Source organism: Heterodontus francisci, chromosome 45 (genome assembly GCF_036365525.1).
Source record: "Heterodontus francisci isolate sHetFra1 chromosome 45, sHetFra1.hap1, whole genome shotgun sequence".
Lineage (NCBI taxonomy): Eukaryota > Metazoa > Chordata > Chondrichthyes > Heterodontiformes > Heterodontidae > Heterodontus > Heterodontus francisci.
In genome coordinates, this window is record NC_090415.1 from 8186742 (window position 1) to 8247689 (window position 60948).

The 60948-nt window shown below is 44.6% G+C and overlaps 1 protein-coding gene across 5 annotated transcripts; it reads right to left on the reverse strand.

The window, feature by feature from the left end:
• Positions 1–5671: 5671 nt before the first annotated feature.
• On the reverse strand, positions 5672–59866 carry LOC137356219 (deleted in malignant brain tumors 1 protein-like). 5 transcript variants are annotated; one of them, XM_068022074.1, is made up of 20 exons: positions 59722–59866; positions 52668–52780; positions 51735–51770; positions 43210–43527; positions 42186–42491; positions 40228–40536; positions 37745–38059; positions 34030–34335; positions 32938–33243; positions 30512–30826; positions 27107–27412; positions 25154–25459; positions 22890–23192; positions 21147–21452; positions 17800–18114; positions 13513–13806; positions 12671–12703; positions 10946–11062; positions 9315–9359; positions 5672–8727 (listed from the first exon to the last, which is right to left on the reverse strand). In XM_068022074.1, exons 2-20 carry the CDS (start codon positions 52696–52698, stop codon positions 8639–8641), a joined length of 4356 nt encoding a protein of 1451 aa, XP_067878175.1. In that variant the 5' UTR covers positions 52699–52780; positions 59722–59866; the 3' UTR covers positions 5672–8638. The 5 variants fall into 5 exon arrangements, with proteins under 5 accessions (XP_067878175.1, XP_067878178.1, XP_067878176.1 ...); XM_068022077.1 differs by lacking the exon at positions 59722–59866 and adding an exon at positions 53755–53856; XM_068022075.1 differs by lacking the exon at positions 59722–59866 and adding an exon at positions 53603–53737.
• Positions 59867–60948: the final 1082 nt, after the last annotated feature.

Consider the following 60948-nt stretch of genomic DNA (forward strand, 5'->3'; position numbering starts at 1 on the left):
CCAAATCCCTGAATCTTTCCATCTCTGCTCCTCCTTTCCTGCAAGATTATCTCTGCATTTCCCTCCCACCTGTCCCGGGACACCCCTCTCTATTCTGTGAACACATCTTACTTTGTATCTCTGCTGCTCCACTTCTTTCTGTCTCTGCATATTTTGAAGGTATTTAGATGGGGGTCTGTCCCGGGGTGGGGGTGGTATTTAGATGGGGGTCTGTCCCGGGGTGGGGGTGGTATTTAGATGGGGGTCTGTCCCGGGGTGGGGGTGGTATTTAGATGGGGGTCTGTCCCGGGGTGGGGTTAGTATTTAGATGGGGGTCTGTCCCCGGGGTTAGTATTTAGATGGGGGTCTGTCCCGGGGGGGGTATTTAGATGGGGGTCTGTCCCGGGGGTTACTATTTAGATGGGGGTCTGTCCCGGGGGGGTATTTAGATGGGGGTCTGTCCCCGGGGTTAGTATTTAGATGGGGGTCTGTCCCGGAAAGGGTATTTAGATGGGGGTCTGTCCCCGGGGTTAGTATTTAGATGGGGGTCTGTCCCGGAAAGAGTATTTAGATGGGGGTCTGTCCCGGGGTGGGGTTAGTATTTAGATGGGCGTCTGTCCCCGGGGTTAGTATTTAGATGGGGGTCTGTCCTGGGGGGGTATTTAGATGACGGTCTGTCCCCGGAGTTAGTATTTAGATGGGGGTCTGTCCCCGGGGTTAGTATTTAGATGGGGGTCTGTCCCGGGGTGGGGTTAGTATTTAGATGGGCGTCTGTCCCGGGGTGGTATTTAGATGGCGGTCTGTCCTGGGGAGGTATTTACATGACGGTCTGTCCCCGGAGTTAGTATTTAGATGGGGGTCTGTCCCGGGGTGGTATTTAGATGGCGGTCTGTCCCGGGGTGGTATTTAGATGGCGGTCTGTCCCCGGAGTTAGTATTTAGATGGGGGTCTGTTCCTGTCAGGTATTTGTCACAGGGGTATTATAAGGGTATAATTAGATGGGGGTCTGTCCCCGGGTGGGGTATTTAGATGGGGGTCTGTTCCCGGGCATGTATTTAGATGGGGGGGGTCTGTTCCCGTGATTAGTATTTAGATGGGGGTCTGTCCCCGTATGGGGTATCTAGACGGGAGTCTGTCCCCGGGGATGTATTTAGATGGGGGTCTGTCCCGGGGGGTGTATTTAGATGGGGGTCTGTCCCCAGGGTTAGTATTTAGATGGGGGTCTGTCCCGGGGGGTGTATTTAGATGGGGGTCTGTCCCCAGGGTTAGTATTTAGATGGGGGTCTGTCCCGGGGGGTGTATTTAGATGAGGGTCTGTCCCCGTATGGGGTATCTAGATGGGAGTCTGTCCCCGGGGATGTATTTAGATGGGGGTCTGTCCGCGGGGATGTATTTAGATGGGGGTCTGTCCCGGGGGGTGTATTTAGATGGGGGTCTGTCCCGGGGGGTGTATTTAGATGGGGGTCTGTCCCCAGGGTTAGTATTTAGATGGGGGTCTGTCCCCGTATGGGGTATCTAGATGGGGGTCTGTCCCTGGGGTTAGTATTTAGATGGGGGTCTGTCCCCGGGGTTAGTATTTAGACGGGGGTCTGTCCCCGGGGATGTATTTAGATGGGGGTCTGTCCCCGGGGATGTATTTAGATGGGGGTCTGTCCCCGGGGTTAGTATTTAGATGGGGGTCTGTCCCTGGGGTTAGTATTTAGATGGGGGTCTGTCCACGGGGATGTATTTAGATGGGAGTCTGTCCCCGGGGATGTATTTAGATGGGGGTCTGTCCCCGGGGTTAGTATTTAGATGGGGGTCTGTCCCCGGGGATGTATTTAGATGGTGGTCTGTCCCCGGGGTTAGTATTTAGATGGGGGTCTGTCCCCGGGGATGTATTTAGATGGGGGTCTGTCCCTGGGGTTAGTATTTAGATGGGGGTCTGTCCCCGGGGATGTATTTAGATGGTGGTCTGTCCCCGGGGATGTATTTAGATGGGGGTCTGTCCCCGGCGGGGTATCTAGATGGGAGTCTGTTATTGGCGGGGTATTTCGATGGGAGTCTGTTCCTGGGGGGAGGTATCTAGATGGGACTCGGTCCTGGGTCTGGTGATAGTGAGGGTATTAGATGGGGGTCAGTTAACTTGAGATATCAGATAGGGGTCTGTAGATGAGGATTATTTAGATTGGGTGGGGGTCTGTACAAAAGGGGAATGTTATCCGGGGTGGGAGGGGGGAAATATTGCAGGGGATAAAATTTACATCGTGGATATAAATTGCGGTTGGAGGAAATTTTGCCGGGGGGGGGTGGGATAATTGCGGGGGAATAATTGCAGGGGGGGGGAATAATTGCGGGGGGGGGATAAATTGCGGGGGGAATAATTGCGGGGGGGGATAAATTGCGGGGGGAATAATTGCGGGGGGGGATAAATTGCGGGGGGGGGGATAAATTGCGGGGGGAATAATTGCGGGGGGGGGAATAATTGCTGGGGGGTTGATAAATTGCGGAGGGGGATTAATTGCGGGGGGGGAAATAATTGCGGGGGGGGGGAATAATTGCGGGGGGGGGAAATAATTGCGGGGGGGGAATAATTGCGGGGGGGGAATAATTGCGGGGGGGGATTAATTGCGGGGGGGATTAATTGCGGGGGGGATTAATTGTGGGGGGGATTAATTGTGGGGGGAATAATTGCGGGGGGGGATAAATTGCGGGGGGGGGGGGAAATTGCGGGGGGATAAATTGCGGGGGGGGGGGGAAATTGCGGGGGGAATAATTGCTGGGGGGTTGATAAATTGCGGGGGGGGATTAATTGCGGGGGGAATAATTGCGGGGGGCATAATTGCGGGGGGGGAATAAGTGCGGGGGGGATAATTGCGGGGGGGATAATTGCGGGGGGGGGATATAATTGCTGGGGGGGGGAATAAATGCCAAATTGCGGGGGGAATAATTGTGGGGGGAATAATTGCGGGGGGGGGATAAATTGCTGGGGGGGGGAATTTGGAAAAAGCACGAGAGAAAAGATAGAATGGGCGAGAAAGAAGGAGCGAACAGATAGAGAAAGAAAGAGACAAAAAAAGAATGAGAGAAAAGATAGTCAGAAGATAGAAAGAGAGAAAAGACAGAGTCAGAAATAAAGAAAAGACAGAAGGTCAGAAATGGAGAAAAGACAAAGTCAGAAAAAGACAGAAAGTCAGAAATAGAGAAAAGACAGAGAGTCAGAAATAGAGAAAAGACAGAGAGTCAGAAATAGAGAAAAGACAAAGTCAGAAAAAGACAGAAAGTCAGAAATAGAGAAAAGACAAAGTCAGAAAAAGACAAAGAGTCAGAAATAGAGAAAAGACAAAGTCAGAAAAAGACAGAAAGTCAGAAATAGGGAAAAGACAAAGTCAGAAAAAGACAGAAGGTCAGAAATGGAGAAAAGACAAAGTCAGAAAAAGACAGAAAGTCAGAAATGGAGAAAAGACAAAGTCAGAAAAAGACAGAGAGTCAGAAATAGAGAAAAGACAGAGAGTCAGAAATAGAGAAAGGACAGAGTCAGAAATAGAGAAAGGACAGAGAGTCAGAAATACAGAAAAAGACAGAGAGTCAGAAATAGAGAAAGGACAGAGAGTCAGAAATACAGAAAAGACAGAGAGTCAGAAATACAGAAAAAGACAGAGAGTCAGAAATACAGAAAAAGACAGAGAGTCAGAAATAGAGAAAGGACAGAGAGTCAGAAATACAGAAAAGACAAAGTCAGAAATTGCGGGGTGGGGGGGGGGTTGGATAAAACACAAGAGAAAAGAGAGAATGAGCGAGAAAGAAGGAGCGAAAAGATAGAGAAATAAAGAGAGAAGGAAGGAGAGAAAAGATAGAATAAGAAAGAGACAAAGAAGGGAGAGAAAAAGAATGAGAGAAAAGATAGAAACAGAAGTCAGAAATAGAGAAAAGACAAACTTAGAGAAATAGAGAAAAGACAGAAAGTCAGAAATACAGAAAAGACAGAAGGTCAGAAATAGAGATAAGAGAGTCAGAAATGGAGAAAAGACAGAAAGTCAGAAATAGAGAAAAGACAGAAAGTCAGAAATAGAGAAAAGACAGAGAGTCAGAAATAGAGAAAAGACAGAGAGTCAGAAATAGAGAAAAGACAGAGAGTCAGAAATAGAGAAAGGACAGAGAGTCAGAAAAAGACAGAAATAGAGAAAAGACAGAAAGTCAGATATAGAGAAAAGACAAAGTCAGAAATACAGTAGAAAGAAAGTCAGAGGAATAGAGAAAAGGCCGAAAGAGACACAGAAAAAGAGGAGGGAAAAAAGTGGAGGGAAAGAACTGTGACACAAAGAAATTGCAGGCAGCAAAGAGACAGAGAGAAAGCCAGTGAGAAAGGCACACAGAGTATCACAAAGAGATTGAGAGAGAGAAGGACAGAGAATCACAGAGAGATTGAGAGAGAGGACAAAGAAATCCATTGAAACAGAAAGACACACAATCATTCAGAGAGAAACAGAGAGAGAGAGAAACACAAAGTGAGAGGGAGAGATGGAGGAACACAGAGGGAGAGAGAGAACCAGAGAGAGAGGAAAAAAAACAGAGAGGGAGAGAAACACAGAGCGAGAATCAAGAGAGACAGAAACACAGAGAGAGTAACAGAGAGAGATTGAGAGAGAGAGATTGAGGAACATAGAGAGAGAAATAGAGAGAGAAATAGACACAGAGAGATTGAAAGAGAGAGATTGAGGCAAAAGGAGAGAGAAAGGCAGAGAGAGACAATAAAGATGTGATACTCACCATCCCACACGGTCTGTGCTCCATCATTGGACTCTAACACCTCCCCTCCATCAGCTCCTCCATGGGGAAAAGATCCTGGAGAGGGAGATTGGGGTGGGAATTGGAGACAAGGGTCAGGACTGGGACAGAGAGAGCAGGGGATTCAGACTGGACTCTCTCACACACACACACACACACACTAAGCCGCTTGCAATTCACCTGGGCACAGAGACACAGAGACTGAGATACAGAAACTCACCTGAACAAACCAGCCGCATGGAAAGAAAGAATGGAGGCTGATGTTGTCCTAATATATCCCAGAACCTGTCACTCAAAACAGACAGTCCACCCAAATACAGCTCACCCAACCAGCTATCAGCTTCCTTCATCTGGACACTGCCTCCCAGGTTTGGGACAGTCCAAGGTGAGTCTCTGTGTAAACAGGGAATGGGGGAGAGAGGGATATTCCAGCCATATCCCAAATGGACCATTCCACACAGAAACCTGTCTGCCTCTCTCTCTCTCTCTCTCCCTCCCCCAAAAACCTCATGAACAGAACAGATAAACTGCTGTCATTTAAAACCTGGAGAGGCTGGTTTGGATAATGGCCTTTTAACACAAATTGTATTAAATGTCTCCCACTATTCACCTCCAGTTAACAGAAAGTTCAGAAAATGACTGAAAATGTCTCACTGCAGTTACCTTGAAATTCTGGCACTCAGTTTTTGCTGGAGACACCTGTTTGACTGCAGTATAAACAGACAGTTTTTATTCAGATTGTCAATTCCACTGTCTTTCAAACTAAACTCGAGCCCGGTTAATGCTGCAGCCAAGAGAACTTTAACAACTGGTGACATTTCACACAATTCTCACCCATATTTACAGTTATATTTCTCACTGATACTTTGCACATTCTTTGCTGCTGCTGTATTTATGCATTAGGCTGTAATCAATTAAAAATACCTTCTTAATATTTACCAGTTTAATGTTACAAGGGTTTACAAAGCTGGGAAATGGACATTTAACACAAATTGTATGAAAGATCTTCCACTTGTCACCTCCAGTTTATATAAAGCTCAGCGAGAACGACCTCCACATTCTGACAAAGAGTTTTTTGCTGCTGTAATAAAGTGTCACTTGTTTCCATTTGCTTCCTGACTGTTTCTTTCCTCTGCTCTCCTGGGGGATTCAGAGATGATTTATGTTCATTGCTTGTCCACATTCAGGAGGTTTCAGCTCCTCTGCAGTTGCTGTCCTGGAGAAATTAATTGTATTCAAAATATTTCCCTCAGTTTGGAGACGTGAGAAGAGACTGTTTACACTAGCAGAGGGGAGAAACAATTAGGCAGGGAGTTATTCTGGTCTGAAATTCACTGACAGGTTTCTGAAAGCAGATTCAAAATTAACTTTCAAAAGACAATCGGATCAAAACTTCAATTACTCTGAGTTATATTACAGAAGATACCAGCATAGAAAGAGAAGTGAGAGAGAGAGATGTCATAACGTTAGTGATGAAGAACTCAACACAACTTATTTAGAGAGTTTTGTAAATGATTGTTTGAGTTTAATTTGATGCTGTTGTTTTATTTATAAATTATCTTTCATCACTAACAATACTTTTCCAAACAGGAACCAGTTTAATGTTACAAGTGTTCACATAGTAGGAAGATAGCCATTTAACACAAATTGACTTGAAATTATTTCATTCAGCATCTCAAGTTTACAGAAAGTAAACTCCTCAAACTTTTGGAAACTTTCAAACTCTCAGGAACACAGAATCTCCCATCAGCAATGGCTCAGCATCTCCATCTGCTGGTGTCCCTGTCTCACTGCAGTTACTGTCTCCCCTCTCACCATCTCCATCTGCTGGTGTCCCTCTCTCACTGCAGTTACTGTCTCCCCTCTCACCATCTCCATCTGCTGGTGTCCCTCTCTCACTGCAGTTACTGTCTCCCCTCTCACCATCTCCATCTGCTGGTGTCCCTCTCTCACTGCAGTTACTGTCCCCCTCTCACCATCTCCATCTGCTGGTGTCCCTCTCTCACTGCAGTTACTGTCTCCCCACTCACCATCTCCATCTGCTGGTGTCCCTGTCTCACTGCAGTTACTGTCCCCCTCTCACCATCTCCATCTGCTGGTGTCTCTGTCTCACTGCAGTTACTGTCCCCCTCTCACCATCTCCATCTGCTGGTGTCCCTGTCTCACTGCAGTTACTGTCTCCCCTCTCACCATCTCCATCTGCTGGTGTCCCTGTCTCACTGCAGTTACTGTCTCCCCTCTCACCATCTCCATCTGCTGGTGTCCCTGTCTCACTGCAGTTACTGTCCCCCTCTCACCATCTCCATCTGCTGGTGTCCCTGTCTCACTGCAGTTACTGTCCCCCTCTCACCATCTCCATCTGCTGGTGTCCCTGTCTCACTGCAGTTACTGTCTCCCCTCTCACCATCTCCATCTGCTGGTGTCCCTCTCTCACTGCAGTTACTGTCTCCCCTCTCACCATCTCCATCTGCTGGTGTCCCTGTCTCACTGCAGTTATTGTACCCCCTCTCACCATCTCCATCTGCTGGTGTCCCTGTCTCACTGCAGTTATTGTACCCTCTCTCACCATCTCCATCTGCTGGTGTCCCTGTCTCACTGCAGTTACTGTACCCCCTCTCACCATCTCCATCTGCTGGTGTCCCTGTCTCACTACAGTTATTGTCCCCCCGCTCACCATCTCCATCTGCTGGTGTCCCTGTCTCACTACAGTTATTGTCCCCCCCTTTCACCATCTCCATCCAGCGACCCGGGTTCGATTCTGGGTCCTGCCCGTGTGGAGTTTGCAAGTTCTCCCTGTGTCTGCGTGGGTTCCCTCCGGGTGCTCCGGTTTCCTCCCACATGCCAAAGACTTGCAGGTTGATTGGTTAATTGGCCATTATAAATTGTTCCTAGTCTAGGTCGGTAGTAGGGAAATATAGGGACAGGTGGGGATGTGTTCGGGATATGGGAGTAATGTAGAATTAGTATAAATGGGTGCTTGATGGTCGGCACAGACTCGATGGGCTGAAGGGCCTGTTTCAGTGCTGTATCTCAAAAACTAAAAACAATATTCAGGTCCATTGACTTCAATGGCTATTTTTTTTTGTATTCTTTCGTGGGATGTGGGTGCTGTGCATCCCTAACTGCCCTTGACAACTGAATGACTTGCTGGGCCATTTCAGAGGGCAGTTAAGAGTCAAGCACATTGCCGCGAGTCTGGAGTCAAATGTGGGCCAGACTGGGGAAAGGACGGCAGATTTCCTTCCCTGAAGGGCATCAGTGAACCAGATGGGTTTTCACAACAATCGATGAGAATTTCATGCTTAGACTCGTTTTTAATTCCAGATTTCTTTTTTTTTTATTTGTTATTCCAATTTAGATTCCACCAGCTGCTGCTGTGGGATTTGAACACATGTCCCCAAGTCATTGTCCTGGGCCTCTGGATGACTAGCTCAGTGATCTTGCCACCACGTCACTGTCTCCCCCCCCCACCCCATCTCGAAGCGAATATCGGGCCCTCTATAAACCAGGTGATGTGGTACCAGCCGTCCAAGACAGTTTTCTAGTGCGTTCTTTGACGTGGGCCATGTTTTATTGGTGCAGACCCTCATCTTGCCGCCCTCAACCATATCCAAGTGTGATTCAGGCTGACCGTGCATCGCAAGAGGGGACTCCACGGGGCATCTGGAGTTTGATGCACGGCCAATTCACGGATGTTGTAGCCACTGGAAATGAAGTGCAAGTCATTTCGAGCTGCAGAAATCGTTGCCGAGGAATACAAAGGAAGTGGTTCCATTCAAAATGAGCAATTTATACACATAATACTGACAAAGATCACAATGGAGGTGTCACTTTTGTTTCTTTCGCCATTTTGCCTTGTAAATGATGCCAAGGAATTGACGCCATTGACATCTCATATGGAAGTATCATCATCTATGTATTCAGTGCGGTCGAGTTCCTCCTGATTCACAATTAGTGGCTGCAGATGATGAGTCCGGCTTTCTGTCGAATGGAAATATACATTGTGATGGAACCATGATATAGATAAACATTACAGCTTAACAATAAAGTCAATTAATTAACCTATATTTTGGACTGGCTGCATTTGTTTTGCTTCATGCATTTTCTTCCGGGAATGTCCCCATTGATTATTCTGCAAGATGCCCAGACCATAGTTTCCACACGGATGCCTGGTCATATTTGGTGCTGCATTACATCACCGGGTGGGGGCCGGGGATGTGGGTGCGGGGTGCGGGCCTTCTTAAAGGTTGGGACTGGGAGGGAGGTATGGGTTAGGTCATCCACAAGAGTGTCATTACGACTGAGTCTCATCTTCCTGGGGAAATTCCATCACCGGTTGCAAAGTATGCAGCCGTGTCGGAGATTGATCCAGGAGATTGGAAGATGCACAAATGAGGATGTTCCATTTCAAGATAGCTCCCATGATGGCAGCTCCTGACTGAGCGATATTTCTCTGAGAACCTGTCTCCCAGCGTGACTAAAACAAAAAAAATGTACAGGCAATGAGGAAGGTGAAAAAAGAATGATTTTGTTCAACGAACGGTTATAACTAACAGAAAAATACTGACCAGGCAGAAGCTCTTTTCTCCAGAAAAGAGAAGTCTGGGAGAAGTCTGTAAAAATATGAAGGGATTTCAGAGGGTAGACATAATGAAGATGTTAACCACTTACTGAGGAACCCAAAAACTAGGTGTCATAAATATAAGACAGTCACGAATAAACCCAGTAAGGAATTCAGAGGCAGCAATTTTAATTCAGCGAGGAGTTACAATGTAAACAATGGTACCAATGTTGGGACATATCTATTCCATGCTCCACAAAATTTCGACAAGACAAACAGAGTAGAAAAGTGGGGGGCGGCGGTGTGTGTGTGGCGGGGGGGGGGGGGTGGATAGCCTTGTTAATAAGGACGTTAGTTGGCCCAGCAAATCAGGAAGTAGAATCAGTCTGGGTGGAGATTAGGACTTTGCTCGAGCCATCGTCCCAAAGAACCATAGCCACCTCTCCCCATTAGAGAGAAACAGTTGGTAATATAGCCTGAGGGTCACATTTCTCAAGCGTGGGGCAAGGTGCCAAGTGCTACCACAGACAGAACCCGCGCTGTTGGCATGTTTCTGCAATTCACGCTAGCCATCTAGCCAACTGAGCTAACCCGACCCTGAAGATTGGGAATAAGAAGGGTCAGAAAACGCTGATGAGAGTAGTTCTTGCCCCCCACACCAACACCCACCACCCCCCCTCCCTAATAGTAGTTATACCGTTCAATAGGCATTAGGAGATGAGTCTATAAAATACTTTCGTAGCTGTTTCCTGTGAGCAATATGTTGTCGAACCAACTGAGGATAAAGCTATTTTCAATCTAATGTTGTGCAATGAGGCAGGATTAATTAGTAATGTCATTGTCAAAAGATCCACGGGAAATAGTGACCATAATACAACTAAACTGAACATTAAGTTTGAAAAGGGCATACTCCGATCACAACAGATAACCTTAAACTTAAAGCCAATGATGGAGGTAAGAGGGGAGAGCTGGCGAGGGTTGATTGGGCAAATAGACTAAAACGCATGGTGAGAGAAACGATTCAAAATTTTGAACAAAAATACATTAGATTGAAAAACAAAACCTCAGCGAGAAAGATCTATCCGTGGCTTACAAAGGAGGTCAAGGATAGTATTAGATTAACAGAAAAAGCTTGCAATGTTGCAAATCTGAGGATTTGGGATGGGAGTGTTTTAGACACCAGGAAACAGCGACCCAAAAGATTGATAAAAAGGGAAAAAATAGAATATGAGAGTAATCTAGCCAGGAATATAAAAATTGATTTCAAGATTATTTACAAGTATTAAAAGGAAGAGAGTAGCTGAAGTCAATATTGATCCCTTGTAAGCAAAAACAGAGAAATTATCCTGGGGAATGAGGAATGGCAGAAACATTGAACACATATTTTGTGCCTGTCTTCACAGTAGAAGACATCAGTTACAAATCAGACATAGAGGGTAACGTGGGGGCTACTAAGAGTGAGAAAGTTGCTGTTGCTGCGATATGGGACATGATATTTGGGAGATGTCTGTGAGAGTTAGGACCCTCGATCCCATGACATTGGCGATTGATCCACACGATGAGCTTTACACTTGAGGCGGTAGGTTGAAAATCCGTCCATCTCAGAATGACTTGGACATCAATACTTTTCTTTCCTACCTTTCCTTGCCCAAATGAATCCGGATTTCCGATAGTGGTTTCCAACAAAGAATGCAATCACGAGGAAAATTAATGTACCCACGCAAAGGCCGATAATCCCTTTCCTCTTCAATGATCCTAAGTAAAGTAGGGAAATATAAATACATTTCCATGCACATTTGCAGAAAGTTGAGCCAAATTAAACTAAGAGTATGTGTTATTTCTTCACTGGAAGTGAGCTGTCGCTGGCAAGGCCAGCATTTATTGCTCATTCCTAATGGCCCTTGAAAAGGTACTGGTGAGCCGGGATCTTGAACCGCTGCAGTCCATGTGGTGCAGGTACACCCATTGTGCTGGTACGGAGGGAATTCCAGGATTTTGACCTGGCGAACGTGCAGGAACGTTGACATCATTCCAAGTCGCGATGGTGAGTGACTCGGAGGGGAGCATGTGTTGTCCCGATGGACCTGCTGCTCATGACCTTCTCAGTGGTAGAGGTCACGGGTTTGGAAGGTGCTGTCGTGGGAGACTTGGCGAGTTGCTGCACTTCACCATGTTAGCTACTGTGCGCCTGTGCGTGGGGGGGAGGTGGGGGGGGAGTGGGGGGGGGGACTGAACATTAAATCTGGTGGTGAGGTACCAATCATACTGTGCTGCTTTGTCAGGGATAGTGTTGAACTTCTTGAGTGTTGCTGGAGCTGCACTCATCCAGATAACATTATTGCCATTAATACACCTTTGTGAAAGCTGGATGTGTTCAAGTATAAATGGGCAACTACATAAATAAAGCAGTCAATAAAATCCAAAATAAGTTATTTTCTTACAGTTATCCTTTTGGTCAGTATGTGTTAGCATCAAAAGAAAACTCTTTCATCAGAACTGGATTTCGAAAGAGGCAAGCATAAAGGAAAACCAATACTTATCAGGTTGGATGGATCAACTGAACGCATGTCAGATAGATAGACAGATAGATAGATAGATAGACAGATAGATAGATAGACAGATAGACAGATAGATAGACAGACAGACAGACAGACAGACAGACAGACAGACAGACAGACAGACAGACAGATAGATAGATAGATAGATAGATAGATAGACAGACAGACAGACAGACAGACAGACAGATAGACAGACAGACAGACAGACAGACAGACAGATAGATAGATAGATAGATAGATAGATAGATAGATAGATAGATAGATAGATAGACAGATAGATAGATAGATAGATAGATAGATAGATAGATAGATAGACAGACAGACAGATAGATAGACAGATAGATAGATAGATAGATAGATAGATAGATAGACAGACAGACAGATAGATAGATAGACAGACAGACAGACAGATAGATAGATAGATAGATAGACAGACAGACATATCGATAGATAGATAGCTAGACAGACAGATAGATAGATAGATAGACAGACAGATAGATAGATAGACAGACGGAAGGACAGACAGACAGACACAGATGGGTCAATCATTAGACAGATCCGATTCGACCTGGATCCTTCATTACCAATCCCATTGGGTCTTGACAACGAAAGCATGAATGTTGAGTTGATCTTTGATTCAAACAAGCGGAGCAAACGTGCCCATCATTAATTTTAGTTTCAAAAGCGCAGGATGTCATGCTTACATGGCATAAAGAAACAGCGAGAGTCTCTGTATCAACCCTAATAATAAGACAGTGTGAAATTGGGAGTAATGTTTTTACTGATAAATGGCGGTGACCAGTACCTGCAGAATTTCCTCTTGGCTTTGTAAGTGTATCTGTGCAGGAAAACAGAAGGGAAGTTAAATTGAAAGGCCCATACATGCGTTATGCCTGAACAGTCACCATTATGTGGCGCAATTACATGACACTTTTTGTTCACAATACAGACAACAGGAGCTCACTGCTTATGATCATCAGGATGCAGATCACGTGTATCAAAGTCGGAGTCAATTTTGTCATCCCGCTGTGCATAAATTGTTGACCCAAGATAAGTTTTAAAAACAAAACTCTTCAGAGAGTCATTGGCAAGGCCAGCCTTTGTTGCTCATCCCTAATTAAGGTTTTAAGGAGGAAACGCACTGACAATAAAGTATTCCAATTCATTATTGTTTCTGCTGTTCATTGATACTGGATAATTATTTCACTATACTTATTTGTGGTCTTGTTAACACATGTACAAGTTACCTTTTCTCCGATTTCTTTCTACATTCGAATGCCACACATCCGTAGATGATTAATGTGCTTCCCAGTTTGTCTAAAGTAAAATCCGATCCGGTTCATTAATTTTTTTTAGGGAAGGAAATCTGCCGTCCTTACCCGGTCTGACCTAAATGTGGCTCCAGACCCACAGCAATGTGGCTGATTCTTAACTACTGTCTGAAATGGCTCAGCATGCAAGCCACTCAGTTGCCAGGGGTACTTAGGGATGGGCAATCAATGTGGGCCCAGTCAGCGACTCCCACAAATGAACACACGCGAAAGAAAATCCTTGTTTGATCGCAATTGGTAAATTTGTCTGTTGCTGAATTCCCATTCAGCTTCGTTTTCAACTTGAAATCTCCCGAGATTTAGCTGCAGATCTCACCTGTGATGGTCACTTGCACTGGATCACTCGGAGTTGAATGTATCCACTGATCTCCCTCTAAGTATACATAGTGACAAGTATAATCCCCTTGATCACCTTCACCGATATTCTTGAGATTTAACGTTGCAGAGATGTCTTCGGGATTCAATTCTTGGTGCGAAAGATAAACACTGTTCCGTAAAAATTCCAGCCGCTTGCTTGCATTGTGACTTTTAAGTGTGCATTTCAAAGTCAGGGACTCGCCTTTTACAAAGACATCATAATCAGGAAGCACGGATAATCTTGGCTTCGGTCCTGGAATGCGTAATGACCAGAAGTAGTTTAAATATTCTTATTGAAGCATCAGTCATCATATATATATTAGCATCGTTACAACCGACCACTCTTGTCAATGCCTCCTATTAAAATATACGATTCTGATTGTGGTGGGAGAAACACACTGTTAACTCAATCCCGTCCCTCCACAGATAGCCTAACATATCATATTTAAACGCCCCAAATTAAAGACCCAGCCAAATTGTACCATGTATTACCCTCGAATGAGGCTAACCAAACCAAGTGTCTTTAATTCAACTAATTAACTGTTTAATCAGGAAAACGAAATTCTTAAACACTACTAAGATATTAAGAGCATTTGAATTAGAATAAAAAATTGAGCCCTTGCAAATTTACGCCCCTGCCGGATGTGGAGCAGTCCAACGTTGTTTGAAGTCCTCACAGCCGTCCGATGGGGACAAAAGGTTATTCAACAATAGAGCAGTCCGTAGTCTAATCCAGAAGTCAAAATTGTTGCTTTCCTTCTCGAGTGATGAATTTCTACAATTAGCAACTTGCAAACACTGTTCAATGAATCAATTTGGCTTCAGAATTCTTGATTGTTGCTGTCTAACTTCCCTTCCTTCAGTTTATATTATCAGAGATCTCTGTTTGGCTTGATGTTTTTTGAATTTTGAGAGAGAATAGTAAATAAACAGAGTACATTTTCTTCCTTCAGTTTAAATGGTCTGAGAGATCTCCTTTCAGGTGCGAACACAGAGCTCTCTGTCTGTGCCCTCTGTTAGAACAGGCTGTTTCTTCCACTGTAAGCCAGTTCAAAATTAAACTGTAACAAATGTATCTCTCGATGTTCAGTCCAAGTAGCTGTATCCAAGGCAACCAGGATGCATCTTTTAAAATTGGTTCGTTCTCTCTCTGCATGGTTGCATCCAACAGCAACCAAAATGCACTTTCTCAGTAACTCCTGAGGCCTGTTTTTTCTTAAAGCAGTACTGATCCTTTGCTGTCTTAAAGACACACCACATATTTCCCGGAAAAAATATACTACAGGATGATAACAGCATTTATTCCACAGTGCAACAATGTACCATTACTCCTTGTGTCTCTATTTGCATTATACTCTACCTGTAAAAAGAATAGGACTATCCAACTCATAGGGTTCTTTTTCTCCTGATCTGGACTGTTGCATTTTAAATGGTAGCTCGGGGAAACGTTATTGAGCAGTCGTTTCGAGAGTGTTAATGGAAAATAAGTGACATTGCACCGGCCGCCTTTTCAACTCTCGGCCTTAAATCCAGATGATAGATCTGATTATCAAATGAGATGTCACTGGCATTCCATATGATATCACCCGTCTTCCCCGTCCCTTCAAGTCGAATTTCACCGATTTATGTGACAAATTGGGATTGATTTGGTCACGCATATTGTTACAGCTGTTTTGTTCAGGTCTAAGTTAAATATCCTCTGCTTCACGGAGTTCCCCTGTGCAGTTACACTTAACCATTTACTAGGTTAGTAGTTGGCTGAGAATTAGATGGAAAGTATGGTCAATTTCAATGGCGAGAGACAGCGTTCATATTGAGTATTCAACAGAAGGAATTGACCAGCAGAACGGAATGTCAAGGTCCATGCCTCATACAACCCCGGAACTGCAACTTGTTGTCTGTCGGCATCTTCCAGGTGCAAATAGCCTGGTGTGACTAAGTCGTGAACCTCACCACAAATACAGACAGCCGCCCTCTGATGGGTTAGGAGGGAGGGCATTGTACTAATATCATATCTCCTTCACAATTTGCTTCCTCGTGGACCCCAGAAACCTTTTGGGGTATTGGTCATGCAGCTTCGTGATATGCTTTCTATGTCCCATACAAGCAAGCACAGTGATGATACTAGGAATGATGGTCTTTCCTTTGGTGGAGAGGAGAAAACAGTTCTCATTAGGGCAGGGTAGATCATGAGCTGAATCGAGATGTTCAGCACTGCGTGGGGTGGGGAGGTCGTTTCTAATAAAGTCCCTTGGAAGTGCTCCTACTGGCAGGTGGGTCGTTCATCAAAGGACAAAGTTTTAAGGAAATGACTATAAAAAAGAGGGAAGGTTGATTTGTTGTTAACACGGCGAGTTCTGGTCTGGAATGCACTGGCTAAAAGTTTGGTGGCATGATTTTCAATAGTAACAGTCAAAAGAAAATTGGAATTATGCTTGAATAAGTAATATGCTCAAGACTATTGGGGAAAGAGCAGGAGAGTGGGACTATTTGGGATAGATATTTCATAGAGCTGGCACAGGCACCACAGGCAGAATGGCCTCTTGCTGTGGTGTAACATTCTATGATTCTATAATAGTCGTTGCCCCCCCCCCCCCCCGTTGCCCTCAATGAAATATATCATGATCATTCTGTGAGGGTGAACAAAGTTATCTCATGCGAAGAATCCATTACTCCAGGCTAACTTTAACACGCAATACCTTTTGACAAAAAGCTGAACAAATACGCTTGTCCACGTTTACAGAAGGCATCAATCTCCCATCTGACTCGGTGGAGACACTGTCATCAGCTGGTCCAAGGAATATGGGGGCTAGAAATTCATCTCGGGCAGTGGCGCAAAATGGGCAGTGTGGGTTCGGCCTGCAGTCGGTGGAATTAAACATCAGGTGTTCCGTAGAACCAGTGGCTGATGAAATGAGGCCCAATTTGTTCCACCGCCCGTGATGCATTTGTGGCCTACATTTCGAAAGTCAACTGGACTTCGATATCTTTGTTGTTAATTTAAAATCCCATTTGCAGAGCTTCAGGCCATTTACATGTAATTCGGCCCGAATCGTGTGTACAGAGGTGTATTCTCTGCACAGAATATGCAGAGGTCTTAAGCAAACAAGCAAGAAGGTGATGCTGAACATTTATAAAGCTCTGGTTTGGCCACAACTAGAGTATTCCAGCCAATTCTGGTCACTGCACTTTAAGAAGGATGCGAGGCTTTTTGACCGGGAGCAGGGGAGATTTACCAGGATGGTTCCAGGGATGAGGGATTTTAGCTACAACGTTAGGTTGGAGAAGCCGGGGTTATTCTCCTTGGAGCAATGGAGATTGAGGGAAGATTTGATGGAGGTGTACAAGATTATGGCATATTTAGAAAAGGTAGACGAATAAAACTCTTCCCATTAGCTGATCGTACAAGGACTAGAGGACACAGATGAGTATGTTGGCCAAACAGACCGAGGGTAGGTGGGGAAGAACCTTTTTAAAGGGTGAGTGCGAATACCTGAAACTAGCTGCCACGGAGGGTGGTGGAGAGGATTGATGATTTCAGAAGGAAATTGGATGGGCACTTGAGAGAATTAAACTTGCTGTGGGTAAAGGTTGGGGGAATGGGACTGATTGGGTTACTCGACAGAGAGCAAGCATGGACTCGATGGGACGAGTGGTCTCCTTCTGTGACTCTATGACTCTATGACCAGCATTCCCACCTCTGCTTCATTTTCTGTTTTAATACCACTTGGTGCTTATCGTCTCCCACATGGATAATAGAAGGTTTCTGAGAGAGTATATATGGATTAAGGGACTTTAACCAAAGGGCAGAGACTTAACAACAAAAAAAAAAAGGCCAAAGATGAAATGAGCAGAGTTATTGTGGTTTGGAATGTGCTGCATGAAAGGTCCATGGAAACAGGTGCAATGGTACTTTTCAATAAGTCTTGAATAAATGCTTGAAGGGTAGAAAATGGCAGGGATTTAGTGATAGAAGAAGGTAGTGGGACTAATTGGATAGTTCCAGCAATGAACCACCACAGATATGATGGTCCAAATGGCCTCTCTCTGCACTGTAATATTCTATGGTTCTACAATATGATCACTTCCACTCTTTCTCATTCTTGCTTCTATAATTGTCTGACAATACCATACCTTGAGGGCAATTGGTCCACATGGATTTTTTTGATGTATCAATGACAGGTAAACAGGTCAAAGCAATGTTATAACAAAAAAAACCCTATGCGTCTATCTGAATGTTTCTTACCAGAGCAAATTACACCGGCATCCTCTTCATGGTGGCAGTTATGTTGACCCCAGTGCCGCGAAGGACATTGCCACAAAAATAGTTCCGTCCCTCTGCAGTCCAGGTCGTCCAGCACGATCGGGCCGGTGCCTTTACCGAAATAAGCGTGAGTCAGCGCCGAGACTGCGGTTCCACATCTCAGTTCCCTGCACACAATCTGAGCGTCCGCCAATTGCCACTGGTCGTCACAAACCGTCCCCCACGTTTTATTGTTCAAGATCTCCACTCTGCCCGAGCAAATGCTGCTTCCATTCATCAGCCGTATCTCCACTCTTTCTGTTGAAACAAGAGCATCCATTTGACAATGCACAAAGAAATGAGCATCCTGATATTTTCGTCACCCATCCGTCGCTGTGTCCTCGGCTCTGAACATGATGCGAAATTGACGCGTGGTTTATTACATTCATCTTTGGAACTTCAGTTATGTGGAGAAACTAGAGACACTGGATCTATTACCTTTAGAGCAGAGAAGGTGACGACGAGATTGAATCGAGATGTCAAATGCATTTGAAGGCTTCATTATAAAATAAATAAAGAGAAACTTGTTGAATGGTTATAAGTTTCAGTTACCAGAGGACACAAATTTAATACAATCCCGCACTGCAACTCGAAGCAGCAGGATGCTAAGAAAATTTGTACTACAAGTTAACATGATATGGATTGCATTGACAGAAAGGATGGTGGAAGCAGATTTAATAGCAACACTGAAACAGGCCCTTCAGCCCACTGAGTCGGTGCCGACCATCAACCACCCATTTTTACTAATCTTACATTAATCCCATATTCCTACCGTACCCCCACCATCTATCTATACTAGGAGCAATTTATAATGGCCAATTTACCGATCAACCTGCAAGTCGTTGGCTGTGGGAGGAAACCGGAGCGCCCGGCGGAAACCCAATTCTGGGGACTGCCCGTGTGGAGTTTGCAAGTTCTCCCTGTGTCTGCGTGGGTTTCCTCCGGGTGCTCCGGTTTCCTCCCACATGCCAAAGACTTGCAGGTTGATCGGTAAATTGGCCATTATAAATTGCCCTTAGTATAGGTAGGTGGTAGGGAAATATCGGGACAGGTGGGGATGTGGTAGGAATATGGGATTAGTGTAGGATTAGTATAAATGGGTGGTTGATGGTCGGCACAGACTCGGTGGGCCGAAGGGACTGTTTCAGTGCTGTATCCCTTAAAAAAGAAAATCACAGGGAGAACCTGCAAACTCTGCACAGGCAGTACCCAGAATTGAACCCGGGTGGCTGGAGCTGTGAGGCTGCGGTGCTAACCACTGCGCCCACTGTGCCGCCCAGCTCTGTGTGAATGATTGGGTGTGGCAACAGAAGCAACCAACTGAAACAGGGCTGGTATTTCAACATCTAGATCCTGCATTGCTGCAGATCTAAATTCAACCCGAGCTAGATTTCACACCTTTCATAGAATCAAACAGTGGTCCATTCACTCCATCGTGCCTTTGAAAGAGCTCAGCAATTTGCCCAAATCTGTCCTTCTCGTTCCCCAGGAAAATAAAGCGACCATTGCACAATCTATGATTGCAACGCAGACTTCAATAACCTATTGAATACGAGAGCTGGTGACACACGACACTGCTGTCACTTATGTACAAGCATTGCGACTGTTTCAGCTCAAAAATAAATAAGTGATGACCATTCGCTGGTTCATTCCTTAGGGCAATGCCTCGACCAATCAGAATCAAGCTGCCTGGTTTAAATTTCAAACAGAGCTTAGCAGTTAACTGTCAGTCACCCGAAACTGGTCCAATCTCCATGGCAACGCCTCTACCAATCAGAGTCGGCTTTGCAACCAATCAGCACTCTCTTCTTATACCGTATAAAATTGTTATTTTCCCTTACATTGGTATTTTTTCGGAGGTGGTGTTGAGTGCAAGATGAAAAGCTTCATCCACGTGTAACTATTTCAGCAATACTCAACTTTTGGACTACAACACGACAATTTCATTAGAGAACAGTGGTATCAGCATGGATTTACAAAAGGGAAATCATGCTCGACACATCTACTAGAATTCTTCGAGGATGTAACTAGTAGAGTTGATGAGGGGGAGCCAGTGGATGTGGTTTATTTGGACTTTCAGAAGGCTTTCGACAAAGTCCCACATAAGAGATTAGCATGTAAAATTGAAGCACATGGGATTGGGGGTAGTGTATTGCTATGGATAGAAAATTGGTTGGTGGACAGAAAACAAAGAGCAGGGACAAATATGTATTTTTCCGAATGGCAGGCAGTGACTAGCGGGGTACCACAGGGATTGGTGCTAGGACCCCAGCTATTCACAATAGATATTAAGGATTTAGATGAGGGAACTTAATGTAATATCTCCAAATTTGCAGATGGCACACAACTGGGTGGGAGGGTCAGTTGTGAGGAGGATGCAGAGAGGCTTCAGGGTGATTTGGACAAGTTGAGTGAGTGGGCTAATGCATGGCAGATGCAGTATAATGTGGATAAATGTGAGGTTATCCACTTTGGTAGCAAAAACAGGGAGGCAGATTATTATCTGAACGGCTAAAAACTGAGAGAGGGGAATATGCAGCGAGACCTGGGTGTTCTCGTATACCAGTCGCTGAAGGTAAGCATGCAGGTGCAACAGGTGGTAAAAAAGGCAAATGGTATGTTGGCCTTCATAGCGAGAGGATTCGAGTACAGGAGCAGGGATGTCTTGCTGCAATTATACAGGGTCTTGGTGAGGCCACGCCTGGAATATTGTGTGCAGTTTTTGTCTCCTTATCTGAGGAAGGGTGTTCTTGCTATAGAGGGAGTGCAGTGAAGGTTTACCAGACAGATTCCTGGGATGGCGGGACTGACATATGAGGAGAGGTGAGTCGGTTAGGATTATATTCGCTGGAGTTCAGAAGAGTGAGGGGGGATCTCATAGAAACCTATAAAATTCTAACAGGACTTGACAGGGTAGATGCAGGAAGGATGTTCCCGATGGTGGGGGAGTCCAGAACCAGAGGTCATAGTCTAAGGATACAAGGTAAACATTTCAGGACTGAGATGAGGAGAAATTTCTTCACCCAGAGAGTGGTGAGCCTGTGGAATTCACTACGACAGGAAGCAGCTGAGGCCAAAACATTGTATGTTTTCAAGAAGGAGTTAGATATAGCTCTTGGGTCTAAAGGGATCAAAGGATATGGGGGGGGGGGGGGGGGAAAGCAGGAACAGGTTACTGAATTGGATGATCAGCCATGATCATAATGAATGGCGGAGCTGTTTCGAAGGGCTGAATGGCCTACTCCTGCTCCTATTTTCTATGTAATTTGCTTTCACCCTGTTTCTCTCACCTGATACAGCTATCACCACGAAATTGCTATACGTGGAGTTGAACATATTTCCATTTATTTCAGTTTCATAGATACAAGTGTAATTTCCGCTGTCAGATACAGTTGTGTTGGCAATCCTGAACTCAGCGCCATGATGTGCCCATTGCGTGGGGATCCACGGCAGGTTGGTAGCTTTGCCATTCTTGATCAAGTGAAATCTGTTTGTTGTGTAGTATTCGGGTGCCAGACATGTGATACGGACACTTTTCCCTTGGACAAATAAACCAAAGAGTGTCGTCACGGTGAGTTTCGGGCCCTCGGGCTGACCTGAAAAAGTTGAGAGAAAAATACTTGTTTTGACCCATCGCAGTGAGTAATGGTTCATGTTCAACCGATTCTCAGCTTAACGTTCAAAGTAAACACCTCTCGTCACATACATGGCAAAGAAGAAATGGGATAGAACTGCTCTCCAGCACTGGCACAAAGGTGGTATCTGTTGCTCCTGCAAGACAGTTCCATTACAGACGGGTGGTCAATCCAATATCGACCATTTGGCACCATCGCCCAAGGTTATTTTCTGCTCTAGTAATTGGTGCAAACATTCGCATTGGGCGATAACACAAAACGCACGGGAACACAACAGGCGCCCGCTTTATCCCCCACCTCATATTAAGGTCAGTGGCATCCAATATCCAGCGGGGTTTATGACAGACAGCTGGTGCCAAGTGCCGTCCAAGACCAATTTCTAGCCTATTCTACTTCCTCATTGGGCAGATATTCGCCTAAGGTGGGAGCCCCTAAGGGGCGTTATGCCTTTGGCCATCTGTTAAACGTTTGTTAGGTGCTAAGGAAATGCAACTCCACAGAATCACAGAAAACAAGTGTTTGTGGCCTACTTAAAGTAGCATTTTGAACGTTCACATCCATTCAAGCCAGCGTATAGCCCGCCTTTGCATTTATTGGATGCTGGCTGGGCTGGCATTCGCTGCCAACCCTAAAATTCAGCTGGCAGGATGTTGGCTGGGCTGGTCCTTAACTCCCCCGCGTACGTTCAATGTGCTGCCAGAATGCTGTTCGGGAGCGAGTTCCCAGATTTTGAGGCATTGACCATGAGGGAAGAATGATACATGTCCAAGGCAGAGTGGTGTTTGAGTTCGAGGAGCACTTGGAAGTGCTGGTGTCCCGATGCACCTGCTGCCCCGTTGGGTGGTGGAGGAGACTTTTGTTTTTTTTTTCCACCAAGTGCCACCAAGTCAAAAAAAAAACAAAGTACTTTGGCGAGCAGCTGCCATGCATCATGTGGTTTAGTGCCACACTGCAGCAACTTTGCACGGGCAGTGGAGGGAGTGGACATTGTCGCCGGCGGTTGGGACGCTGTCCTGGGTTCTTGAGTATTTGGTGCACTTGAGCAAGTGGAGAATGTAACATCACATTCCCCATTTGTGCCTTGTAGGTAAGGGAGAGACTTTGGCAAGTCAGTACGGTGAGCGACTCATTGCAGAATGCACAGACTCTTAACTACTGTGGTAGCCAAAGAATGTCCAGCCGGAAGTCTGGTCAATGGTGAACCCCCACCCCCTCTCCCTCTCCCTCCAGGACGCTGCTGTTGACGGCAGCTTTGCGATTCCAGCGCAACAGTCGCGACTGGAGCCGTTGCGAGACCATGCATTTCATATGTCAATACGTTGCTGCACTGCAATCAGCGGACCGCAACAAACTTTCAAAGCTCCGGCCGTTAGTCAGTCACAAAGATGTCACACTTACGTGCTAACGTTACGTTCAACAACTCACTGCGAGCTGAGGTGTAGGATCTGCCCCAAACGGATGCTTGGTACATGCAAGTGTAAGAGCCCTCCTCGCGACTTCTCATGTTTCGAATTTTCAGAATGACAGTCGTATTTGAAGTCGGCCCAAAGGACGCAACCACGGCAGTGCTGCCCACCTTGTGCAGGGTAAACGTAATCCCCGTGTACACCTTTGGAGCTGAGCATTGGATGTCGGCAGACTGGCCTTCCAAGTACTGGCCAGATGGTCGCAGCTGACTGACTGCTGGGCGCTGCAACTCGTCTGGAAAAAGGAAAATGCACCTTATAGATCATCCCTGCAGCTTTTATTTCGGCTTCCTTGGGAGGGGGAAAGGCCAGGATTTATTGACCCACCCCCAAGTTGCCTGCAAGAAGCCTTCCAGCTGAAACACTGCTCGTGGTTTGATACCGAAGGCTCACTTGTCGGGTTTTATGATTCAAACATTTAGACGCAGGGCTAAAGTCACAACACACAGGTTACATTGGGTGAGGCTCGCAACTTTTCTTCCCTGAACTGATCATCGCGGCAATCCCACAGTTCCATGGTCACTTTCACCAGCAAAAGCTTTGCACTTTCAGATTGCCTGCACTGAATTCAAATTCCCTAACTGACACCTTGATCTGACCTCGTGGTTCACTGGATTGTCAGTCAAACTCTTCAACATGAAGGGCCCAGCAACAGAACCATGACACTGGCATTCCCATTACTGAATGTATAACCGTCCCATGAGATAGGAGCGGGGAGACAGGAGTAGGCCATTCCGTCCTTCGTGCCTTTGCAGCTTAAATCCGAATTCACTTCCCGCAGCAAGCCTTTTGGAATTAGAGGGTTCCAGATCTCTGCCACTTGGATGCAAAAAAAAAATCCTTATCGCCTCCTCCACCTACCTCAATTCTTTTTCCACTTTTTCTCACCCAGTCTAGAGAAAATAGGTAGTCTGCATCGATATTATTGAATCCATTATCAACAGCACAATTAAACCAACTTTAATCCTTCTAAATGTCAGGGGATACAACCCAGGTTAATTAAAACTCGTCCATCTAATGTAACTATTCCCCCCAGCATAAATCTGCGCTCTACCTATTCTGTGCCCCGAGATGATCAGTTTTGACGAAGGTTTTGTGCAACTGAGGCTAAGTTGCCACTTTGCATTGGACAGCAATGACAAAAGTTCTCAAGGCACTTTCGATTAGTGCTATATCATAAAAAGACACTTGAGGAGATATTAAGACAAGAGACGTAAAGTTTGAACAGAGATGCAGGTTATAAGAAGCATCATAAAAGAGGAGAGAGAATTACAGAGACAGGAAACTTTGGAGAGGGAAATCCAATGAACGCCCAACCACGTTGAAGTGATGAACACACGAACATACGAATTATTAGGAGTGCGAGAAGGCCACTCGGCCCCTCGGGCCTGCTCCGCCATTCAATAAGATCATGGTTGATCGGTTTATCACCTTGACTCCACATTTCACCCCCCCCCCCATAACCTTTCACCCCCTTGCTTATCAAGAATCTATCCACCTCTGCCTTAAAATATTCAAAGACTCTACTTTCATGGCCTTATGAGGAAAAGAATTCCAAAGACTCATGACCCTCTGAGAGGAAACATTTCTCCTCATCTCTGTCTTAAATGGGCGACCCCTTATTTTTAAACAGCGGCCCCTCGTTCTAGATTCTCCCACAAGGGGAAACATCCTTTCCACATCCACCCTGTCAAGACCCCTCGGTATCTTATATGTTTCAATCAAGTTGCCTCTTACTCTTCTAAACTCCATTGGATACAAACCTAGCCTGTCCAACCTTCCCTCATAAGACAACCTGCCCATTCCAGGTATTAGTCGAGCAAACCGTCTCTGAACTGCTTCCAACGCATTTACATCCTTCCTTAAATAAGGAGACCAATACTGTACACAGTAATCCAGATGTGGTCTCACCAATGCCCTGGATAACTGAAGCATAACCTCCCTACTTCTGCATTCAACTCCCCTCGCAATAAACAATAACATTCTAATAGTTTTCCTAATTACTTGCTGTACCTGCACACTAACCTTTTGCGATTCATGCACCCAGACACCCAGATCCCTCTGCATCTCAGAGCTCTGCAATCTCTCACCGTTTAGATAACATGCGTCATTTTCATTCTTTTACCAGTCTTGTACTTTTGGCAGTCAGTTTAAATTTTACAGCCCTTCATAGATGTAGAGATGTTTGACATCTACCTGTTACAGTTAGTTGCTTGCGATCACTTTGGGTTGAGTTAAATAGTTTCCCCGATCTTTTTATTTGGTACAGGCAAACGTAGTCTCCTTGGTCTTTGGAGCTTATGTCTTTGACGGTAAGGATAGTAGAGAACCCTGCTGCCTTTACAACGGCAGATGTGATATAGGTATTGCTTTCAACTTTGGACAATATGAAAATAACACCGGAATATGCATCATGAGTTGAACACTTGATATTTGCCGTCTCGCCAATTGAAAATGCGCCGGTTGGTCTTAATATTTCAATGGTTGGTTTTGGCGGTTTATCTGGAAAAAGAACAAAAATCCAACTGAAAGTTATGTTCTTTTTTCTTCCTTGTGTAATCAATGTCTACTCTACAGTATTTACATAGTATAACACAGTGTTCACAGAACAGAAAGAGAGCATTCGTTCAACACGTTTTTTATTCGTTCATGGGATACGGCGTCACTGGCCAGGCCAGCATTTATTGCCCATCCATACTTGCCCTTGAGAAGGTGGTGGTGAGCTGCCTTCTTGAATCACTGCAGTCCATGGGTGTAGGTACACCAACAGTGCTGTTGGGGAAGGTTCCAAGATTTTGACCCAGCAACTGTGAAGGAATGGTGATATAGTTTCAAGTCAGGATGGAGTGGGGCTTGGACGGGAACTTGCAGGTGGTGGTGTTCCCGTGCATCTGCTGCCCTTGCTCTTCGAGGTGGTAGAGGTCGCGGGTTTGGGCGGTGCGGTCTAAGGAGCCTTGGTGCGTTGCTGCAGTGCATCTTGTAGATGGTACACACTGCTGCCGCTGTGCGTCGGAGGTGGAGGGAGTGAATGTTTGTGGATGGGGTGCCAATCAAGCGGGCTGCTTTGTCCTGGATGGTGTCGAGCTTCTTGAGTGCTGTTGGAGCTGCACCCATCCAGGCAAGTGGAGAGTATTCCATCACACTCCTGACTTGTTCCTTGTAGATGGTGGACAGGCTTTGGGGAGTCAGGAGGTGAGTTACTCGCAGCAGGATTCCTTGCCTCTGACCTGCTCTTGTAGTCACAGTATTTATATGGCTGCTCCAGTTCAGTTTCTGGTCAATGATAAGTCCCAGGATGTTGATAGTGGGGGATTCAGCGATGGTAATGCCATTTAATGTCAAGGGCAGATGGTTAGATTCGTGTTTGAGATAGTCATTGCCTGGCACTTGTGTGACGTGAGTGTTACTTGCCACAACGGCAGCTTCTTCCCACCATCCGTCATCTCAGCCTACCAAGATATTCTTCTACAAAAACAAGAAATGCTGGATTCACTCAGCAGGTCTGGCAGCATCTGTGGAAAGAGAAGCAGAGTTAATGTTTCGGGTCAGTGACCCTCACTTAACTCTGCTTCTCTTTCCACAGATGCTGCCAGACCTGCTGAGTGAATCCAGCATTTCTTGTTTTTGTTTCAGATTTCCAGCATCCGCAGTATTTTGCTTTTAAGATATTCTTCTATTCTTTTTCTCTCTCCCTTGTGTACTTATCTAAACATTGACATTTTATTGAATTCATTGAGAGCAAATAATCCCTACACTCTTTGCGCCGATGTCCGCGATTTCAAAGGAAGACAGCAAACAAAAGTGAATGAGAGAAAAAAAATTCTGCTGAGAACCCTTTCACAAGAACTGGAGAAGGAGGTTATTTGGCCCACTTTGCCTGTGCCAACTCTTTGAAAGTTTTCCGCACTCCAGTTTGTTACCCTATAGTCCTGAATGCCTATTTCCTATTTTCATGCACAAATCCAGTATCACCTTGAAAGGTACTTACAAATCTGCTTTCACACCTACTTCAGGCCTTGCAGATCATAACAAATGACTGCAAAACAAAAAAAATTACTCATCGTCTGCCCTTTGGTGCATTTGCCAACTATCGTCCCTTCAGGTCCTCTGGTTTCCTACTCTTCCCAAGTGTTGCAGAACTGAAATTACCTATGACAATGACTTTCACTTGATCGCTTTTCTCTGATGTATAATTCCTTCCATCTCTCTCCAATTGGTACGTGCAGATGTAATACCCTTCGTGACCGGTATTGATCTTTGCCCTGGTAAACGTGACACTGTTGGATGTCGCTGATGCCTTCACAGTTTTAATGTGCGCTGATTCGCCAACTTTGTAGAGGTAAAATGTGGCACCTGTGTAGAATTTCGGCGAGGAACATTGGATGCTTATGTTTTCACCTTGCGAAAATTTACCAAGCGTTCTCCACATAAGAATTTGCGGCTTTAGCGGTGTATCTGAAAGAGTGTAAAAGACAATTATCCAGTGCACAGTCGCAGACGCAGGGGATGTTGCTGGTTTTCTGCGTGCTTACCGATAAATAGGTTGCAGCTAAGTGACTTATCATTACCGGGCATTACACGTTCTGGGCAATTCTTATGGGGAACTAAGAGCAAGGTGAATCGTCAGTAACAGTCGGGGTTGGATGTAGTGCAAAGTGTCTAGTTCGTGCTAACTTGAAAGGCGGGCTGAATGTCCAATACGATGCAATGAGTAGATTTACCTCCCTCTCTTTTTTTTCCACTTCGTCTGTGTGTGTTTTTCTTGTCAGGAAAGTTCGTTAGGAGCATAATGAACAAAAAAAAGTAATGGTCGTTAAGGTATGAGCTGGAGATTGCTAAACGTACCTTTGAAAGAGAATGCCTCGTGTCTTAGTAGAACAAAGACATATATTAGCTAATTTAGGAATTTCTACAGTTCAAAAGGAGGAAAGGCTTGCACTTGCGCGAGCTCAGGAAGGTCCTAAAGTGCTTTCCAGCCAACTATGTAATTTGAAGTCCAGCTTGAATTAATAATCCTTGCACAAAACTAGCTCCAACAAACAACAGTATAATAATGACAAGCTAACTTGCTTTAGTAATGCACAGTGGCGCAGTGGTTAGCACCGCGGCCTCACAGCTCCAGCGGCCCGGGTTCGATTCTGGGTACTGCCCGTGTGGAGTTTGCAAGTTCTCCCTGTGTCTGCGTGGGTTTCCTCCGGGTGCTCCGGTTTCCTCCCACAGCCAAAGACTTGCAGGTCGATAGGTTAATTGGCCATTAGCAATTGCCCCTAGTATAGGTAGGTGGTAGGGAAATATAGGGACAGGTGGGGATGTGGTAGGAATATGGAATTAGTGTAGGATTAGTATAAATGGGTGGTTGATGGTCGGCACAGACTCTGTGGGCCGAAGGGCCTGTTTCAGTGCTGCATCTCTAAACTAAACTCTAAACTATGGCTAAGAAAATGATGAGGAAAAGGTTAGAGCAAGAGAGTAGACTAGAAAGAAATATAAAACAGACATTAAAAGCTTCTACAAATATATAAAAAGGAAAAGAGTAGCGTTGGTCCCTTAGATGATGAGACTGGGAAATTAATAATGGTAAACAATCATAGAGAATTTGAACAAGTATTTTGTATTTGTCTGAGACGACTAGAGAAAATTTACCAGAAAAACTAAAGGGAATGAAGACTGACAAATCCCCTGGACCGGATGGTTTGCATCCTAGGGTCCTAAAAGAAGTGACCTCAAAGATAGTGGATGGTTGTGATCTTCCAAAATTCCCTAGATTCTGGAAAAGTCCCAGTGGATTGGAAAGCCACAAATGTAACATCTCTAATCATAAATGGAGGGACACAGAAAGGAAGGAACTATTGGCCAGTTAGACTAATAGCTGTCATTTGCACATAATTCAGGAAGCAGTGGTAGGACATTTAGAAAATGATAACACAATCGGGCAGAGTCAACAAGGTTTTATGAAAGGGAAATCGAGTTTGACAAATTTATTAGATTTATTTGCGAATGTAACAAGGAGGGTGGATAAAGTGAAAGTAGACGTAATGTATTTTGATTTCGAAAAGGGATTCGATTAAGTAACTCATAAAAGATACGGGCTCATGGAGTTGGAGCAATATATTAGCATGGATAGAGTATTGGCTATCAGGACACGGAGAGTCGGGACAAATGGAGCATGGCTGTTGGCAAACATGAACAGTGGAGTGCCGCAGAGACTAGTGCTGGGGCATCAACTACTTACCATCTATATTAATGACTTGGATGAAAGGGCCGAGTGTATTTTCGCCAAATTTATGGACGAAACATAGATAGGTAGGGGTAGGTAAGAAAATGATGAGGATGTCACGATGTGTCTCCTAGGAGAAATAGATAGGATACATAAGTGGGCAAAAATTGGCAGATGGGGTATAATAGGGGAAAATGTGAGCTTGTCCACTTTGGTGGGAAGAATAGAAAAGTAGAATATTATTTAAATGGAGAGATACTGCAGAACTCTATGGTGATCTGGGTGTCCTCGTACTTGAATCTCAAAAAGAATAGCGTGCAAGTACAGCACATAATCGGGAAAGCAAACGGAATGTTGACATTTATTGCAAGGGGAGTATAAAAGTAAGCAAGTCTTTCTACAGCTGTACCGAGCATTGGCGAGACTGCGCCTAGAAACCGTGTATCATTTTGGACTCTTTGCTTAAGGAGGGATATACTTGCATTGGAAGCAGTTCAGAGAAGGTTCACCAGGGTGATGCCTGGGAAGGAAAGTTTGAGGAGGTTGGGTCTATATTCATTGGAGTTTAGAAGAATGACAGGTGATCTTATTGAAACATACAAGATTCTGAGGGGGCTTGACAGGGCGGATGCTGAGAGAATGTTTCCCCTCGTGGGGGAATCTAGAGCGAGGGGGCACAGTTTCAAAGTAAGGGGACTCCCATTTAAGTAAGGGGACTCCCATTTAAGAATGAGATGAGGAGGACGTTTTCTCTAGAGGGTGGTCAAACTTTGAAATTCTCTTCCCTGGAGAGCAATGGGGATTGGGTCATTGAATATATTCTAGGCTGAATTGGACCGCTTTTTTTTTCACCTACAAGGGAGGTAAGCGTTTGTGGAACCGGTATGAAAGTGCAGTTCAGACCACAATCAGATCAGCTGCGATCTTGTTGAAAGCCAGAGCAGATTCTAGGGGCTGAATGGCCTACTCCTGCCCCTAATTCTTATGATTCATGAGGGCATTTGCCTTTGAACACTTCGAATTCAACAAATCAGGCATGTGAAATTCGCCACGGACGTTAATGGTGAATAGTGACACAAAAATGGAGGTATAACATCTGAATCCCACCCGATATTCGTTTGCATTTACTTCAATGGAAGTGAATAACGGGCAGGGCATAGAACAGACCGCAGATGCAATAGTAGATGGAATTTCATTCCCACCGTCAACACCACGATTCATAGATAATTGAGCAAGATTGTTTCAGTTCTTGTAGAGATACATATCTGAAGGGGATACAGCATAACATAGAACTACAAATCACCCACTGCGCTCGATGATTCTTTGCATCTCCTCACCTGAACAAATGACTCCTGCGTCGGTTGTCATGGGGCACGAACGTGGGCCAGCGATGTCGAATGGGCACACCCACAGGTAAGGCTCTGTGCCATTGCAGTTGACATTGTCGCCCCACACCGGCCCAGTCCCTTCACCAAAGCGGCCACTGCGGGTTGCTGATCGAACAAATCCACAACGCAGCTGTCTGCAGACAACCTCAGCATCTGGCAGACCCCAGTTGGAGTCGCAAATGGTTCCCCAAGTTCCATTAGCATAACCCTCAACTCTTCCAGAACATGGAACAGGACCATCGGCAAGTCTCAATTTGATATCGGCTGAAAATGATAGCATAATGTCAAAATAAGGCACGCAGAAGCACGGAATTGTTACAGCGCAGAAGGAAGCCATTCGGCCCATCGTGTCTGGCCCGGCTCTCCCAAAGAGCAATTCACTCAGTTCCATTTCTCCGCCTTCTCCCCGTAACCCTGCACATTCGTCCTTTTCAGATGACACTCTAAGAACCTGCCTTCACCATACTCTCAGGCAGTGCATTCCAGACCTTAACCACTCGCTGTATGAAAATGTTTTTCCCCCGTGTCGCTTTTGCTTCTCTCACCAAATACTTCAAATCTGTGCCCTCTCGTTCTCGATCCCTTCACGACTGGAAAAAAGTTTCTCTCTATCTACTCTGTCCAGACCCGTCATGAATTTGAAATCTGGTATCAAATCCCCTCTCAGCCTTCTCTTCTCCAAGGAAAGCAGTCCTAACTTCTCCAATCTATCTTCATACTGAAATTCCTCATCCCTGGAACCATTCTCGTGAATCTTTTCTGTACTCTCTCCAAAGCCCTCGCTTCTTTCCTAAAGTACAGCCCCAGAACTGGACACAATACTCCAGCTGAGGCCTAACTGGTGTCTGATACAAGTTCAACATCACGACCTTGCTCTTGTACTCTATACCCCTATTAATAAAGTCCAGGATACTGTATGCTTTCTGAACCACTCTCTCAACTCATCCTGCTACCTTCAATGACATATGCGCAGGCTCACCCAGGTCCCTCTGCTCCTTGCACCCCCGTTAGAATTGCACCCTTTATTTTATGCTGTCTCTCCATGTTCTTCCTGCTAAAATGAATCACTTCACATTTCTCCACATTGAACTTCATCTGCCACCTGTCTGCCCATTCTATGTCCTTTTGCAGTTCTACACTGCAAGCATGTGAAAGCAAACATTTGAAGCAATATTTACTCGAATTGCACTGTTTGCATCTTTTACAAATAGAACCTTTTAAAATATCTCACACACATTACCATAAAGTATGATTTGCGCGTTTTTGTTTTGGATTTCCCAGGCTCTACTTATATTGGAGAGCGCTGACCACCCTTAGTCAGATGAATAAGCATTCAGCTTTTCATTTGTGTTACATGCTGTTACATGTGGCATCGAATTTCCAGCACTGAAGTTACTCCTTCTGAGCTACCGGTATAAGTTATCGTTTATGCTTTGCATGAGCCTCGGTCCATCCATCTTTCTCGAACCATAGCTGGGTATCTTTCGGCCTCTGGTATCTATATAGCTTCCTCTTAAATCGACATATGCTATTCACTTCAAACATGTGAGAGAGAGTTAGACATTTTCGCCACTCTCCTGGGAAAGAGCTTTCTACAGAATTCGATATTAGATATATTAGTGACGATGTGATACAGATACCCCCACAATTTAGCTATCTCACATTCCCGCCCTAGCCGTGTAACCCTGCATGCTTTTTCTCCTCTCTTCCAATTCCCTATTGAAAGCCACGATTGAATCTGCCTTCACTGCAGTCTCAAGTACTGCATTCAAGATCCCAACCACTGGCCTGGCGGCATAAAAGAAGCTTCACCTCACGCCGCCTTTGACTGTTTTGCTAATCACGTTAAATTTGGGTCTTCTGATTCTCCACCCTGCCTCCAATGAGAACAGTTTCTCCCTATCTACACTGTCTAGACTACTCCCCACCCCCCAACCCCCCCCCCCCCCCCCCCACCATGATTTTGAACTCCTCTATCAAATCAACTCTCAAACTTCTCTTCTCCAAGCAGAACAAGCCGACCTTCTCCAATCTGTCCACGCAATTGAAGCCGCTCATCCCTGGAAGAGCACTTGTCAATCTTTCCTCGGCTCTCTCGAAAGCCTTCACATCAGTCCGAAAGTTTGGTGTCCAGAATTGGACACAGCTGAGGCCGAATTAGGGTTGTATAAAGTTTCATCGTTAGTCCCTTGCTTTTTGTGCCGTTATTTATAAAGCCCGGGATCCCGTCTGCTTTTTCAACCCCAATCACAATCTGCCCTGCCACCTTCAACGATTTGCGCAGATGTTATCCCCCACAATTCTTTTTTTTTTTGTTTGTTTATTGACGCCCAAACCCCCTTTTGCGCTAAATATTTAGAAAGCTCCGCACTTACCGATCACAGTTATTTTCAGAGGTTCACTGTGGGATGAGTTATAAAGCTGTCCCGAAGTCTTCATTTCATAGCGACAAGTGTAATCGCCCTCATCCTTTTTACCCTCGGTCATGACTTCAAATATTGCAGGGCTGTCCTGCACAACAGCCGGCTTGGAACTAATGCAGTTCTTCCCATTATCCTTGAACAAGTAATACGTGATCACCGAGAAGTACTGCGGCGCTCTGCATTGCAGTCGAATGAGCTGACCGGGAAGGAAATGTGGGGGGATCTTGACGGAAAAAATCACTGGCTCCGGTGGTTCATCTGCAAAGTGAGAAGATGACATTTACGTGTTCATGCGTGCATCAGGTAACGTGCAATGATGCTTGTGTTGCACGACTGATTTTGCCTATTTAAATGCCACGAGCATGGATCTGGGAAGGGTGAAACGAAATCGTTTGATCCACTGTCGCCTTCATACCGATGCCATTGACTCATTCCCGCACGATTATTTCTCATTCATTTATTGTCTACCACGAACTGCTCTTGCGAAGTTGGCGCTGAACCGCCCTCTTGACCTTTGAGGGGCTTCTTGACCTTTGAGGGGCATCGTCAGGCCATTTGAGAGTGCGGTCAAGGGACAGCACGTTGCTGTGAGGGGCTGAAGCGACACAGCGGCCAGGCCGGGTGCAAATGGCAGATTTCCTGCCCGAAAGTGCACTGGCGAGCCAAAAAGGTTAATTTGTCCTCGCAACACTCTGGCAGCTGCAGGCTCGCCAATACTGATACTAGTGTTTGACTCCAAATATACTTAATTAATTGAATTTTAAAGCTGCCATAGTGTGGGGGGGGGGGGGGGTGGGGGGTTAAATTTATACCGTTGGCTCCTGAATCGAGGACTCAAGATTGCCAATCAAGTCACAAACCCACTCTGCGAGCGTTCCCAATCTAAGCCAGCTCGATGTGAATTCTGTGCAGGATAACGAACGCATTTAATAGAGTGCAAAACGCGACAGGGCCGAAAGCCAGCGTTGCAACCGGTCCCCGCTCGTTTTCCCGACCGTCAGGTTAACATTGCCTCAGGGTTTCAGCCACGTATGTGATCCTGACCTTTGACGGTTATCATCTGCTGCTCGCTCTGCTCCGAGCTGAAGACCAGTTCTGATAAATCCATATCGAAGTTGCACGTGTAATTTCCTGTTTGCCTGCTTTGGATGCTTGTAAGTGTGAAGTTCACCGTGTTTTCTCTCTCCGGCACCGGCATGGTCAAGACTGGAGCTTTTTCACCGACTTTGTACAGGAACATTCGGCTTCCGGTGTAGAAAGACGAGAACTCACAATGGACTGTCACATTTTCCCCCTGCATAAAAACGCTCGGAGTCCGGAAGACGGAAATGGCTGGCTTGAGCGGTCGTTCTGAGGGGAAGCCAAGAGAATACGACATGTCGATCAAAACCAACCAAGAACAAGTAAAAAATCGTTTCACGAAATCCCTACGTCAACGCTTTCGAAAACGTAGGCAATCAAGACTGTTGCCCTCAGGAAACGGGTTTCATTCATGTTTGTCTTAATATGCCATACTATTTGGAGACGCCTCACTTTGTCTCCCTCGTTTGTTTCAGCTAGATAAGAACAGAGATAGGCCATTCAGCCCCTCCTGCCTGGCTCCTACATACAGTTATGAGATGGTTGGACTGCACTTCAAATTCATTAATTCTTCAATCCATGTCCCTTAACTGAATTATGGGACCGCCTGGGAGACCATTCCGCCCTCCGTGCCTGTGCTGGCTCTTTCAAAGAGCTCCCCAACCTGTCCGGCTCACGTGGTCTTTCCCGGCAACTCTGCACTTGCTTCCGTGTCAAGAGTCCATCAATTTTCCAATTGACTTTGGAATGTTATTGTTCAATCTGCGTCAACATCCGTTCAAGCCATGCACTCCAACTCACAGCAAGAAGTTGCGTAAAAGACGCCCCTCATCGCCCCTTGGGTTATTTTGTCAATCGTCTTATATCTGTGGTCTCTGAATGAGTCTCCTTCCTTACTCTGCCAGAACTTCTCATAATTTTGCACTCCCCAATTAATGTTTATATGCTCTAAGGAGGACAATACCAGCGTTTATATTTCCCCCACATAACTAAAATCACTCATCCTTGCTGTCATTCTATTAAATCCTCCCCAAGGCCTTGACATCCATCCTAAAGTGTGGTGGCGAGAATTGGAGACAATACTGTATTAGTAACTTAATAGTGGTTTATAGAGGCCTTATAATAGAACATATTGCATTGAATTACAGAATTCCAGGTGAATAGTATGGGAACAACCATGTATATTTTCAGATTACTGTGCAACTTTGCAGACTGGAGAACTGTTTTCGTGTCAGACAGTGAAAGGTTTAACGGACATGGCCTTTCAAAATGCACCAATATGAAACAAGTGCCATAAGCCAGCCCAAAAGGCAAGTTTTGAGATTGCGATGAAGTGGGAAACAGGGATTCAAGGAGGGAAACAACAAATTCAAGTTTGGGATAATTGGGTCATGAGGTGAAAAGGTGATGTTCAATGCGGCTGAATTTGCGTGCAGTCTCCTGTAGTGCAGTACAGCGACAACGTCGACAGCTGCATTTATATATCGTGCGTTGAACGTAAGAAAACGTCCCAAGAAGCTTCACAGGAGCGCTTTGAAACCAATCCACATAAGGCACTATTAGGCAGATTGGCAAAAGCTTGATCGAAGGGATAAGTACGGGAGAGCGTCTTAAAGAGGAAAGAGAGAGCAGAGATTCGGATATATTTTTTAGATTAGAGATACAGCACTGAAACAGGCCCTTCGGCCCACCGAGTCTGTGCCGAACATCAACCACCCATTTATACTCATCCTACACTAATCCCATATTCCTACCAAACATCCCCACCTGTCCCTATATTTCCCTACCACCTACCTATACTAGTGACAATTTATAATGGCCAATTTACCTATCAACCTGAAAGTCTTTTGGCTCGTGGGAGGAAACCGGAGCACCCGGAGAAAACCCACGCAGACACAGGGAGAACTTGCAAACTCCACACAGGCAGTACCCGGAATCGAACCCGGGTCCCTGGAGCTGTGAGGCTGCAGAACTTAGGGTTTAGGCAGCTGAAGGCACGGCCGCCAATGGTGGAATAATCATAATCACGAATGCTCAAGTGGTCAGAATCAGATGAGAGCAGATATGGCAGAGGGTTGTGGGGTTGGAGGAGATTACAGAGATAGAGAGGCCAGAGGCCATGAAGGGATTAGAAAACACAGGTGAGAATGTTTAAATTGAGGCTTTGCTGGGCTGTGAGTCAATGGCGAAAACAGGGGTGATGGGTAAATAGGGCCTGTTATAAGTCAAGGCCCAGGCAGCAGAATTATGGAGGATCTCAAGTTTACCAAAAGTAGAATTTGGAAGGCTGGCCAGGAGTACATTGGAATAACCAAGGCATGGATGGGAGTTTCAAAAGCAGATGAGCTGCTACAGGGACATAGTAGGGAATCTTATGGAGATGGAAATAGGTAGTCTTGGTTTTGGATCAAATGTTTGGTCAAATGTACATGCTCGGGTCAGATTTTATGGAAGTGGTTCCATTTTGTGATAAAAACATTTTTGAGGAATTCATAGTCAAACTGAATAAATGTTGGACCAGTTTTCAAGAGAGCACTGCAATAACTAATTGGGCAGCAATGTTTACTGGTTTAACTTGACTCAAGTGAAAAATAGAACAGAAACCCTGAATGTGTTTTACCTTCTGGAGTGAGCGGCTGATAAAGTTAGCCCGAAGAAAAAGTGAAGGAAGGAGAGAAGATCACAACCCAGCTCGCTTTCCAGCACCTCTCTAAAAGACCCCGAGAAGTCCACTGTGTCAATTCATCTCATCTCCTGTCTTTGAAGAAAGCCTGCTAAAAAATAGTTCTCAATGCCCCCTGAAAAGAACATTTTTTAAAAAGATCTTGTGACCTGCCTATGTGTACTCGAAAACTAGACTGTATGCCAGTTTTGGAAGAACATGTCTCATCTGCTACTTTCTTCGAAAATGAGCAACTAATCAGCCCAGGTGTTTTTTTTTTTTGTTTTGTTTTTTTTTGGTCTGTAACAGAGCTCTGAATTAAAAAAAAAAGAAAAATTATTTTTCCAGTAAACCAGTGTATGTGTGTGTGAATGTGAGGGGTTAAGGTAAAAACGAGAACTTTAAAAAGAATTCAATCTGTGTGTTGATGCTTTACTTCATTACTAGTTAATACATGTTTTTATAATAAACTGATAATTTTGATGTTCATTAAAGTTAGTATGTTCTATTCTGGGGAAAATAGAGTATATGATTGACTGCATCAGTAAGTGGGAAAAATATATGCCGTGACCTGTGGAGAGGTGGGACCAGATTATACAGTACACTCTCTGCTTCTGTTTCACATTATCCCAAGTATATTAATTTTGCATAATAATTATAGTGTTTTATTATGGAAAATATAGGGTAAGAAATTCATCTCGGGCGGTCGCACAAAGCGGGCGGTATCAGATCTGCCGCCCGTTCTACGCAGCACCTGCTTCGCAAGTCTGTTCACTGCAATGGAATTAAATATCAGCTTCCCCTATAACAGACAATTGCAAGTGTCGGGCATTGTTTTCAAAAAGGGAATTCGTAGTAAGAGATATAGCATGTAAAATCCCTTCAACAACTTCATGATCACTCCAGTACGTGACTACTAAAATGGTTGAAGGTGTAATAGGTGACCTCTGGGTCGGTGTTGTTCTGTTGGTAAACTAGCCGTTCACTACTCTTCACAGACTTCCCCTCTGCATTTACCTGAGCACGCAACCTCAGCTCTGAAATTACTGAAGCATGTCACGTCAGTCCAGGATAACGGAGAGCACTTCCACAGCAGGGTTTCGGTACCCAGGCAGTGGACGTGGTTCAGCTGCACCGGGTCACGTCCAATTTGAAAGCGTTCACCTCGGGGGGTACTCTTGACAAACCCGCAGCCGAGATGCCTGCATGCAACCTGCCCTGCTGCAAGATTCCAGCTCCCGCCGCAGACTTTCCCCCAAGTACCGTTGTAGTATACCTCCACCATCCCAGCACAATCGCTCTCCTTGCTCACCAATCGGAGCTGCACGTCATCTGAAAGGTAGATTACACGTATAAAGACATCATGAATGGTGTGGCCAGCAGTAGTTGAACTCGTGCCCTTCAATAAATGCGCATTTGCGGCATAGCATAGAATAAAACGGGGAGAAATGTGAGGTCATCCCTGTTGGTAGGAGGAACAGATGTGCAGAGTATTTCTTAAATGGTAAGAGATTAGAAAGTGTAGATGTACAAAGGGTGTGCTCGTCAATAAGTCACTGAAAGCTAACATGCAGGTGCAGCAAGCAATTCGGAAGGCTAATGGTCTGTTAGCCTTTATTGCAAGAGGATTTGAGTACAAGAGTAGTGAAGTCTTGCTTTAATTGTACAGAACCTTGGTTAGACCGCACTTGGTATACTATGTGCAGTTTTGGTCCCCTTACCTTAGAAAGGATATTATTGTCTTAGAGGGAGTGCAATGAATGTTCACCGGACTTGTTCCCAGGATGGCAGGACTGCCCTATGAAGAGACATTGTGGAAACTGGGCCTGTATTCTGTATAGTTTCGACGAATGAGCGGTGATCTCATTGAAATCTCCAAAATACTTCAAGGGATCGACAGGATTTATGTAGCAAAGGTGTTGGGGAGTTTAGAACCAGGGGACATAATTTCAAAGTAAGGGGAGAAGCCACTTAGGACAGAGATGAGGAGAAATGTCTTTACTCAGAGGGCTGTGAATCTTTGGAATTCTCTATCCCAGAGGGCTGTGGAAGCTCAGTCATTAAGTATGTTTAAAGCAGAGCTTGACAGTGTTCTAAATACCGATGACATAAGGGGATAGTGTGGGAAAAAGGCATTGAAGTGGACGATCAGCCAACATCATATCGAATGGCGGAGCAGGCTCGATGGGCTGAATGGCCTACTCCTGCTTCTGTGTTCCGATGTTCCTACAGCATCCAGCTGCAGAGCCCTCTGCAGGTACTTGCATGCAATACATATGCATGCACATATGTCATGTGCATTCGATCGTTTGATGGGGTTACCAAGATGAATATATTGGGCAGAAAATCAATTGGCGGGATAGGGCAAAATGGGCTGAATTGCAGTAGCCGCCTGCTCTATGCACCCCCCCCCCCACCCCGCCCAATATTTAGCACCGAATGTTTAACCCATAATGTGGAATTTGTGAGATATTTAAATCGGTCTTCATGCGATAGGGTGGCGCTGCCGTTTCGGCAAGGGCGAACAAAATAGAAAATGAATAATTTTCGTGCAGCTTAAATTCAATTGACTGAGGCAAATCATGACGACTGCTCAGTAATAACCAGATAAAAAAACACAGTGGCGCAGTGGTTCGCACCGCAGCCTCACAGCTCCAGTGACCCGGGTTCAATTCTGGGTCCTGCCTGTGCGGAGTTTGCAAGTTCTCCCTGTGTCTGCGTGGGTTTTCTCCGGGTGCTCCGGTTTCCTCCCACATGCCAAAGACTTGCAGGGTGATAGGTTAATTGGCCATTATAAATTGCCCCTAGTATAGGTAGGTGGTAGGGAAATATGGGGACAGGTGGGGATGTGGTAGGAATGTGGAATTAGTGTAGGATTAGTATGGATGGGTGGTTGATGGTCGGCACAGACTTGGTGGGCCGAAGGGCCTGTTTCAGTGCTGTATCTCTAAACTAAACTAAACACACATATATATCGATATAGATATAGATATCTGCACATATCTATATATATATTTACATACTCTACATCTATATATATATATATAAATATATTATCAGATTCATCAAAGTGATATGGGGCTAAAATTGATTACATTCCGTGTGCTGGTTATACATACTTGGCTTTTATCTCCTCGGATATAGGAGGTGAAGGGTTGATCTAATCGAGGTGTTCAAGGTGATTCGGGGATTGGATAGGGTGGGACGGGGAGAAATCTTTAAATTCAGTGGCGGGATATACGAGGCAAATGCGACATGGAAGATGGTGAACATCAGGGTAACTTTCATGCTTTGCCTAAAACAGGCGGTGCAGGATCTGCTGCACACTTCGCTCAATTTGAATCTCCGATCGGGAGAGCTGCACACAGCGGGCGGCCAATTCATTACGATCCGTGTTGCACTCCCGCCAGAAGTCAAACCGACTACCTCCTGTCTGCAAACTGGACTCCCTATTCCCGAAGGAAGTGATCCCCTCTGAATTTGAAGAAACTTGCACTTACCATGCACTGTGACATTAGCACTGTCGCTCAAGGAAGAATTGACTAGAAGTCGCTTTGCCAAGAGCGCTTGATACCTGCAGAAATAACTGCCCTCGTCACTTTTCTGCAGGTCCGTTATGTTAAATACGACATTCGAAGACGAATCGGTTGCCATTAGGGAACTGATCACATTTTCTTCGCTCTCCTTGTACAAATAAAACCTACAATTTTCGAAACGTTCGGGGGCCTCGCATCTGATGGCAAGGTTTTGTCCTTTCACAAATACATTGGGCATTTGGTTGAACGTAATTATCGGTGGGTGCAGGAAGTCTGAAATAAAACAAAAACGGATCACTACGTCATTGCATTTATTACTGAGGAACCTCGATCTGCAACCAATAAGGAAAAGCACACTAAGAGACGCAACAGCTTAAGGCCTGGTCGTTACCTTTCAAATTGGTTTATGTGACCAAACGCTTGGTCAGGGAGGTAGGTTTTAGGAGTGTCTTGGAGGACGGAAGCAAGGTGGAGAGGCGGAGAGGTTAGAGCCTAGGCAACTGAAGGCCCAGCCACCAATAGTACACCAATTGATTTCCTGGATGCAGAAGAAGCCAGGATTGGAGAAGTGCAGATATCTCAGAAGGTTTCAGGGCCCAAAGACATTACAGAGAAAAGGAGGGGTGAAGTCAGGGAGGGATATGAAAAGAAGGATGACAAATTTACGACGTTGCTTGACCGGGAGCCAATGTTGGTCAGCGAGCACAGGGGTCAATAGGGGAACAGGACTTGGCGTGACTTAAGACACCGGCAGCAGAGTTTTGGATGACCTCAGGTTTATGGATAGCCGAATGTGGGAGATCAACCAGGATTGCACTAGCATAGTTAAGTCTAGTAGTAATAAAGACATGAATGAAGGTTTGATCGGCAGATGAGATGAGACAGGGGCGGAGTCAGGCAATGTTATGGAGGTGGAAATAGGCGGTCTTAGTGATGGCATGAATGTGAGGTTAGCAGTCCATCTCCATGTCTTCCATTTTATACTGTCGCCAAAAATTAATATTATGCCAGATATCTTCATAAGGATATGTTAATGGTCAAGAATGCCAAATGATTGAAACAAGAGGTAAGCATTGGATGTGGTTTATCATTTATTTTTGATATAAGAATAGATGATTAACTTTCAATTTGATAGATTTAATTTCAGCTGTACCCTTCATTTCGTGCCAACTTCTTACAGATTAGTCAAAATAGACGTCCCAAAGATAAGGCGAATTTGTGGTCTGCAGCCCACAATGGCAGCTCGTGTTGCAATCTGCCTCATCCCATTTCCCCATTTCATTCAACCGAAGCCAGTGTCTTCACTCTCTAATCAGGAAGGGTGCAATGGGTTTAACCAGATCCACTCCACGGGAGCAAGTCATGTTAGTTTGGAATAAAAGCACGAAATGCTGGAAACATTCAGCAGGTCTGGCAGCATCTGTGCAGAGAGAGGCAGAGCTAACGTTTCAGGTCAGTGACCCTTCTTCAGAACTCTTCTGTCTGCACAGATGCTGCCAGACCTGCTGAGTATTTCCAGCATTTCTTGTTTTTATTTCAGATTTCCAGCATCTGCAGTATTTTGCTTTTATGTTAGTTTGGAAACCCGGTTTGCACCCAACCCGATGTTAGCACTCATTGACTTCATTAAAAGAAAAACTGCCCCTTGGGTCTTTCCTGCTGCACAAGGGATAAAACTAGCCAAAGTGGTGATGGGTAAGAAGTAAGAGGAGAGATTTCTTCTGTGACTTCGATTGGGTAAAATTGCACAGACCTTATGACGAACTTAACTGCCATTTCAATACTTTTATGTCGTGGGAGATATATTCTCTGTGAGGTGACTTTGTACCATTTGAAGATAATATTTTGCAGAATGAAGCAATTTGGACTCGATTACGTGTGGTTGGAAGCAGCGTTATTGTGAATCACAGGAGGTCACTTGCCTTTCATAACAATGTCTACTTCGTCACTCCTTTCCGAACTAAACGTCTTCCCAGCAATTTGGGAATTGTAACTGCAGCTGTAATTGCCTGTGTTTCTTATTGTTATGTTAAGAATCTCAAAGGTGACGGTAAAATCCTTTGAGGAAGGGGCCTTGGACATGACAGGAGTGTTTGCACTGTCCTTGTAGAGATGGAACACGTTGGCTGAGTAGTAGCCTTGGGTGCTGCATTTGATCTGAAGGTTTTCCCCATTCACAAATATGTTCGACTTTCGACCTTGGTAGATGGCTGGCCGTGGTGCTAGATCTGGAATGATAGAGAGTGAAAAGGCTGGTCAGAGGTGAAATTCGACTTGGGAGAGTGCTGCTCGTTTTACGTCCCATTCAATATACTGTTAACCATTGAAACATGCTATTACAATTTTTAAGATACATACAGACCTCCCAGAGCACAGTGGCAGCAGCGTGTACCATCCACAAGATGCACTGCAGCAATGCACCAAGGCTCCTTGGATAGCATCTTCCAAACCCGCGACCTCTACCACCTTGAAGCACAAGGGCGGCAGATGCATGGGAACACCACCACCTGCAAGTTCCCCTCCAAGCTACACACCATCCTGACTTGGAACGATATCGGCCGTTCCTTCACTGTCGCTGGGACAGAATCCTGGAACTCCTTTCCTAACAGTACTGTGGGTGTACCTACCCCACATGGAGTGCAGCAGTTCAAGGAGGCGGCTCATTGCCACCTTCTCAAGGGCAATTAGGGATGGGCAATAAATGCTGGTCTAGCCAGCGATGCTCACATCCCATGAACGAATGAAAAAAACATTGACTATGGATATAGACAAACATATAGATAGGAATGAGCATAGATTGATAGATCAATAAACTTATCGATGAAGATGGGCAGATGGATAGATAAACAGAAGGATAGGTGGATAGATATTTGGATTTCTGGATCAGTAGAACGACAGATGATGATAAGAGGTGGAGAGATCGAGATCTAGATATCAACAGCTTACCAGCATTGCAAATAACACCAGCATCTTCTACGTGATTGCAGTTATGTTCTCCGATCGTCCTGAACTTGCACTGCTGCAGATGGGTCTCAGTGCCAATGCACTCAACATCGTCCAGCCAGATCTCTTCAGTACCCTCTCCGAACTGAGCTGCGCCCCGCGCCGAGTCCACAAAGCCACAGTTCAGCTGTCGACAAACAACCACAGCGTCTGCCATATCCCAGTAATCATCGCAAATAGTCCCCCACGTCTCGTTATAAAGCACTTCTACTCGTCCGGAGCATACACTGTCTCCATCCACCAGTCGCAGGGGAAGTACATCTGAGGCAAAAAATTCGTGCACAGAAGATTAAGGCGCGTTCAAAGGAATGAGCTCTAATTATGGCATGGAACGCACATGCCAACAGAGTAAAGTGGAGCAAGAATTATTGCCATTACATTGTATACCCACATAATTAATGTGTTAGCTAGGATTATCTCGTTGGACAGATTTCAATGTTCAGCAACATCCGTGACTCCTCAGATGCTGAAGCAGGCCGTGTAGAAATGCACCAAGACCTGGACAAATTGGGCTGATAAGTGGCAAGTAACATTCGTGCCACACAAGTGCCAGGCAATGACCATCTCCAACAGGAGAGCATCTAACCATCTCCCCTTGACGTTCAACGGCATTACCATCGCTGAATCCCCCTCTATCAACATCCTGGGGGTTACCATTGTCCAGAAACTGAACTGGAGCAGCCATATAAATACTGTGGATACAACAGCAGGTCAGAGGCTGGCAATTCTGCGGCGAGTAACTCACCTCCCGTCTCACCAAAGCCAGTCCGCCATCTGCAAGACACAAGTCAGGAGTGTGATGGAATACTGTCCACTTGCTTGGATGGGTGCAGCTCCAACAACACTCAAAACGCTTGACACCATCCAGGAAAAAGCAGCCTGCTTGATTGGCAACCCATCCACTTTCATTCACTCCCTCCACCACCGACGCACAGTGGCAGCAGTGTGTACCATATACAAGATGCACTGCAGCAACACACCAATGCTCTTTAGACAGCACCTTCAAAACCCGCGACCTCTTCCACCTAGCAGAACAAGGGCAGCAGATGCATGGGAACACCACCAGCTGCAAGTTCCCCTGCAAGCCATCCTGACTTGGAATTATATCGCCGTTCCTTCACTGTCACTGGGTCAAAGTCGTGGAACTCCCTTCCTAACAGCATTGTGGGTGTACCTACCCCACATGGACTGCAGTGGTTCAAGAAGGCAGCTCACTACCACTTTCTCAAGGGCAGTTGGGGATGGGCAATAAATGCTGGCCTGGCCAGCGACGCCCACATCTCACGAATGAATTTTAAAAAATCTAAATCTTTAAAACGTTTTAAATTAGCGTAGCTAAGATTTTATTAAATGCGCCCGTCCAAGGGAATTCATGGGAATGTATTTGCACTATATTTCGAGAAATCGGGTGGAAATTCGTCTCCAGCAATTAAATTACGATTAATGTTAATTCAATTCATGGAACTGACTATCAGGAGCTGTGTATTTCGGAGGACTGATATGATACCACCCATTTTGCGCCATTATTAAGGCAGATTTCCACCCCTTGATTTTGGCCAGCAGAATGGGTCGGAAAAGTACTTTGCCGATTGTTTTATCCCTTGTTGGATTTCGGTTTCTCTTTGTTGTTTATTTATTCTACAGGATGATATACGGTATTGGTGCGGATGGGGAAGAGGAGAAATGGTTGCTCGTGATGTTGCAGCCATCATGTGTGACGGAGAGGTATGTTGGACCAGATGTGGTTAACCTGCCCGTCAATGTCGTTGCTGCAGACATCATGTTCTGTTTATGCAGCAACAACCGAACTGTTTAATGTTCTTTGCCCGGGCTGCAATAAGTAACATATTTCAAATGCAGTTCAGCAAAGACTCGAATTACCTCAAGGAATCATGTAACACTGTACAGGAATGCCTCATCCAAACACCAAGCTCTTCAACAAAGAATGGTGTCACTCGGTTTATCAAATCCTTGCTGCCTCTTTCAAAGAGCTATCGTGCTTAATCCCAAAGCCCCGCCCTATAAATCCCTCATCCTGATTTACTTGCCCAGCTCCCTTTTGAAAATAGGCAGGGAAATTCCTTCCAACGTTTATTTCGAGGATTCTGAATCCTGACAACTTTCTAAGCGGAAGAAAACTGCCTTTATCTTCCCTCCAGCTCTGTTGCCGATGGTTATATAACTATGATTGGTAGTTACTCGCCGGGGTTTGTCTGCTTTATCAAAAAGAATTATCAGCATTTTGAAAACCACTATTATATGAGTTCTTAATCCAGGAACAGAGGAACATAAGAGGTAGGAGCAGGTGTAGGCCATTCTGTCCTTTGAGCCATTCCATAAGGCCATGACTGATCTGGTTCTGGTGTCAAATCCACGTTCCTGTCTTTCCCCCACCATAGCACTTGACTCCCTTGTCTGTCAGAATCTGTCTAACTCAACCTTGAGTAATTTCAATGACCCAGCCTTCACCGCTTTCTGAGGAAGAGAATTCCATAGACTGAGGACCTCTGAGAAAAAATAACATTCTCCTAATCTGCGTATTAAAAGGGAGACTTCTTATTCTTAAACTGTGCCCCCTACTTCTAGTCTCCCCACAAGAGGAAACATCGTCCCGGTATTCACTCTGTTACATCCCCGTTATATGTTTCAACAATACTACCTCTCATTCTTCTAAACTCCAACGGGTATAGGCCCCATTTGTTCAACCTTTCGGCTTTTCACCTCATATCTGAAGTCCGCATCGCCAGTAGCATTCTAATGAACTTCTTCTGTACCCTTTCTGAGGCCTTTACATTGTTTCCAAAATGTGATGCCCAGAATTGTGCCCAATACTCCAGCTGAGATCTCACCATTAAGTATTTAAAAAGTTCTACAATGATCGTTTTGCTTTCGTATTCTCTTCCTTTAATTATAAACCGTATCTGCTTTTCAAATACCTTATCAACACGTCCTGAAACATTTAAGAATGTGTCTATGTGCAGAGTGAAGAGTCTCTGCTCGCCGACACTTTACATGTCGTGCATTCATAGTATACTGTATTGCTATATCATTCATTTCACACGTTGATTATTAAAATCCATCTTCAATGCTTCTGGAAATTTTTCTTTACACGTCCCCTGGCCAAATTCTCTTTCAGTGCCTTCATGAGTCACGCAAGGGCTTTTCACCTCAGGGGATGGCTGGTTCCCTTTTTTTCCTGGCTGTGGGGGAAGATTCTTTGCTAATCTTCCATTTGGCCTCTGGGGCCCATTCCTGCTTGCAGATAATTGGCCAGATTCGACGGCACTCATCTGCGGCACTTCGACTAGATGAGGCATCACCCTCACAGTTTCTCCGTCCCATGTGGCCTTCCTTTGTCTCTGCAGGTGCTTGTAAATGCTGTTAGCAACTCTGGTGGGGCGCTTCTAGTGTCTTCATTTACATACGAGGATGTGGGGTTGCCTGACTGGACAGTAGGGGTTTTCATTCGGGATTCTTCCCGGACTGCCTGTAACCTGCCCTCTTGATCCCTTTTCCCCCCGTTCCTTTCTAACCTGTTGCTAGCCTGGTGCCTGACAGTTCCCTTTTGTTCTCGGCAAGGGTCCTTTACAGTTCATCAGCCCTCTGCTAGAGGGTCCTCCAAACACTTGCATAGGTCTTAGGGGTGCATATTTCACCGTTGGTTGGGGTTTCCTCTCAACCTGGCATATGTGGCAACTCCTACAGTATTACACCACATCTTTGTGGAGTGGTGGCCCGTCAAGCTGCTGCCTTTTGCGGGCTTTGCTTTTTTCGTATACCCACATGTACAGCCATTGCAATCGCATGGGGCGGCACAGTGACACAGTGGTTAGCACCGCAGCCTCGTAATTCCAAAGACCCGGGTTCGATTCTGGGTGCTGCCTGTGCGGAGTTTGCAAGTTCTCCCTGTGACCGCGTGGGTTTTCACCGGGTGCTCCGGTTTCCTTCCACAGCCAAAGCCTTGCAGGTTGATCGGTAAATTGGCCATTGTAAATTGTTCCTAGTGTAGGTAGGTGGTAGGGAATGAGATTATTGTAGGATTAGTATAAATGGGTGGTTGTTGGTCGGCACAGACTCGGTGGGCCGAAGGGCCTGTTTCAGTGCGACATCTAAAAAAAGTGACAATTTCTTTCTGGAACCACTGCCCACTCCTTGCTCTCAGGTCTCTGAGGAGAGCTCCACTTCCTCAACAGTACCTTATTCTTTAGTTGAGGCTGGTGGGGCAGAGTCAAATCAAAACAGGAAATGGCTCTGCTCGAACAATGTGTTACACAGTATTAAAATGATAGGAAAAAGGGATAAGTTGCATTTTTGCTGAAGGAAATCAAGGTTATGTCGTCAGCTCAAATCATTTTTTTTGCCTGTTTTAACCGTGACAGTGTTTACTTTAAATAAAAACATCGTGTTTTAGTTCCTCCTCGGTGAATCCTTGATCACTGCTTTCCAATTTTAAGGCTGAGAAATCAATTCAGACAGGTTTTCTGAGATTTTAAACAAGAGAGGTAGAAGTTTATTAATTTTAAACTCTAATCCAGTTACCAAATACGAATATGCCTTGCAAGCACGCTAGCATGCATACGTGATAAACACATACAAACAGATAGTCAGAAAAGTTGAAAAGAATAAAGGGGAAAGGATTGAGGCGATAGAAGGGTTTCGACTTTACTGTCCTTTGAGTTTGCTGTGAAGTCTTTGGTTGCCGGTTGGACTTGCAATTCGTTGGGGCCCAGTGCACACTTTAACTTGTTTCAAGGTTGGCGCCTTTTCTCTCTTGAGGTTTACATGTCTTCCGTGGGTCTGGTGGCTTGGGAGAAAGTGAGACAGAGAGAGAGAGAGAGAGAGAAAGAGAGGCTTCTCTGCTCCAGGTTCCAGTTCAAACAGCCTTCTGCCTCTTTCTCTGTGGCAAAATTTAAAAAAAACAGGTTGCCCAGCAGGTTAATCATGTGACTAGCTGGTTGGGCCGCTTCTGTTTGTGGATTCTACCATCTTGGCAGTCATCCTGGAATGTGAGCGTCCTCAACTTCAACGTCTGGTGATCACAGCCCATTTTGGGTTAAGTGGACCAAGGAGTAGTCCTTTGTCTCTCCAAGCACTGTCTGTTAGTATGCAAATGTTTTTTTATTCCCAGCCAAGTGTCTGGCAATTGTTTTAACTAGTATTTTCTGCACTCCAGCAACAGTTTAAAATCAGTTTAAAGTGTGTCTACTTCAACGCCAGGAGCATCCGGAATAAGGTGGGTGAGCTTGCAGCATGGGTTGGTACCTGGGATCTCGATGTTGTGGCCATTTCGGAGACATGGGTAGAGCAGGGACAGGAATGGATGTTGCAGGTTCCGGGATTTAGATGTCTCAGTAAGAACAGAGAAGATGGTAAAAGGGAGGGGGGTGGGGGGGTGTAGCATTGTGAATCAAGGAGAGTATTACAGCGACAGAAAGGACGTTTGAGGACTCGTCTACTGAGGTAGTATAGGCCGAGGTTAGAAACAGGAGAGGAGAGGTCACCCTGTTGGGAGTTTTCTATCGACCTCCGAATAGTTCCAGAGATGTAGAGGAAAGGATAGCGAAGATGATTCTCGACAGGAGCGAGAGTAACAGGGTAGTGGTTATGGGGGACTTTAACTTTCCAAATATTGACTGGAAATACTATAGTTCGAGTACTTTAGATGGGTCTGTTTTTGTCCAGTGTGTGCAGGAGGGTTTTCTGACACAGTATGTAGACAGGCCAACCAGGGGCGATGCCACATTGGATTTGGTACTGGGTAATGAACCCGGCCAGGTGTAAGATTTAGATGTAGGTGAGCACTTTGGTGATAGTGATCACAATTCGGTTCGGTTTACCTTAGCGATGGGCAGGGACAGGTATATACCGCGGGGCAAGAATTATAGCTGGGGGAAAGGAAATTATGATGCGATTAGGCAAGATTTAGGATGCGTAGGATGGGGAAGGAAATTGCAGGGGATGGGAACAATCGAAATGTGGAGCTTATTCAAGGAGAAGCTACTGTGTGTCCTTGACAAGTATGTACCTGTCAGGCAGGGAGGAAGTTGTCGAGTGAGGGAGCCGTGGTTTACTAAAGAAGTTGAAGCGCTTGTCAAGAGGAAGAAGAAGGCTTATGTTAGAATGAGACGTGAAGGATCAGTTAGAGGGCTTGAGAGTTACAAGCTAGCCAGGAAGGATCTAAAGGGAGAGCTAAGAAGAGCGAGGAGAGGACACGAGAAGTCATTGGCGGATAGGATCAAGGAAAACCCTAAGGCTTTCTATAGGTATATCAGGAATAAAAGAATGACTAGAGTTAGATTAGGGCCAATCAAGGATAGTAGTGGGAAGTTGTGTGTGGAATCAGAGAAGATAGGGGAACCGTTAAATGAATATTTTTCATCAGTATTTACAGTTGAGAAAGAAAATGTTGTCGAGGAGAATACTGAGATACAGACTACGAGTCTAGATGGGATTGAGGTTCACAAGGAGGAGGTGTTAGCAATTTTGGAAAGTTGGAAAATAGATAAGTCCCCTGGGCCAGATGGGATTTATCCTAGGATTCTCTGGGAAGCTAGGGAGGAGATTGCAGAGCCTTTGTCCTTGATCTTTATGTCGTCATCGTCGACAGGAATAGTGCCGGAAGACTGGAGGATAGCAAATTTTGTCCCCTTGTTCAAGAAGGGGAGTAGAGACAGCCCTGGTAATTATAGACCTGTGAGCCTTACTTCGGTTGTGGGTAAAATGTTGGAAAAGGTTATAAGAGATAGGATATATAATCATCTTGAAAAGAATAAGTTCATTAGCGATAGTCAGCACGGTTTTGTGAAGGGTAGGTCGTGCCTCACAAACCTTATTGAGTTTTTCGAGAAGGTGACCAAACAGGTGGATGAGGGTAAAGCCGTGGATGTGGTGTACATGGATTTCAGTAAGGCGTTTGATAAGGTCCCCCACGGTAGGCTATTGCAGAAAATACGGAAGTATGGGATTGAAGGTGATTTAGTGCTTTGGATCAGAAATTGGCTCGCTGAAAGAAGACAGAGGGTGGTGGTTGATGGCAAATGTTCATCCTGGAGTTTAGTTACTAGTGGTGTACCGCAAGGATCTGTTTTGGGGCCACTGCTGTTTGTCATTTTTATAAATGACCTGGATGAGGGTGTAGAAGGGTGGGTTAGTAAATTTGCAGATGACACTAAGGTCGGTGGAGTTGTGGATAGTGCTGAAGGATGTTGTAGGTTGCAGAGGGACATCGATAGGCTGCAGAGCTGGGCTGAGAGATGGCAAATGGAGTTTAATGTGGAAAAGTGTGAGGTGCTTCACTTTGGAAGGGGTAACAGGAATGCAGAGTACTGGGCTAATGGGAAGATTCTTGGTAGTGTAGATGAACAGAGAGATCTTGGTGTCCAGTTACATAAATCCCTGAAAGTTGCTACCCAGGTTAATAGGGCTGTTAAGAAGGCATATGGTGTGTTAGCTTTCATTAGTAGGGGGATCGGGTTTCGGAGCCACGAGGTCATGCTGCAGCTGTACAAAACTCTGGTGTGGCCGCACCTGGAGTATTGCGTGCAGTTCTGGTCACCACATTATAGGAAGGATGTGGAAGCTTTGGAAAGGGTGCAGAGGAGATTTACTAGGATGTTGCCTGGTATGGAGGGAAGGTCTTACAAGGAACGACTGAGGGACTTGAGGTTGTTTTCGTTAGAGAGAAGGAGGAGGAGAGGTGACTTAATAGAGACATACAAGATAATCAGAGGGTTAGATAGGGTGGATAGTGAGAGCCTTTTTCCTCGGATGGTGATGGCAAACACGAGGGGACATAGCTTTAAGTTGAGGGGTGATAGATATAGGACAGATGTCAGAGGTAGTTTCTTTACTCAGAGAGTAGTAGGGGCGTGGAACGCCCTGCCTGCAACAGTAGTAGACTTGCCCACTTTAAGGGCATTTAAGTGGTCATTGGATAGGCATATGGATGAAAATGGAATAGTGTAGGTCAGATGGTTTCACAGGTCAGCGCAACATCGAGGGCCGAAGGGCCTGTACTGCGCTGTAATGTTCCATGTTCTAGTGTGCATATGACCAAATTAATATGCCTCATTCTTGGCTGGTTGCGGTCTGCATGACAGCATCATCAGCTTCTATGCACCATCTACTAGTTGGAACTTTACTAATGTAAAGTACCCGGCTCGAATTTTGTTTGTCAGTACAAATTATAAACTACCTTGCTATAAAATTACATGGCGCAACCTCAAACCCATGGCGCAGAAGTTTCTGTTGGCCAGTGGTGCAAAACGTTCAGGATTCAATCCCATGGTCAGTTCATTTGGCGGAAACGGACTTGAATATTGGGCGGGGCAGCCAATCTGCTTCCACAGAGAAAACTCCCTACCACCACGTGTATATAAACATAAGCTAATCAGCAGACAATTCCATCGCTACTGTAATGTTTTTAGCATTTCACGCAGAAAATACATTGTTTGTTCATTGTCACTAACCTTGAGGAGTCTCGGTGCCAAAGACAGTATGAAGAACTGAAATAAGAGAGACGGAGAAAGAAATAGTCAAACATTGCCATCTGAAGTGAACAGAACTGTTGTAAAAACACCTGAAAGGTTAATTTCTGTTGATGCTAAATATACACTAAAATCCAGCGAAAGAAACGCTTATTAAATGGGCTGATGCACAGAAAGATATTTATGCATCCCATAGACTGTCCCGTTTGGATGCCTCTGCTATCCCTTGTCTCTGCTAATGCAGCAATCACTGGGTTCCTTCTGAAAATGCAGTCAATAAGCAGAATTCAGCAAGCTTTCTCTCGCAAAGGTCATATCAATTTGTTATTTGCTACTCTATTTCCTTTGTCATCATTTCCCATGCTGGACCTCAACCTGCAAGGCTGATGTTGCGATATCTTGGTTCAGTTAAGTGAGTCTAAAAACTGAAGGTTACTTCCTGGCGTGGGTAGTGTGCATGTGTGGCCGTGTTTGTGCGTGTGCATAGCCATTCGTCTGTGTTAATTCGCTGCATCTTCTCATGACGACCCTGCTGTGGCATTTAGTTAATGTGCAGGACGAGCAAAAGCCAAAACCCACCGAAGTTAAAGGATTTTACGTGTCGTAGTTGTTTTATTGTGTTCTGCAGTACGACTTGCAGATGGTGTTATTTTACTGATTGTTGTCTTGATTCTTGATGATAGTGTTTAGATAATAGCGACGAAGATGCTAATGATAATATCGTGCTCAATTGCTTATCGTTATATTACCACCACCAATAACGATCAGCAAGTTTTACGATCTGGTGATAGGTGCGCGTTCAATTAACAGCCCTGAGAAGAGAACTGAATTTATGCTTGAAGGTGGCAAAAAAAAAATGCAGCTATGTAACATATAACTCTGCAAATAAGAGTTTAAAGGATACATATTACTCACCACCACAAAACAAAAGAACACTAAACCGCATATTGTTCTGTGTTCGATGAAACAAAGAGTGACGTTATTGTTATGATGATCCCTTCCGGCCCTCCGTCCAGGATAGAGGTCGTCTGTGAACAGGGAACAGCAAGAAGCGTTATCTTACTTTATTCGGTTGCTTAATGCGTGGTGGAATAAACACTGCACGGGGCTCACCTTTTGTATTGTTTGGGTAAGACACCTGTGAATTCTTTAATCATTGGTGATAGCTAAACACGCTTCAATGTATTATGAAAGGACAGAGCATATACGATGAAACATCTTTGCTTGTGTTACAAAAAAAAAAATGGATTATACAATTTCCACCTACGGCGTTCAAAGATTCAGATCCAACAATTCATACTCAACTAAAAATATATGCAGATGAGCTCATATCACCGAATACAACTGCACTGGGCTTTCAGAGGTGAAAATTGTGAATAAGGTGAGTCTCAAATTAGTAAGAGACAAATACTCTGCCATCCTCATATTATTTGCGACATTAAAATATCTAATGTTTTTGTAATGTGACTTGATTACATTCGAATTGATAAGTTGAATCTAATAAATTGATGATAAAACGATGAACATCGGGCATTCCGATTTCGCCCCCCCCCCCCCCCCCCCGTAAAGTGAACTGTGCAAACTCCGGGAAGTCAACGAAAATCACAACTGGACAGGTGTGAATCCCGACTGGATCTCATCAGAAGCAAGCTCGTTTGGTTAAAACTTTGCCACTCCGTCTATATAAAAGCTTTGGGACGTGGGCCATGCTGTATGGTGTTATCTATTCCACGTCAATACAACGGGAATTGCACGTTAAATATAATATTCCAAAGTAGTGACCCTGAAAAGACAAGGACATTATGTACCGTTGCTTCGCGATTCTTAAAGGACTTTGTTAATCGTGCTACCTTAGCATCCTTGTACGCGATTACAGGGCCATGCCAAATCACAATTCCGTTGGAAAACGGGATCAGCGGAGAGCTTTGCACATCAAAAATGCTTATTGTATCTCATGCTGCGTTTGTTTGTTTTTTACGTCCTCACTAGCGTGTGTCACTACCTGAGGTGGTCAATTTCTACTCCACAATGTCACGACACGCCTCTCAGACAGGACTTGCTCCCCATATTCTGGACAGTGCAACAATGAACATGTTACATTTTGTCCAGCCGATTCTTGGAAAAAAAATGTTAAGCCACCCAGAAACGTGATTAGCATGTGTGTCACTTGGTGTCCAAACAAGGAATTGCTCAAACCGCCTCGTGAACTTCAAACACCCCAAATAAATAAAAAAAGTCTGGTACAAAATGTTCAAAAGCGCGGGATGCACTGGTGCAGATATGTTCAGAAGTCACCGCTGTTTGTTTTTGGATTCTGCCTTTGAACTGGGTAAACAGTCCGATCGTAGAGCGTGGGCGCACTGAGCAGAGTCCGTTATTGTGGCCACTATGGGGACTTTCTGTGTAATTATTACCCAGTACTGCATCTGCATCCGCAGCTTGGCTGCTCGTTGTTGCAGACCGCTTTGTTATATGACATTGCAGGGTTCAAAGAAAATGAACTATTCAACGGGGAGTTTCCTTTTGCAGAGAATATTTAGAAGCGATGGAGTGACTTGCATGGATGCATTTATGGGGAAGCGAGACAAGTGCATGAGGGATAAATGAATAGATGGGGTTAAGACTAGTACGGTAGGAGGAAGCTTGTTCTAAATATAAAATCCAGCATAAGAGTCTCGAATCCCACTACCGCAGAAAGTAGAATCATCAGCGAACATCCCCACTTCTGACCTTATGATTGAAGGTAGGTCATTGATGAAGCAGCTGAAGATGGTTGGGCCTAGGACACTACCCTGAGGAACTCCTGCAGTGATGTCCTGCAGCTCAGATGATTGACCTCCAACAACCACAGCTGGGCTGTGCTATATGTAGTCATATAAAATTATTTAACTGCAATTAATGTTCAAATCTGAAAGCCATTGACATAATAATAAAATTGCAGACATTTGTAGACCGGAACCATAACATTGTGGATCTGCCCTAACGTCAGGGAGAAATAATTTATTATGCAGGTATTTACAAAACATCCTGAAGACTAGTGCACACAACAACTGAGATTACCTCAGCACTTTATGACTTAAGCTGGTCCAGATATTGCAAGATATTGCCTACAAGAAAATAAACTTGTTTTTGAAACTGCAAATACATTATTGTGAGTAAATAGGGCATCGAGTGATAAAAAGACAGAAAGAAAGAAAGAAACAAAGAAACAAAGAAGGAAAGAAAGAAATAAAGATCGCTGTATTGTAAGGAAGGTGCCCACGCGACACAACAATGCAAGCCTTTGCTTGAGAGATCATTTTTTTTAGAAGCAATGGTCAACTTGTTTTTGATTCTACTTTGCCGTAGACTAATACATAATACATGATTGTGGCCCAAAAAAATAACGATAGATAGATAGATAGATAGATAGATAGATAGATAGATAGATAAATATATAGATAGATAGATCGATAGATAGATAGATAGATAGATAGATAGATAGATAGATAGATAAATATATATATATAGATAGATAGATAGATAGATAGATAAATATATAGATAGATAGATAGATAGATAGATAGATAGATAGATAGATAAATATATAGATAGATAGATAGATAGATAGATAGATAGATAGATAAATAGATAGATAGATAGATAGATAGATAGATAGATAGATAAATATATAGATAGATAGATAGATAGATAGACAGACAGATAGATAGATAGATAGATAGATAGATAGATAGAAAGAAAGATAGATAGATAGATAGATAGATAGATAGATAGAAAGATAGATAGATAGATAGATAGATAGATAGATAGATAGATAGATAGATAGATAGATAGAAAGATAGATAGATAGATAGATAGATAGATAGATAGATAGATAGATAGATGGATGGATGGATGGATGGATGGATGGATCGATGGATCGATAAATAGATAGATAGTCGAAGGCAAAACAGATCTCTTGGGAAAAATCGGGAGATGGGTTGAATTGGATAGTTCGACCAAATTGCTGGCACAGTAACGAGGGATGAATGGCGTCCTTCTGTGCTGTTTGATTTTATAGATTAACCTTCTCAGGCGTGTTTTATTACGGTAGAGGGGCTACATAAATGCATGCTGCTGTTCATTCAGGGAGAGACAGAGGTGACGCAATCGACTTTGCAAATCTAAGGATCACATTGTTACAGTCAGTCTCGAACATCTGCTCAACGTGGGGGATGCTGCTGGGCTCACTATTTGTAATTAATGAAGAGGAACTTGCAAAGATGACAACAGACGTAGCAGTATTTCGCAAAGAAAAATATAAGAGAATGTTGGAACTCTCTCCTGGAAGTGTACTCCCATCTGAACACAGAGCAGAAGCAATCTGCTCCCTTGTTAACTTACCAGCCTGCATACTAATTGCATTTTTAGAACATAGAACATAGAACATTACAGCGCAGTACAGGCCCTTCAGCCCTCGATGTTGCGCCGACCTGTGAAACCATCTGACCTACACTATTCCATTTTCATCCATATGTCTATCCAATGACCACTTAAATGCCCTTAAACTTGGCGAGCCTACTACTGTTGCAGGCAGGGCGTTCCACGCCCCTACTACTCTCTGTGTAAAGAAACTACCTCTGACATCTGTCCTATATCTATCACCCCTCAACTTAAAGCTATGTCCCCTCGTGTTTGCCATCACCATCCGAGGAAAAAGGCTCTCACTATCCACCCTGTCCAACCCTCTGATTATCTTATATGTCTCTATTAAGTCACCCCTTCTCCTCCTTCTCTCTAACGAAAACAACCTCAAGTCCCTCAGCCTTTCCTCGTAAGAACTTCCCTCCATACCAGGCAACATCCTAGTAAATCTCCTCTGCACCTTTTCCAAAGCTTCCACATCCTTCCTATAATGCGGTGACCAGAACTGCACGCAATACTCCAGGTGCGGCCGCACCAGAGTTCTGTACAGCTGCAGCATGACCTCGTGGCTCCTAAACTCGATCCCCCTACTAATAAAAGCTAACACACCATATGCCTTCTTAACAGCTCTATTAACCTGGGTGGCAACTTTCAGGGATTTATGTACCTGGACACCAAGATCTCTCTGCTCATCTACACTACCAAGAATTTTCCCATTAGCCCACTCATTGTTTATTGTGAAACTGCATTAGCGTTCCTCCTCACAGCACCGGAAGATGAGACAACACACTTCCTGTACATTTGGCAAATTCTGCGTCTCTCTAGGAATGGAGCCATGCCTGTGCTCGGCATGATACACCTTCATTTAGAAAAACACAGCAACAAGAAGAGGGCATTCAACACCCCGCGCCTGTGCCGCCATTCAATTAGATCTTGGTGGATCTGTATCAGTACTCCATCAATCCGTCTTAGTTCTGTCACCTTTAACATCATTACCTAGCAAAAATAACAATATTGAAATTTTCAATTGATCCCCTGCTTTTTGAAGGGGAGATTCCCACTAGCATTGCCAATTTCCACCATCTTGCCATTTATTCTCTGATCTATGTTTCTTGCATAACTGAATCTTTCTCAGATTGTGCCCACTCACTGGCTCCACCAAACAACGGACTGAGAACAAAACAATGAGTAAATAATGAAATCAATTTCCTATTGGCTGACTGTTGAAATGCACAGACACCTGACAGATGGCATTTAACTCAGAGAAGTGTTAAGTGATTAATTTCAGTCGGACAAATGGGGAGTAATAAGATAAAAATGAAACATTTTTAAGGGGAACAAAGAGACCTTTGATGTACGCGCACAAATCATTTCAGGTAGAGGGACCAGTGCAGAAGCCTGCTATACAGGCATAAGGGATCATTGGCTTCGTAAATAGAAGCGTAGAGTAGATAAAAATGGACGTTGTGCTAAATATTTGCAATGCGCTGATAAGGGCCTCAGCTGGAATACTGTGGCAATTGTGTGAACCCTGATTTAGGAAGGATTTCCAGGCTTTTGGGAGGGTGGAGAGGAGAATTACAACAATGGTGCCAGGGATGAGGGGCTTCAGTTAATGTGGAGAGGCTGGAGAAGCTGGGATTGTTCTCCTTAGATCAGAGAAGGTTAAGGGGAAATTTGACAGAGCTGTTCAAAGCCATGCAGGTATAATGACAGAGTAAATAAGGCGAAACAGTTTCCGATGGGAAAAAGGTTCAATAACCGGAGGACATAGATTTTGAACGAAGTGGTAAAAGAACCTGAGGCGAAATGAGGGTTTTTGTTTCAATAGCATGATATGATGATGTGGAATGCACTGCCTAAAACGGTGGCAATTGTAACTTTCAAAAGCAAAGGGTTTAAGTGCTCGATGGAGAAGTGTTAGAAGTTCTGTAGGAAAGGGGCAAGAAAGATCTTTCAAAGCCTTGGCATTGCAAGTACGGGCAAAATGGTCTCTTAGTGTGTTGTGTCAATCTGTAATTGCTATCCTTCCTGTGCCCGCTCTTTATAAGTATTCAAATCTGTCCCTCTATCCTGCTCTACCTAGTAAATTAGCTCCTCATAGAGTTATTTGCGGCACAGAAGAAGGCTCCTCGGCCCATCGAGCCCATGCCGGCTCTCCACGGAGCTGTGCAGTCAGTCCCACCACCAACCACCACCACCCACGACCCTCCCCCCCACCCCCGCTCCATCCCCGTAGCCCTTCAAGTCTATTTCTCTCGGGTGGTCGTCCAACTTTCTCTTGAAGTCATTGACCGTCTCCGCTACCCCCAGCGTAGTGGGCAGCGAGTTCCAAGTCATCACCACCCGCTGTGCAAGTAAGTTGAGCCGGTGGTTTAAGGGGACCCTTCGATACATTACTGAGGCGGTGCAGCTTTGTCAGCGACCGTTCGGCATCAAGCCGCATCTGTGTTCTCTCAGGAGTATGCAAGTGATGCCTCAGCACTATTTCGAAGAACAGTTCACCCCCTGTCTTACCCAATATCTATCCTTGAAACTTATCCACTCAGAGTGGTTCGACTGTGCAACTTGCAAATGGGTGGAGTAGTTGCGGTAAAGAGCTCTGCTGCATTTAATTGGAAACTAGATAAGGACAGGAGGTAGACAGGCCCAAAAAGGTATGTAGCTCGCGTTAAACAAACTAGCACAAACATCGGCAGCGTAAATGTGGATGAAATGACTTGCTCCTTGCCAGTACATCCAATGCAATTCCACAAAATTAAAATACATTATATGAGCATTGCTACATTGCTGTTTGGGGGAACTTGCTGTGCGTAAAGTGACTGACACATTTCCGTGCCCTTCAAAAGTGCTTCGTTTCTGTAAAGCGATGCATGGTGCCCTGAGGTTTTGAAAGGCATTATATCAATGCAGTCTTTATTTTCTCTTTCCCATCACGTTCTGAATCCTTTACACAATATAAGTTAGGAAACACTTTTTAAAAAGATTTCCCACAGATTATTGTGGACCATGCATTAACACAGAACTTAGAGTGCGCCCTGAAGGGCAGATTGCATAAAGATGACTGGCTGTCGATTTGCTTGTTTACTTGTTTTTTTTTTGCCCCCAAACCTCTATTGATCTTAGTAAATAGTAGAAGCAAAGGGCAGGACATTTCGTGAACAGAGTCCATTAATCTCAACACAGCGTGAGTCTCTGAATGTCACTGTTCAATTATCCATGTGTTGCCTTTCCCCAGCATTCAACAATTTGGGGAAAAGGGCTAATTTGATGGAATTATTTGCATTACTAATATCTATCTACCCCAGCGCTACAGTACCAGGTTATCAATCAATTTTCACCACGTGCCATTTGGTAATCCAGGACCCATTCTCGGATCTATATTCTGCGATTTTAACTTTTTGGATAGATCCCTTCGCATTGCCTTCTGCCTGTGCCAGGCTATATTTCACGCTTACAAAACTAGTCACAACTGCCCTTTAATGCACAGTACCATGCTGAGATTTCATTTCATAGCCAACCTATCGAAGAAGTAGACATTGCTTATAAAAATGCAACCCCCTACCTTATTGGTGCGGTTATAATTCAGAAATGGCGTTCATTCTTATTCGTACGACAGCACTCAATGTTTAAATTACGATAATGGATGGACCTCTCCCTCTGCCACAATTGCTGTTCTCTCTTTGCCTGGACAATGTCTAATGTGTCACAATTTGCAGTCACTGCGCATGGGCAGTCCCCTGGACTTCTGGGACGAGTGTTGCAGCGGCTCCTTTCTACATTGCTTTGATCTCTGAAGCTGTAACCTCCTCTTCCCCTTCATCAATTGTTTGAAATAAAGTCAGCATAAATAATGATATGAGAATATTTCTGGAGTCACTGGAGTTATTATAGTTTTCATGGATATTAAAAGAAATGCAAACAATTTCATCAACTTAGTTACTTTTGTCATATTGTCAATAGGTGAATAATAATAATCGTTATTTTCGTTATTAAGATCATCGAGACAATCACAGAAGTAATACATTTTAATGCTTTGTCCCCGCCCCCCCCCCCCCCCCCCCAACAATTAACAATTGAAAATGTTCCGCCAGAAACACCTGGCTGTACTCGTACAAAGAATACTGAAAGTCAGCATGCAGGTACAGCAAGTAATTAGGAAGGCAAATGGAATCTTGGCCTTTATTGCAGGGGGATTGGAATACAAGGATAAGGAAGCTGTACAGGGCTTTAGTGAGACGACACTTGGAGGAGTGTATGGATTCCTGCCATGCATATCTAAGGAAAGGTATGCTTGCACTGGAGATGATAAAACAAAGGTTCACTAGATTGGTTCCAGGGATGAGAGGGTTCTCCTACGATGAAAGGCTGAGTAAATTTGGCTATACTCTCTGGAGTTTAGGTGAATGAGAGGAGATCTCACTGAAACATCAAAGATTCTGAAGGGGCTTGACAGGATAGACACTGAGAGGTTGTTTCCCCTTGCTGGGGAATCTAGAACACGGGGACAGAGTGTCAGGAAAAGGGGCCGATCATTCAGGAGTGAGATGAGGAGAAATGTCTTCACTTAGAGGGTTGTGAATCTTTAGAATTCTCTACCTCAGAGAGTTGTGCATGCTCCATCCTTCAGCATAGTTAGGATGACGGTAACATAGCGGCAATGTTCCTGGACTGATCATGCAGAGGCTTGAGACATGAGTTCAAATCCCATCACAGCTGCTGTGGGAATTAATTGATTAATGAATCCTGAGTTTAATAATAGGTTCATTAGTAACAATGGCAAGGTTATTGG

Excerpts from the sequence above, each read along its gene's own strand:
- LOC137356219 (XM_068022074.1), bottom strand. The coding sequence starts at position 52,698 with ATGCGGTTTAGTGTTCTTTTGTTTTGTGGTG. Across the intron at positions 42,492-43,209 it reads TGGTGTTATTTGCAATGCTG|ATCTAGCACCACGGCCAGCC; the intron begins GTAAGCTGTTGA and ends CTATCATTCCAG. Across the intron at positions 25,460-27,106 it reads AGTGAAAGTCATTGTCATAG|ATAAACCGCCAAAACCAACC; the intron begins GTAATTTCAGTT and ends TTCTTTTTCCAG.